The following is a 72,089-nucleotide window of genomic DNA, read 5'->3' on the forward strand; positions in this document are numbered from 1 at the left end:
ATGTGCTCAATTGGATTCAGGTCTGGGGAACGGGCGGGCCAGTCCATAGCATCAATGCCTTCCTCTTGCAGGAACTGCTGACACACTCCAGCCACATGAGGTCTAGCATTGTCTTGCATTAGGAGGAACCCAGGGCCAACCGCACCAGCATATGGTCTCACAAGGGGTCTGAGGATCTCATCTCGGTACCTAATGGCAGTCAGGCTACCTCTGGCGAGCACATGGAGGGCTGTGCGGTCCCCCAAAGAAATGCCACCCCACACCATGACTGACCGCCAAACCGGTCATGCTGGAGGATGTTGCAGGCAGCAGAACGTTCTCCACGGCGTCTCCAGACTCTGTCACGTCTGTCACGTGCTCAGTGTGAACCTGCTTTCATCTGTGAAGAGCACAGGGCGCCAGTGGCGAATTTGCCAATCTTGGTGTTCTCTGGCAAATGCCAAACGTCTTGCACGGTGTTGGGCTGTAAGCACAACCCCCACCTGTGGACGTCGGGCTCTCATACCACCCTCATGGAGTCTGTTTCTGACCGTTTGAGCAGACACATGCACATTTGTGGCCTGCTGGAGGTAATTTTGCAGGGCTCTGGCAGTGCTCCTCCTGCTCCTCCTTGCACAAAGGCGGGGGTAGCGGTCCTGCTGCTGGGTTGTTGCCCTCCTACGGTCTCCTCCACATCTCCTGATGTACTGGCCTGTCTTCTGGTAGCGCCTCCATGCTCTGGACACTACGCTGACAGACACAGCAAACCTTCTTGCCACAGTTCGCATTGATGTGCCATCCTGGATGAGCTGCACTACCTGAGCCACTTGTGTGGGTTGTAGACTCCGTCTCATGCTACCACTAGAGTGAAAGCACCGCCAGCATTCAAAAGTGACCAAAACATCAGCCAGGAAGCATAGGAACTGAGAAGTGGTCTGTGGTCTCCACCTGCAGAACCACTCCTATATTGGGGGTGTCTTGCTTATTGACTATAATTTCCACCTGTTGTCTATTCCATTTGCACAACAGCATGTGAAATGTATTGTCAATCAGTGTTGCTTCCTAAGTGGACAGTTTGATTTCACAGAAGTGTGATTGACTTGGAGTTACATTGTGTTGTTTAAGTGTTCCCTTTATTTTTTTGAGCAGTGTATGTATATATATAATATATATATATATATATATATATATATATATTAAAAACTTTTTTTTTTATTAGAAATTAGCAAAAATGTCTAAACCTGTTTTTGCTTTGTCACCAGGTGAGCAAAAGACCTTAACCTTTTGTCCCCATTCTTGGCAACCATTGTGTCTACTCTTCAGGCATTCACCATAATGAATGGAGAGGCTCTACAGCTCAGGTTCATGGTTGATCTATAAGGTGAATGCACCAATTTGTAAGTCGCTCTGGATAAGAGCGTCTGCTAAATGACTTAAATGTAAATCTAGCATGTCCAATGCATTCCAAATGAATGCACTGTAAAAAGATGTTGAATGGAACCAAAATAGCCAACATCTTAAACCTTTTAAATGCACAATTAATAATTTCAAAAAAGTGTTGTGAAAAGTACACAAGAATTGAGTAAAAGTAAAGATACTTTGCCAGATAATTACAAGTAAAAGTCTTAAAGCATCTGATAATGTATGACACATGCCAGACAAGAAGTTATTGTCTATCTGAAGACTACAACAGCTGATGTCCAAACACCAATGGATTAGTAGTACTAAAATTGTAGTAAAATAATACCACAACTCCCTTATATTTCTACAGCACTTGTGAAGAAATTAATGTTCTCAGAAACCTAACTGCAGGGGACTCTGTGCCAGGTAGCTGGTACGCAACGGATTGTAAGAATTCCCATGCAGGGGAACATTGCTTGGGGGTAGTTAATGTCAAACAGATGAAAATATTTGAAACAGACATCAACTGCACCAAGCAAGGTCCTGAGCTGAGTGACCTAGCACACAGCGTTCTTAACATTACAGGATGAAATTGTTTCATTGAAATTGTTTCATTTATAAGTGTGTTTGCATTGTTGAACGTTGTATAACCCTCTGAGGCTGCAGGTCAAAGGACAATGAGGTGTCAGGGTTTAACGGTACAGCAGCCTTTAGGGCGGTGAGAGTGCAGTCCATCGTGGTGGAATTCATCCTCGCCCACATGCCCCAACTGTTTCCTGATATACACTACCGTTCAAAAGTTTGGGATCACTTTGAAATGACCTTGTTTTTGAAAAGCACATTTTCTGTCCATTAAAATAACAACAAATTGATCAGAAATACAGTGTAGACATTGTTAATGTTGTAAATTACTATTGTAGCTGGAAATGGCTGTTTTTTTTAATGGAATATCTACATAGGCGTGCAGAGGCCTATTATCAGCAACCATCACTCCTGTGTTCCAATGGCACGTTGTGTTAGCTAATCCAAGTTTATAATTTTAAAAGGCTAATTGATCATTAGAAAACCCTTTTGCAATTATGTTAGCACAGCTAAAAACTGTTGTGCTGATTTAAAGAAGCAATAAAAAACTGGCCTTCTTTAGACTGGTTGAGAATCTGGAGCATCAGCATTTGTGGGTTTGATTACAGGCTCAAAATGGCCAGAAACAAATAACTTTCTTCTGAAACTCGTCATTCTATTCTTGTTCTGAGAAATGAAGGCTATTCCATGCGAGAAATGGTGTGTGGTGACAAACTGGGCCAACTCTATTCTCTCTAGGAGAGGAAGTAACCACCCAGTCAGTGTACAGTCATGGTATACTCTCTGCTCCATACACACACATGCAATACTAATTCACTTACTCTCACAGATATATCAGTACTACTGTACTTTTATGCATATTCTCTAATGTAGTCAATCAACACTACTCACTATCTTCTACAGACTGATATGCATACACTTTATATCTAATACCTCTACTTATATGTTCAGTGCCTTTGGAAAGTATTCAGACCCCTTGACATTTTCTTACGTTACAGCCTTATTCTAAAATGTATTAAATAAATAAAAATACTCAATCTCCAAAGCAAAAACTGGTTTTTACATTTACATAAGTATTCAGACTAGTGATGCACCGATATTACATTTTTGACCGATATCCAATATTTTCCTTGCCAAAAAACCGACACCGATAACCGATATATAAAAGTTTTGCGGCCTTTTAAGCATTCTAGTACAGTTAAATAGTTAACACACACATAGACGCAGCAGTCTAAGACACTGCATCTCAGGGCAAGAGGCGTCACAACAGTCCCTGGTTCGAATTCAGGCTGTATCACATCCGGCTGTGATTGGGAGTTACAAAGAGCGGCGCACAATTGGCCCAGCGTCGTCCGGGGTAGGCCATCATTGTAAATAAGAATTTGTTCTTAACTGACTTGCCTAGTTAAATAAAGGTTACACACACACACCACACTGACCAAAAAGTTATTTTGTTGGTATTTACGTATGTCCCCATTACAAGTAAAACATAATCAAAACCTATTTCTTTCACTCACTTGCTGTGCTGTTTTGTTCATTTGTTCAGTCGTTTCATTCTCAACCAGGATTTCATTATACATGTCAAGCAGTGAAATTTCAGCTCTGTCTGTCCGTGGGCATTCAGGTCAAAGAGTTCATTCTTGGTTTCATCAGACAATTACTCCTGAGGTGCTGACCTGTTGCACCCTCGACAACCACTGTGACTATTATTTGACCCTGCTGGTCATCTATGAACATTTGAACATCTTGGCCATGTTCTGTTATAATCTCCACCCAGCACAGCCAGAAGAGGACTGGCCACCATTCATAGCCTGGTTCCTCTCTAGGTTTCTTCCTAGGTTCCTGACTTTCTAGGGAGTTTTTCCTAGCCACCATGCTTCTACACCTTCATTGCTTGCTGTTTGGGGTTTAGGCTGGGTTTCTGTACAGCACTTTGTGGCATCAGCTGATGTAAGAAGGGCTTTATAAATACATTTGATTGATCTCCACAGAGGAACTCTGGAGCTCTGTCAGAGTGACCATCGGGTTCTTGGTCACCTCCCTGATCAAGGCCCTTCTCCCCCGGTTGCTCAGTTTGGCCAGGCAGCCAGCTCTAGGAAGAGTCTTGGTGGTTTCAACTTCTTCCATTTAAGAATGATGGAGGTCACTGTGTTCTTGGGGACAGTCAATGCTGCAGAAATGTTTTGGTTCTCTTCACCAGATCTGTGCCTTGACACAATCCTGTCTTGATAATCTACGGACAATTCCTTCAACCTCATGGCTTGGTTTTTGCTCTGACATGCACTGTCAACTGTGGGACCTTATATAGACAGGTGTGCCTTTCCAAATCATGTCCAATCAATTGAATTTAACACAGGTGGACTCCAATCAAGTTGTAGAAACATCAAGGATGATCAATGGAAACAGGATGGACATGAGCTTAATTTCAAGTCTCATAGCAAAGGGTCTGAATATGTAAATAAGTAAAAAGTAAAAACCTGTTTTCATTTTGTCATTATGGGGTATTGTATGCAGATTGAGTAAAAAATGTATTCTATCCATTTTAGAATAATGCTGTAACGTAGCAAAATATGGAAAAAGTCAAGAGGTCTGAATACTTTCTGAATGCACTGTATAAACCATGAGTTTTATGAATGGTTGAAGAAAATGTTTCTTTTACGTTTTACCACAAGTGCATCATGCTTTATTCATCTAATTTACGCATTAATGTGAGCCACTTCATTGCACTGCACTCTCCCCTTCATGTAGCCATATCTATTGACAAAAAATGTAATACTTTTTACGATCTGAATGCAACAATGACAAACTGCCATATGGAGAATCATAAGGGTCTTGTTTCAGCTACTATAATCGTTCTTGATCCCAAGTCTTGTTTTGACTGATTCCATGTCAATGCTAATATGGTTACGATTCTCTAGCTAACCAACATCTGTAAAGATTTATTTGAGAGACAAGTGCTCATTGTGCAAATGTATGTTTTCAATAAACAAACAATATTTTGTCTCTGTTGTCAACATTCTAAGCCAACCCTGTCTGTTTTCCCCCATAGTTACGCAGGCCTCGGTTTTGTTGCTAAACAACCTACCTGTCATATGGCTAGTTGGCTACCATACATGCAGACATTACCCAGTTTGTGTAAAAATAAATGAAGGATCCAACTATGTTGGTACTTTGTGTCATATCTGACTACGTCAGTAGGCAACTGCTTGTCCATGTGCTAGCTAACAGCAAAAAACCCCAGATGAGCTGAACATGGAAGCATCCATTAGAGATCAGCTTCTTATTAGCTAGCTAACGTTAGCTATAAAGTATTGTTTACGTTTAATGTTTTGACATAACATATTTGATTGTATATACACGTTATATATATATATATATATATATATATATATATATATATATATATATATATATATATATATATATATATATATATATATATATATATATATATATATATATATGTGTATATATATATATATGTGTATATATATATATATGTGTATATATATATATATATGTGTATATATATATATATATATATATATATATATATATATATATATATATATATATATATATATATATATATATATATATATATATATATACACTGAATGCAACATGTCAATTGTTGGTTCCATGTTTCATGAGCTGAACTAAAATATCCCAGAAATGATGCACACACACCAAAAGCTTATTTCTCTCAATGTGTGCATACATTTGTTTACATCCCTGTTAGTGAGCATTTCTCCTTTGCCAAGATAATCCATCCACCTGACAGGTGTAGCATATCAAGAAGCTGATTAAACAGCATGATCATTACACAGGTGGACCTTGGGCTGGGGACAATAAAAGGCCACTCTAAAAATGTGCAGGTGTCACATAACACAATGCCACAGATGTTTTGAGGGAGCGTGCAACTGGCATGCTCACTGCAGGAATGCCCACCAGAGCTGTTGCCAGATCATTTAAGGTACATTTTTCTAATCCATAGATCAGGGCCTAATGAATGCATTTCAATTGACTGATTTCCTTCTATGAACTGTAACTCAGTAAAATCTTTGAAATTGTTGAATGTGTTTATAATTTTGTTCAGTATACATAGATTACTACCTCTGAGAGTTTAGAGCTTGAGGTAGTCACCTCATACAAGTACTAGGGAGTATGGCTAGATGGTACACTGTCCTTCTCTCAGTACATATCAAAGCTGGAGGCTTAAATGAAATCTAGACTTGGTTTCCTCTATCGTAATCGCTCCTCTTTCACCCCAGCTGCCAAACTAACCCTGATTCAGATGACTATCCTACCCATGCTAGATTACTGAGACATAATTTATAGATCAGCAGGTAAGGGTGCTCTCGAGCGACTAGATGTTCTTTACCATTTGGCCATCAGATTTGCCACCAATGCTCCTTATAGGACACATCACTGCACTCTATAGTCCTCTGTAAACTGGTCATCTCTGTATACCAGTTGCAAGACCCACTGGTTGATGCTTATTTATAAAACCCTCTTAGGCCTCACTCCCCCCATCTGAGATATCTACTGCAGCCCTTACCTTCCACATTCAACACCCGTTCTGCCAGTCACATTGTTAAAGGTCCCCTAAGCACACACATCCCTGGGTCACGTCTTTTAAGTTTGCTGCAACTAGCTACTGGAACGACATGAAACAAACACTAAAACTGGACAGTCTTATCTCCATTGATGTTTTTAGTTTTGGCTGATTTTCCTTTGCGGATTTACAATCGTTACGAATTTAATTATGGGGAGTTGCAGGCCCCGGACTGAGCATAATTGTACACTCGCAAACTTGATTAAAAACGAGGGCTGAGAGTCAAACTTCCCTTGCTTGGCTAATCATTTGGACCGCCCTCCAAGATGGTGACGGGGATTCCCCCAAGGGCATAAGGCGAGGGTAAGTGGACGAGGGTGTCTCATGAGTTTGAACTGCAGCCAAGAATATCCCCTGCAATTTGACCCCACTTCATCCATGCTACTGTTCTTTGATGAAGAGTCTCTACCTGCTCATATAAAGTTAGGATTCATGTGGTACCCTGTAAGAGCTTTTGTGCACAAGCGCCCTTCAGTGTCATGAATGTAAAAGATTTGGTAATTTGTCAAGTGTGTGCAGAAGTAAAAAGATGAAGTGAAATGCTACAACTGTGGAGGTGAACAAGCACCTGCATTCCTGGAGTGCCCTGTTAGGGTGAAGGAGAATGAGGTGGTAAGGGTAAGGAGTGTCCAGCTTGTCTCCTATCTGAAGGTGGGGAAGAAATAATGGTAGTAGAAAAACGAGTTAGAGCGTTGAACTAGTAACCGAAAAGTTGCAAGATCGAGTCCCTGAGCTGACAAGGTAAAAATGTCGTTCTGTCCCTGAACAAGGCAGTTAACCCACTGTCCCTAGGCCGTCATTGAAAATAAGAATTTGTTCTTTACTGACTTGCCTAGTTAATAATAAAAAAATGCTGCAGAAATGTATTGGTACCCATCCACAGATCTGTGCCTCAACACTATCCTATCTCGAACATCTACAGACAATTCCTTCGACCTCATGGTTTGGTATTTGCACTGTCAACTGTGGGACCTTATATAAACAGGTGTGTGCCTTTACAAATCATGTCCAATCAATTGAATTTACCACAGTTGGACTACAATCAAGTTGTAGAAACATCTCAAAGATGACCAATGGAAACAGGATGCACCTGAGCTCAATTTCGATTCTCATAGCAAAGGGTCTGAATACTTATGTAAATAAGGTATCCGTTTATTTTATTTTAATAAATTTGCAAACATTTTTAAAAACCTGCTTTCGCTTTGTCATTATGGGGTATTGTGTGTAAATTTGATAAGATTTTTTTTTTAATAATCCATCTTAGAATAAGGCTGTAACGTAACAAATGTGGAAAAAGGTAAGGTGTATGAATACTTTTCGAATGCACTGTGTCTACACAGTAATGGTGGCCGGCTGAAAATCAACTAGCCTAATATTTTTTTCATAAGTTTTATGCCTATTTTAGCTAAATCTACAAATTAAAGTGATTATTACTCTGCCAATAATAAACATAAAAAGCATAATGTACACAGACTTCATGTAGCCTAGATGTGTGTAAAGGCGTTCATGGTGAGCTCTTTAATAATAAATGTACACAAACTGACACGTGACGTACAAATGTCATGTGTAGGCCAACAAGACGTGAACACTACGTCTTCATGACGTGTGCGTGTCACATGACGTGAGGTTAATGCTCTCCATTGACAGTCCATGTTGCAGCTACCACAGAAAATGGAAAGTAATCAGAGGATAGATGTTGTATGGCAGCTGTAGAAGTACCTGTGTGTACAAGATTTTACTGCAGAAGAGTTACAACATGTTTTGAACGATAGTGTCCAGTCCTCCCAGGCTGCTGGCCTGGACTTTGATAAGATACGGGCAAAGTGGTGGAATAGTGGTGAGGTTTTAATGGGTGCATGGTTAGTTGGTAGGGAATCTTTTTTCTCACAAAGTGTAACCTAATGAATTCAAACTACAGAATAGTAGGCTGATATGCAGCCAATACAGTAGGCTTCTGGACCGCCATAATACCAAAGAAGACAGTCCATGTTAATTCATGACGGTATCTTCTGGCGATAGGAAGACATTGGTGAAAGGTATCAGTGGCTTCATTCGGCTTAATTTACAGTGCCTTGCAAAAGTATTCAATCCCCTTGGGGGCATTGTTGGCGTTGTTCCTATTTTGTTGCATTACATGTAATTTAAATTAAAAAAATTATTTGGATTTCATGTAATGGACATACACAAAATAGTCCAAATTGGTGAAGTGAAATGAAAAAAAGAACTTGTTTAAAAAAAGAAAAAAAGAAAAGAAAAACGGAAAAGTGGTGCCTGCATATGTATTCACCCCCTTTGCTATGAAGCCCCTACACAAGATCTGGTGCAACCAATTACCCTCAGAAGTCACATAATTAGTTAAATAAAGTCCACGTGTGCAATCTAAGTGTCACATGATCTCAGTGTATATATACAGCTGTTCTGAAAGACCCCAGAGTCAGCAACACCACTAAGCAAGGGGCATCACCAAGCAAGCGGCACCATGAAGACCAAGGAGCTCTCCAAACAGGTCAGAGACAAAGTTGTGGAGAAGTACAGATCAGGGTTGGGTTATAAATAAATATCTGAAACTTTTAACATCCCACGGAGCACCATTAAATCCATTTTTTTTAAATGGAAAGAATATGGCACCACAACAAACCTGCCAAGAGAGGGCCGCCCACCAAAACTCACAGACCAGGCAAGGAGGGCATTAATCAGAGAGGCAACAAAGAGACCAAAGATAACCCTGAAGGAGCTGCAAACTCCACAGCGGAGATTGGAGTATCTGTCCATAGGACCACTTTAAAAACTGTACACTCCACACAGCTGGGTTTTACGGAAGAGTGGCCAGACAAAAAGGCATTGCTTAAAGAAAAAAAACAAGCAAACATGTTTGGTGTTCGCCAAAAGGCATGTGGGAGACTCCCCAAACATAAGGAAGAAGGTACTCTGGTCAGATGAGACTAAAATTGAGCTTTTTGGCCATCAAGGAAATGCTATGTCTGGCGCAAACCCAACACCTCTCATCACCCCAAGAACACCATCCCCACAGTGAAGTATGGTGGTGGCAGCATCATGCTGTGGGGATGTTTATCATTGGCAGGGACTGGGAAACTGGTCCGAATTGAAGGAATGATGGATGGCGCTAAATACAGGGAAATTCTTGAGGGAAACCTGTTTCAGTCTTCCAGAAATTTGAGACTGTGACCTTCCAGCGGGACAATGACACTAAGCATACTGCTAAAGCAACACTTGTATGGTTTAAGGGGAAACATTGAAATGTCTTGGAATGGCCTAGTCAAAGCCCAGACCTCAATCCAATTGAGAATCTATGGTATGATTTAAAGATTGCTGTACACCAGCAGACCCCATCCAACTTGAAGGAGCTGAAGCAGTTTTGCCTTGAAGAATGGGCAAAAATCCCAGTGGCTAGATGTGCCAAGCTTATAAAGACATACCCCAAGAGACTTGCAGCTGTAATTGCTGCAAAAGGTGGCTCGACAAAGTATTGACTTTGGGGGGTGAACAGTTATGCATGCTCAAGTTCTGTTTTTTGTCTTATTACTTGTTTGTTTCACAATAAAAAATATTTTGCATCTTCAAAGTGTTAGGCATGTTTTGTAAATCAAATGATACAACCCCCCCCAAAATCTATTTTAATTCCAGGTTGTAAGGCAACAAAATAGTAAAAATGCCAAGGGGGTGAATACTTTCGTAGGCCTGAATCACTCGCCATACATTTATATGGATACATGATACATCCGTTTTTAATGTCTATGGATACAGCCAATGGGCTAATGATGCGCAATTTCGCCTGGCATTGAAAATGCGCTCTCTCGTTGGGACACTGCTCAGAGGAGCTAGCCAACTACACAGCTAACACAATCACTTAAATTGAAGCTGGAAAGACCGCAAACTACATGCATTTCGTTTCGTTTGACCGGTTTTTCTATTGACATTTCTTTGTATTTTTCCTTAAAAATTATGCCGATTGTCTGAGAAATGTATTGCCGCATTCAGAACAACTGAGCTTCGACTGGGATTTTTTCTTGTTGAACAGTCATCCAACTCGGAATTCCATATCGGAATTTTAGGCATCTTTCTAGAGCTCTGACTTTCCGACATAAAGATCACCGAAGTCATGATTTGACCCAGCTGTCTTGAAAGCGCCATATCTCGTCCTGACGCGTTAATCCTCACTGGGACATTGAGAGATTTTTTTTAATTAAAACAATGTTGCAAAAGGTCAGAGATGGACAGCAAGGTTTATACAAATCTCCGCCATTGAAAACCAAACGCTAGTCTAAAAGAAAGGGGAGAAAAATGCTTTTTTACAGTGAGGATCAAGTTTATAAATTGCCTGGTTGGGCTGATGAGACAGTGGATTGCAGTGAGATGGAACAGTAAATAGGCATTTTAACGTCACAGCTGTAGTCGGTGATAATTTGTGGATTATACAATGGGTGTCTAATCCTGAATGCCGATTGGTTAAAACCGCATTCCAGTTACCACTGGCTAAAGTTACCACTGGCTAAATCTATGACGTTAAAATGCCTATTTACTCTGTTCCATCTGACTGCGCAACCCAGTCGAAATCATGAATCAGCATGCTTTTTAAGGATATATTCAAAGAACTATCAATAGATGACAAGCAAGGGATAAGAATGTTCCCAGCCAGTATGGCAATGGAACATTTACAATGACTGGGTCGCGTCCATAGACACAGAACAAAAACACTGAACAACTGGGTCGAGTCTCTGGTAACCAAACCAATAGAACGAACGACCAGCTTGCTTGGGTAGCATCCCTAGATTTGTGTCGGGACTATATCTTGTGGAAGGATGAAATAGTATGAATAAATTAATCAAAATAACATTTAATGAAAATGTCAATCATTACTTGAATATGTTGCTAACTTCTTGTATTAAAGTGATAATGCCAGAGAAGCCGGTGTTTGGAGGATATATTGGCACGGTTTCAAACACCGGCTTCTTGGGCATTATCACTTAAATAGACACCGGCTGGAATGCGGTTTCCAATCAGCATCCAGGATTGGACCCGCCGTATATATAATTCTGTATATCTCCCCTATTATTATTGGCAAATCAATGAACCAGTACATTACTCAAACTACTAATCATATAAATCCATTTCTTATCTACAGTATCTAATGATCTTTGATTCAGATGACCAGTTTTATACAGTTCCAGTGTAGTGTCAGTTTAGACAAATTACACAGGAAAAGTGTAGTTGGCCGAATGTCAAATGTAAAGTTGTATGAACATACAGTACCAGTCAAAAGTATGGACACACCTACTCATTCAAGGGTTTTTATTTTTTACATTGTAGAATAGTGAAGACATCAAATCTATGAAATAACACATATGGAATCATGTAGTAACCAAAGAAAAGTGTTGAATCAAAATATATATTTTAGATTCTTCAAAGTAGCCACCCGTTGCCTAGATGACAGCTTTGCACATTCTCTCAACCAGCTTCATGAGGTAGTCACCTGAAATGCTTTTCAATTAACAGCTGTGCCTTGTTAAAAAGTTAATTTGGGGAATTTCTTTCCTTCATAACGCATTTGAGCCAATCAGTTGTGTTGTGACAAGGTATGGGTGGTATACAGAAGATAGCCCTATTTGGTAAAATACCAAGTCTATTTCTCTTTGCTCAAATAAGCAAAGAGACATGACAGTCCATCATTACTTTAAAGACATGAAGGTCAGTCAATATGGAAAATTAAGAACTTTGAACGTTTCTTCAAGTGCAGTTGCAAAATCCATCAAGCGCTATGATGAAACTAGCTCTCATGAGGACCACCACAGGAAAGGAAGACCCAGAGCTACCTCTGATGCAGAGGATAAGTTCATTGGAGTTACCAGCCTCAGAAATTGCAGCCCAAATGAATGCTTCACAGAGTTCAAGTAACAGACACATCTCAACATCAACTGTTCAGAGGAGACTGCGTGAGTCAGGCCTTCGTGGTCGAATTGCTGCAAAGAAACCACTACTAAAGAACACCAATAAGAAGTCTTGCTTGGGCCAAGAAACACGAGCAATGGACATTAGACCGGTGGAAATCTGTCCTTTGGTCTGATGAGTCCAAATTTTAGATTTTTGGTTCCAACCGCCGTGTCTTTGTGAGACGCAGAGTAGGTGAATGGATGATCTCCACATGTGTGGTTCCCACCGTGAAGCATGGAGGAGGAGGTGAGATGGTGCTTTGCTGGTGACACTGTCTGTGATTTATTTAGAATTCAAGGAACACTTAACCAGCATGGCTACCACAACATTCTGCAGCGATACGCCATCCCATCTGGTTTGCGCTTAGTGGGACTATCATTTGTTTTTCAACAGGACAATGACCCAAAACACACCTCCAGGCTGTGTAAGGGCTACTTTACCCAGAAGGAGAGTGATGGCGTGCTGCATCAGATGACCTGGCCTCCACAATCACCCGACCTCAACCCAAGTGAGATGGTTAGTGATGAGTTGGACCACAGAGTGAAGGAAAAGCAGCCAACAAGTGCTCTGCATGTGGGAACTCCTTCAAGACTGTTGGAAAAGCATTCCAGGTGAAGCTGGTTGAGAGAATGCCAAGAGTGTGCAAAGCTGTCATCAAGGCAAAATATATTTGGATTCAACACTTTTTTTGATTACTACATGATTTCATATGTGTTATCTCATCGTTTTGATGTCTTCACTATTATTCTACAATGTAGTAAAAGTAAATAAAAACCCTTGAAATGAGCAGGTGTCCAAAATATTGACTGGTACTGTACATGTAAGACGTAAGCTATTACACTGAAACATATTTGATTGCCTAGCTGAGTTGATATAACGTAAGATTTTAAGGCAGCAGAGTAACTTCAAACAATAACTCAGGAAATCAAGTTAAGGTATTAACCTGACTTGATATGAGACTGTCCCATGTGGCAAGAAATTACATCCCGGATAGACAAACACTAACAAGACAACACATACGAAAATGGCTCCTATATACAGTATGTTCTTTATCTAAAAGCACAGATTGACTGTCTTTAAATGCATTCCATATAACATGTTTATGATATATTTCAATGTTTTTTATGATTGATGTTACCAGTAGTAAATCAATTGTTTGTTAAAATGAAAGTGACGAGCCGTCAACAGTCAAACATGAAAACCAGTTCACAAATCAATTGGGAGGAAAAGTGTGTCAAAATGTCTCAAAATAACTTCTACACTCATTATCACATAGAAAATGTTACCGAAAAACGATACAATTACGCTCTATTTGTTCCATTTCGTCTGAGACAATATTAAACTTGTGTGTGGATCCCCAGGGTATGCGGGTACCACATTTTGAGACACTGGATTCTCTCCTATGTGAGTTCTCTGATGTGACTTCATACTGGAGCGCTGGGTGAAGCATTTCCCACACTGTGTGCACTCGTAGGGCTTCTCCCCGCTGTGGACCACAGCATGTCTGATCAGGTTGCACTGCTTGGTGAAACTCCTGCCACACTGTTCGCAGGTGTACGGTTTCTCTCCGGTGTGACTCCGGAGGTGTACTTTGAGCTGGCTGAAACGCTGGAAGCTCTTCCCACAGAAGGTGCAGCTGAAACGCCTCTCAGTGGTGCCGCCCGACCTCCACTGAGTCCTCATCCTCTTCACCATGTTAAAACTACTGCGACTCAGGCTGTATCCAGAGAAGGTGGAGGTGGTAGCCATGTTTGACCCTGTCATGCACTCACTCATTTTCACTGTTGATTCTGAAGCCCTGTACTGATGCTGCCTTGGCTGTAGAGCTAAACTATTTCCATCATTATTTGAGTTCAGCATCTCACTGCTCTGTCCTTCTGGCATCTGTTGTCTAGTCTCATCAGCCAATGTCCTGACATGTCTTGTCATGTGTGCTGCTGCACTGAGCATGTCAGCATGTGGTTTCCCTATTGAAGAGGGAAGCGATGGCCATACATCATCTGTCATAATAGGAACAGATGGCAGCCCACTATGAGATGGGAAAATTGATATATTCTGAGAGTACTCCTCTGTGGCATGAAAGGAGAAATCTGGGTGGCCTTCACTGTGTCTACCTGGATCCACAGAGGTCCACAGCTGCCCATCAGTCTCATCCATGACAAACTGGTCAAGTCCTGCCAGGGCCGTGGTCTGGCCCAGCTCCTCCTTTTTCTCCTCCTTCACCATCACTAGCTCTAGTGAATCCTCGTCCTCGGCTGGCCGGTGCTGCTCTGTGCTGAACACGTCTGTAAACGCAGGCCGGGGAATGCCTGGTTCCTCTGGACCATCAGAATTGGGGTAATGTTCCACTGAGTCTTCAGAAGATATGTTGGGTTGTGTGATGAAGTCCTCGTCACAGGGCCGTTGCTCAAAGGATGATGGTTGCCCAGGCTTGGATCCTGACTCTAAAGATTTGGGATAAACATAAAATAAACATTACAGAAGACCTGTAGTCCTTTCCACTCAGCCCCTATACGGGTTGAAAATGGCAGATTTTGTCATTGATAAGCAACTAAATTGGAATGCAGTGGCTGTAGAGTAACATGCTATACATGACGTCAAGAGTTCAGATTCTCCACTTCACAGCGCTGTATGGGTTTTGACCAGGGGTTGGAACCGAAATGATTTTCCAATCTTTTCGTTCTGAACGGAACCATTCTTTTTTTTTGTTCCGTTTCACTATTCCAAACTGCAAAATAAAGTTCTGAACCGGTTCAAACTCCCAAAAAGTACCAGTTTATATCGTTCCTTTCTAAAACATCTGAAATCTTTTTTTTTTTTTTTTTACATTAGCTCAACATTAAATTACTTCACCAATCAGAGCAGCTAGAGTCACTTGCTATGGAGTGGGCAAGCTATTGTTTACATGTGCAGTGGACAGACAAGTGTAGGGCATGAGATGTGACTGAAATTATGCAGGTAGGAAGAGAGGGTGGAGGAGGAGGCTTGGCTTGAAGCTCTGGGCCTAATTGGAGTAAACTAATGTACAATACTTAGGCTTCTACATACAAAGATGACCTAATGTAAAATGTTTGTTTGTTTTTAGTCCCATTCTTCAGCTACCCTCAACCCCTCCCATCGATCTCTGAACACAATCCAGTTTTGACTTCTAATTGCCATATATCTTTCAACTGTGCTGTGATGTTTCACAAAAGTTCTGAACCTTTGTTCTCATAGTTTCTACAGATTGTAAATGTAAAAAAAATTTTTTTGCCATGAGTATTATATTATTTTTCAATTGACTACGACTTTTCAAATCACCTAGCAGTGCTATTTGCAGAGTTAGCCCCAGGTAAATGTTGCAATTTTTCAGCCATTCCTGAACCTGCGACCAAAAACAAGCTACATACGTGCAATACCAAAACAAGTGAGCTAATGAAAAATCCGCAGAGCAGGGACGGTCAAGGGGTCTGAATACTTTCCGAAGGCACTGTGTGCATGTCAAAAATTTGGACACACCTACTCATTCAAGGGTTTATTTATTTTTACTATTTTCTACATTGTACAATAATAGTGAAGACATCAAAACTATGAAATAACACATATGGAATCATGTAGTAACCAAAAAAAAGTGTTAAACAAATCAAAATATATTTTATATTTGAGATTCTTTAAAGTAGCCAATCTTCGCCTTGATGACAGCTTTGCACACTGTTGGCATTCTCTCAACCAGCTTCACGAGGTAGTCACCTGGAATGCTTTGATTTGTTTAACACTTTTCTGGTTACTACAGTATTCCATGTGTTATTTCATAGTTTTGATGTCTTCACTATGATTCTACAATGTAGAACATAGTAAAAAGTAAATGAGCCTGTTTGTTGTATTGTGAAGAACATTAGCTGCGGAACACACACTTGAATGCACTCATGACTCCATTCTATGCCCACCAAAATTACAATCGGTCTGAAGTGCCTTTTGAAAGCCTAACATTAAGATCGTATTTTATAACTTAGCTAGCCATTTTGGCAATAGATTAAGCTTTCAAATGATGTCACCTGACCCAGATTGCGATTTATAAAAAACTACAAGTGTGCTTGCTTCAGTTCCTCGATGGCAAAGCCAGGAAACCTCAAAAAAGCACCTTATAGTTGAAGGCTCTTTCCTTGAGTAATTAAAGTGCATTGAAATTACTTAGGAACTATGCACAGTTTGGAGAGGTGTGGCCACTTAAGACCTCTCACGCAAACCCTTGTAATTATTTTGTCTTATCTTGTACCTTCTCTAAAATGTCAATGAATTTTCAGATTTCGTTACTGACAAATGCTGTGAAAAGTACAGTAAATGTAAAATGCACATGAAGTCAACATAGTAATCTTCAGATTCAGTCTTGAGTCAGGTGAACTGTAGTGTCCTCAACTTTGGTCTGATCATTTCCCTATGATCTCCAAAGTGTTCTCTTTCAATTGCTACCATGGTCATGCATGCCTTTTTTATAGTTATTCTGTTCGAAACATTTACATTTGGCCCTATCCATATAGGCCATTTTCCATAAAGGCTGAGTGCAAGGGGTTAACAGTTGCAAAACGTGACTGTTTCAGAACTGACTATGTGTGTACATAAAACACTCAACAACAATGTAGCAATTTGGAACGTGCATACAACCACAGTCTTTTTCATAGACAGAGCAGTACCCCTTATGGTCGCACCCACCCTCTCCAGTGATCCTGAGCTCTTCCTGAGGGTCAGTCTTCCACACATCCTCTGCGGTCTCCTCATCTTTGATCAGTATGGGTTCAGTCTGTGCTCTCTGCTCCACATCTGTAGGCTGTAACAGGGGACTGAGATTATTACTCTGGACACACCATATCTAATACTTTTCATACTCATGAAATCACACAAAAGCGGTAAATTCTCCTGATATTCCAATAACCATAGTTCCTGTGCCCAAGAACGCCAAGGTAACCTGTCTAAATGACTATCACCCTGTAGCACTCACATCTGTAGCCATGAAATGCTTTGAAAGGCTGGTCATGGGTCACATCAACACCATCTAAGACACCCTGGACCCACTCAAACTAGCATACCGCCCCAACAGATCCCTAGATGATGCAATCTCTATTGTACTCCATGCTGTGTTTTCCCACTTGGACAAAAGGAAACCTATGTGAGAATGCTGTTCAATTAACTACAGCTCAGCGTTCAACATCATAGTGCACTCCAAGCTCATCAGTAAGCTAAGGACCCTGGGACTGTACACCTCGTATCCCTTTTTCCCTTTGCAACTGGATCCTGGACTTCCTGACGGACACCCCCAAGTGGTGAGAGTAGGCAACACCACATCCGCCACGCTGACCCTCAACAATGGGGCCCCTCAGGGGTGCGTGCTTAGTCCCCTCCTGTGCTCTGTTCACCCATAATTGCATGGCTGTGCACATCTCCAACATTAACTTTGCCCGACGACACGATGGTGGTAGGCCTGATCACGATGACGAGAGCCTATAGGGACGAGGTCAGAAACCTGGCAGTGTGGTGCCAGGACAACAATCTATCCCTCAAGGTCAGCAAGACAAAGGAGCTGATTGAGGACTACAGGAAATGGAGGGCTGAGCACTCCCCTACTCAGATCGATGGGGCTGAAGTGGAGCAGATCGAGAGCTTCAAGTTCCACGGTGCCCACATCACTAAGGATCTATCATGATCCAAACACACCAACAGTCATGAAGAGGGCACGACAACGCCTCTTCCCCATCAAATCCCCCCCCAAAAAACATTGAGAGCATCTTGACTGGCTGCATCACCACTTGGTATAGAAACGGCTTGGCAACGGGCTACAGAGGGTAGCGTGTACGGCCCAGTAAATCACTGGGGCCGAGCTTCCTGCCATCCAGGACCTCTATACCAGGCGGTGTCAGAGGAAGGCCCTGAAAATTGTCAAAGACTCCAGCCACCCTAGTCATAGACTGTTCTCTCTGCTACCGCACGGCAAGCGGTACTGGAGCACCAACTCTAGGTCCAAGAGGCTTCAGCTTCTACCCCCAAGCCAAAAGACTCCTGAACATCTAGTCAAATGGCTACCCAGACTACTTTTGCATTGCCCCCCCTCCACACCACTTCCACTCTCTGTTGTCATCTATGCATAGTCACTTTAATAAGGATCGGCATTCCGTCAACGGGACAGTTGTAAATCATGCAGCGCGTTATACAGTTGAAGTCGAAAGTTTACATACATTTAGGTTGGAGTCATTAGGTTTAGGTTGGAGCCACACATTTCTTGTTAACAAACTAGATTTGGCAAGTCGGTTAGGACATCTACTATGTGCATGACACAAGTCATTTTTCCAACAATTGTTTACCGACAGATTATTTCACTTATAATTCACTGTATCACAATTCCAGTGGGTCAGAAGTTTACATACACTAAGTTGACTGTGCCTTTAAACAGCTTGGAAAATTCCAGAAAATTATGTCATGGCTTTAGAAGCTTCTGATAGGTTAATTGACATCATTTGAGTCAAATGGAGGTGTACCTGTGGATGTATTTCAAAGTCTACCTTCAAACTCAATGCTTGACATCATGGGAAAATCAAAAGATATCAGCCAAAACCTCAGAAAAAATATTGTAGACCTCCACAAGTCTGGTTCATCCTTAGGAGCAATTTTCAAACGCCTGAAGGTACCACGTTTATCTGTAGAAACAATAGTACGCAAGTAAAACCATGGGACCACGCAGCCGTCATACCGCTCAGGAAGGAGTTGCGTTCTGTCTCCTAGAGATGAACGTACTTTGGTGTGAAAAGTGCAAATCAATCCCAGAACAACAGCAAAGGACCTTGTGAAGATGCTGAAGGAAACAGGTGCAAAAGTATCTATATCCACAGTAAAATGAGTCCTATATCGACATAACCTGAAAGGCCGCTCAGCAAGGTAGACGTTACTGCTCCAAAACCGCCATAAAAAAGCCAGACTACGGTTTGCAACTGCACATGGGGACAAAGATCGTACTTTTTGGAGAAATGTCCTCTGGTCTGATTAAACAAAAACAGAACTGATTGGCCATAATGACCATCGTTATGTTTGGAGGAAAAAGTTGGAGGCTTGCAAACCGAAGAACACCATCCCAATCGTGAAGCATGGGGTGGCAGCATCATGTTGTGGGGGTGCTTTGCTGCAGGAGGGACTGGTGCACTTCACAAAAGAGATGGCATCATGAAGGGAAATTATGTGGATATATTGAAGCAACATCTCAAGACATCAGTCTGGAAGTTAAAGCTTGGTCACAAATGGGTCTTCCAAATGGACAATGACCCCAAGCATACTTCCAAAGTTGCGGCAAAATGGCTTAAGGACAACAAAGTCAAGAAATTGGAGTGGCCCTCACAAAGCCCTGACCTCAATCCCAAAGAAAATTTGTGGGCAGAATTGAAAAGGGTGTGCGAGCAAGGAGGCCTACAAACCTGACTCAGTTACACCAGCTCTGTCTGGAGGAATGGGCCAAAATTCACCCAACTTATTGTGGGAAGCTTGTGGTAGGCTATCCGAAACGTTTGACCCAAGTTAAACAATTTAAAGCAATACACTCAATTAGTATTTGGTAGCATGTAAACTTCTGACCCACTGGGAATGTGATGAAAGAAATAAAAGCTGAAATAAATCATTCTCTCTACTATTATTCTGGCATTTCACATTCTTAAAATAAAGTGGTGATCCTAACTGACCTAAGACAGGGAATTTTTACTAGGATTAAATGTCAGGAATGGTGAAAAGCTGAGGTTAAATGTATTTGGCTAAGGTGTATGTAAACTTCCAACTTCAACTGTATCAAGATCGCAGATTTTAGAGTAACAACAAATGTCGGTACATAGAAGTGTCTTATATCGGCTGAAAGCTACAATTCTTGTTAATATAACTGCACTGTCCAATTTACAGTAGCTATTACTGTGAACAAATGCCATGCTATTGTTTGAGGAGAGCTCCTAAAAACAAAACACTTCAACGCGATAGGTTTGATAAATTCACCTCTGAAGGTGAAATGTGTATTTACATTCTGGGGTCCAAAGGGTCCCAAAGATAACATGAAGTGTTGTTTTGTTAGATAAAATCATTTTTCATATCCTTAAAAAGGTCCATATACCACACGCGATCGATTTTGTATTTCCACTCGTTCAATTTGCAAAGAAAGGAATCTGTGAAAATCTCACCGTAAACGATGTTTGAACGAGTCAAATCACGTTTGTATGTATTCCTCAGAGATCCTAGAAGGTAACAAGACTTCAATATTTTATTAGGGGTGTAATATATCCGATAGGACACCATATTTGGTCAAAGAGTAACGCCTTCATGGCACACTGATGACGCGGGCTGCCATCACTTGAAGGACTGTATCTTTGTCAAATAAGCACCAATCGGGGTCAAACAAAGCTAGCTAGACAGCCAATGAGCTGGGCTTTACTGGAGTATCCGGAAACCCAGTCTCGGTTGCAAAATATAGGGGCTAACCTTTTGCGACAGCATGCCTTTTCCTTTTGGACACAACGTATAAGAATATTCAGAGTTATGAAGTTATGAAAAATGGTTGTTTTGCAAATATTGAACTTATAATATAGCTACTAATACTTGGAAAGCTAAATCAAAGTCCAAGTATACAGATTTGACGATATTCTTGCAGAAAAATGGAATATGAATGCAAATGTCTCATTCATGATTTGCCCAAATGTACCTGGGGACTTGACACTAAAAGTATTGTTGCTCACTCATTCTTCAAGTTATCCATCTGAAACTTTGCACATACACTGCTGCCATCTTGTGGACACTATTGAAATTACAACCAGAGTGATGGCTATAACTATAACCTTTCTCTTGCATTTCAAAGATGGTGGTAGAAAAAGACCGGTTGTTTTTTTCTTTGTATTTTCCTTCTACCAGATCTATTGTGTTATATTCCCCTACATTCAATTCACATTTCCACAAGCTTCAAAGTGTTACTTTCAAATGATACCAAGAATATGCATATCCTTGCTACAGGCAGTTAGATTTGGGTGTGTCATTTAGGCGAAAAAAACAAAACTAAAAAAAAACTAAACGGGGCTATCCCTAAGTTAATAACTCTACCTACATGTACATACTACCTCAACTAACCGGTGCCCTAACAAATTGACTCTGTACCGGCACCCCCCTGTATATAATGTTATTTTTTACTGCTGCTCTTTAATTACTTGTTACTTTTATCTGTATTTTTTTGAAACTGCACTGTTGGTTAGGGGGTCCTAAGTAAGCCTTTCACTGCTACACCTGTTGTATTTGGCGCATGTGACTAATAACGTTTGATTCATTGTTACTATGATTTTACATTGTTACTATCGTTACTCATTGTGTATCTATTATTACATGTAAAAAAAAAATATATATTATTTCTATATTTTCTTTCCTTTCAGTGTTAGTCCACGCCTATTTACAAAGCATGACGAATAAAATTTGATTTGAACATAACTGATCCGAGAAGCCAGGTCTAATTGTAAAAGGTGATGTATCACACCTGGGGTTGAGAGTCCTCTTCAACAGCCATCTCTCCATCTCTCCACTGTGAGTTACTCCTCTGCTTGTTCAAAACAATCTTGACTGGATATGACGATCTCTCTGATGCCATGGGGTAAAAAAAAACTTCCATTCTGTCAAATATTAGGGCTAGTTACACATTTGGGTTTTGCATATGCAATCAATGCACATGAATAACACATTACCTTTTCTCCTGACTCGCGTCTTCTTCAGCTCGCCCTCCATCATTTGACACTTCCTTTTCAGTCCATCAATATCTCGCTGGCTTTGGGTAATTTCCAAACGTATAACTGCACAGCTATCATCAACCTGTTTGTTTATTTCTGCTACAGCTGCTTTAGCTAATACCTCCATAATGGATACCAACTGCGCCTGAAAATTGCAGCTGGCCATCTTGTCAGATTTGTATTCTCTGTGTGAAGCAAAAAGTCTACAATCTCCCAACTAATGTGCAAGAAACAATCCGTAAATATTGATAAATGGCAACAAATTTCAAGTGGGAGATGCGTACGCAACTGCAGTCGCACTTCCGTTCAACTCGTGACGCAAGTATTTATTACCGTAGAGACAGAATGCAACAGCCCTCCAAAAATGGTAGAAATAGTATGTACTGTAGTCTGCATGTAGGCTAGCTATATCTATTGGCAAAAAAAACGTTTTTAAATGTATTCTCCATTGTAATGCATAAAAGGCATGAAGCACTTTAGTAAAACGTAAATTAAACCATTCTTAAAAACTCATGGTTTATATATGATCAAATGTTGTCATTAATATTGTCATCTCCATTCTCATCAACACAACCTAATAAACCATTCTGAAAATGTGGTATAGTATTTATTAAAGGATATATCACTTGTTTGACATGGAGAACAAAGACTATAAACTAGTTTCATGTAAACTTCAAATTTCATTAAATATTTCTAGTAACTTTCATACTAGGCAACATGCATTATACCTGATTTACATTGAGGTTCTTCGCTTAGGGCTTTTAAGGCACATACAGTGGAGGGAAAAAGTATTTGATCCCCTGCTGATTTTGTACGTTTGCCCACTTACAAAGAAATGATCAGTCTATAATTTTAATGGTAGGTTTATTTGAACAGTGAGAGACAGAATAACAACAAAAAAATCCAGAAAAACACATGTCAAAAATGTTATAAAATGATTTGCATTTTAATGAGGGAAATAAGTATTTGACCCCTCTGCAAAACATGACTTAGTACTTGGTGGCAAAAACCTTGTTGGCAATCACAGAGGTCAGACATTTCTTGTAGTTGGCCACCAGGTTTGCACACATCTCAGAACGGATTTTGTCCCACTCCTCTTTGCAGATCTTCTCCAAGTCATTAAGGTTTCAAGGCTGACGTTTGGCAACTCGAACCTTCAGCTACCTCCACAGATTTTCTATGGGATTAAGGTCTGGAGACTGGCTAGGCCACTCCAGGACCTTAATGTGCTTCTTCTTGAGCCACTCCTTTGTTGCCTTGGCCGTGTGTTTTGCATCATTGTCATGCTGGAATACCCATCCATGACCCATTTTCAATGCCCTGGCTGAAGGAAGGATGTTCTCACTCAAGATTTGACGGTACATGGCCCCATCCATCGTCCCTTTGATGCGGTGAAGTTGTCCTGTCCCCTTAGCAGAAAAACACCCCAAAGCATAATGTTTCCACCTCCATGTTTGATGGTGGAGATGGTGTTCTTGGGGTCATAGGCAGCATTCCACCTCCTCCAAACACGGCGAGTTGAGTTGATGCCAAAGAGCTCCATTTTGGTCTCATCTGACCACAACACTTTCACCAGTTGTCCTCTGAATCATTCAGATGTTCACTGGCAAACTTCAGACGAGCATGTATATGTATTCTTGAGCAGGGGGACCTTGCGGGCGCTGCAGGATTTCAGTCCTTCACGGCGTAGTGTGTTACCAATTGTTTTCTTGGTGACTATGGTCCCAGCTGCCTTGAGATCGTTGACAAGATCCTCCCGTGTAGTTCTGGGCTGATTCCTCACCGTTCTCATGATCATTGCAACCCCACGAGGTGAGATCTTGCATGGAGCCCCAGGCCGAGGGATATTGACAGTTCTTTTGTGTTTCTTCCATTTGCGAATAATCGCACCAACTGTTGTCACCTTCTCACCAAGCTGCTTGGCGATGGTCTTGTAGCCCATTCCAGCCTTGTGTAGGTCTACAATCTTGTCCCTGACATCCTTGGAGAGCTCTTTGGTCTTGGCCATGGTGGAGAGTTTGGAATCTGATTGATTAATTGCTTCTGTGGACAGGTGTCTTTTTTACAGGTAACAAGCTGTGGTTAGGAGCACTCCCTTTAAGAGTGTGCTCCTAATCTCAGCTCGTCACCTGTATAAAAGACACCTGGGAGCCAGAAATCTTTTTGATTGAGAGGGGGTCAAATACTTATTTCCCTCATTAAAATGCAAATCAATTTATAACATTGACATGCGTTTTTCTGGATATTTTTGTTATTCTGTCTCTCACTGTTCAAATAAACCTACAATAAATTATAGACTGATCCTTTCTTTATCAGTGGGCAAACGTACAAAATCAGCAGGGGATCAAATACTTTTTCCCCCCACTGTACATAGGCCAGTGGAGGCAGGTGGGAGGAGCTATAGAAGGACGGGCTCATTGTAATGGCTGGAATGCAACACATGGAACTGAGTCAACCATGTGGTTTCCATATGTTTGATACCATTCCATTTATTCCATCCAGCCATTACAATGAGCCAGTCCTCCTATATCCACTGACAAAGCTACATAAGTAGAGGTATTTTATATAAAGTGTATCAGATAGTGTGTAGAAATGCATGAAATGTATGCATTCACTACTGTAAGTCGATCTGAATAAGAGCGTCTGCTAAATTACTAAAATGTAATAATGTAAATGTAAGATATTAAGTAGTCTTGATTGAGCTACATGACAGAATATACATGAACGTACAGCAGTACTAATATACTGTATCTGTGGGAGAGTACGTTAATTATGATTGCATGCATGTGTATACAATGACTGTGTACACTGAGCCGGTTATTCTCAACAGGAGAGGAAGTAGATCTGGCCCAGTTCATCACCACACACCAGTTCACTGGAGCAGTGCGGGTTGACCTTCAAGACTAGAACAGGACCCACACACACAAACACACCCACCTGTAGAGAGATCGAGAGATATCGTGGTAAGCATAAATACATACACAAACAGTGCATTGCTGTGACTACTCATCCATTATTGATACAATTATTTGAATGTGTGGAAACTGGAGTTAGAATTTCATGCATCTGTTTCTTGGTGTTTGCTCCACATTTTGACAGTTCTGTCATGGGACGCCGAGATGATCGTGCTGTTAGTGAGTCGCAGTACACTGATCCTGTCACTGTGTGCCTAAAGAATATCCATCAAAATCATCATTGTTGAAAAAAAGACATCAGTTTCAAAAGGTTGACATCTTACAGGTTTCCTGCTGCTCCAGGAGTTTACATTTGGTGGCTGGTAGAACCACATTTTCCCCTTGGAATCTCCCACAGCAGAAACTCTAGAGACAGGACACAGAATAACAGTCCAGTTAATAAATGATTCATATAACAACTTGTTATGTGAGTGTCATTGTACTGCAGTGCAGTTATCTAGCCACCTTTTCCCCCACTAGACATGGACCAATGTCACCACATTTTTTAAATGTAACCTTTATTTAACTAGGCAAGTCAGTTAAGAACAAATTCTTATTTACAATGACGGCCTACCCCGGACGACGCTGGGCCAATTGAGAGCCGCCCTATGGGACTCCAAATCACGGCCGGATGTGATACAGCCTGGATTCAAACCAAGGACTGTAGTGACACCTCTTGCACTGAGATGCAGTGCCTTAGACCACTGCGCCACTCGGGAGCCCTGGCCCATGACATACTAAAGAAGGCAGATAGGACCATATTATCATCCACCAATATAACTTCTATCAAAACAATAATCCAAACAGCAGCAGTGAGATCATTGAAAATGATGAATGTGTCGGTGATCGTGGTAAACTCACCAAGACGCCAAGCACAACCTGTCCTTTCTTCTCGTCTACCAACCAACTGCTTTTTTCATCGTTGGCCACCATTCCAAGAATTCACGTGTCATCCTTCCAACTGCAATTTAATCAGTTATGTACATTTCAAGTCAGTATTTATCAGTCTAGATCTGGTTCACCATGTAATGTTTGTGTGTGTGTGTGTGTGTGTGTGTGTGTGTGTGTGTGTGTGTGTGTGTGTGTGTCTGCACATGCTTTACTTGATCATTTCTCTATCAGCATCAGGGTCAATGAGGACACTGATGATATTTCCATCCTCACAGGTTCCCAGCAGGATAGGGAAGTAGTACAGGTGCATCACTGTGGAAGGCACTGAGTATGTGGACACCAACAGACTAGGGGCAAAAGGATGACAGTTTACCAGCAGGCATTGCAGGAGTACTAGAACACATTATGACTAAAATGTAATCTACTATACGGCGCATTCGGGAAAGTCTTCAGACCCTTCGACTTTTGCCACATTTTGTTAGGTTAGGTAGCCTTGTGGTTAGAGCGTTGGGCCAGTAACCGAAAGGTTGCTGGATCGAATCCCAGAGCTGACAAGGTAAAAACTGACTTGCCTGGTAAAAATAAAATACAGCCTTATTCTTAAAATTGATTAAATTGTTTTTTTCCTCTTCAATTAAAAAAATTGAAAAATCACATTTGCATAAGTATTCAGACCCTTTACTCAGTACATTGTTGAAGCACCTTTGGCAGCGATTACAGCCTCAAGTCGACTTAGGTATGACACAACAAGCTTGGCACACCTGTATTTGGGGAGTTTCTCCCATTCTTCTCTGCAGATCCTTTCAAGCTCTGTCAGGTTGGATGGGGAGCGTCGCTGCACAGTTATTTTCAGGTCTCTGTTCGATAGGGTTCAAGTCCGAACTCTGGCTGGGCCCCTCAAGGACATTCAGAGACTTGTCCCAAAGCCACTCCTACTTTGTGTTGGCTGTGTGCTTAGTGTCATTGTCCTGTTGGAAGGTGAATCTGAGGTCCTCTGGTTTAATTTAGTAAAGTCTTACTGGTTGAAATTGGAATTATCATCAGATAAAAACAGACAACAAAAGGACAAAGTCATAGAAACAAAGAAAATACAGTATACAGACACACTCGCCACACTGTTTGGGCCTCTGTCATAGCCAGTTATCCAGTCTCCATGACAGTGTGGCAGATGTACATACACACACACACACACCTGAGAAGGTTTGGAGCCAAAACAATGGTGAGGATCCAGGCATGCTTGTTGATGTTTGAGGAATAAGAAGCTATCTTGACAAGGTGAGCATTAGGACCTCTTGAGTTCTGAGAAACCAGGCAGAGGGGAGAAGTAGGTTTTATTCTGTAGAGTTAGTTTGAAACTATTGGCGAAAAACTACAAATGGCTAAATGTACAGTTCCCCAGGTTACAAAGATATGGTTCCAGCCATGTACAATGCCTTCAGAAAGTATTCACACCACTTGACTTTTACTGCATTTTGTTGTATTACAGCCTGAATTTAAAATTGATTCAATTGAGAATTTTTTTCTCAATGGCCTAGTAACAATACCACATAATGTCAAAGTGGAACTATGTTTATATAAATATGTACAAATTAATAAAAAATGAAAACCTGAAATGTATTGACTCAATAAGTATTCTACCCCTTTGTTATGGCAAGCCTAAATAAGTTCAGGAGTAAAAATGCTTAACAAGTCACATAATAAGTTGCATGGACTCACTGTGTGCAATAGTGCTTAACATGATTTTTTAATGACTAACTCATCTCTGTACCCCACACAGAATCTTTTTTTTTGCAGTGAATTTCCAACACAGATTCAACCACAAAGAGCAGGGAGATTTTCCAATGCATCACAAAGGGCACATATTGGTAAAAATAAAAAAGCAGGCATTTAATATCCCTTGGAGCATATTATTTACACTTCGGATGGTGTATCAATACACCCAGTCACTACAAAGATACATGCATCCTTCCTAACTCAGTTGCCGGAGAGGAAGGAAACCCCTCAAGGATTTCACCATGAGGCCAATGGTGACTTTAAAAAAGTTACAGAGTTTAATGGCTGTGTAGGGGAAAACTGAGGATGGATCAACATTGTAGTTACTCCACAATACTAACCTAATTGACAGAGTGAAAAGGAGGAAGCATGTACATGATAAAAGTATTCCAAAAAATACATCCTTTTTGCAACAAGGCACTAAAGTAATACCGCAAAAAATGTGGCAAAGCAATTCACTTTTTGTCCTGAATACAAAGTGTTATGTTTGGGACAAATCCACATACAACACAACACTCTCCATATTTTTAAGCATAGTGGTGACTGCATCATGTTATGAGTATGCTTGTAATCATTAAGGACTGGGGAGTTTTTCCAGAAGCTAAGCACAGGCAAAATCCTAGAGGAAAACCTGGTTCAGTCTGCTTTCCACCAGATACTGGGAGATTAATTCACTTTTCAGCAGGACAATAACCTAACACACAAGGCCAAATCTACACTGGAGTTGCTTACCAAGAAGACGGTGAATGTTCATGAGTGGACGAGTTACAGTTGACTTAAATCTGCTTGAAAATCTATGGAAAGACTTGAAAATGATTGTCTAGCAATGATCATCAAACAATTTGACAGAGCTAGAAGAATTTTGAAACGAGTAATGAGGAAATATTGTACAATCCAAAACTCTTAGACACTTACCCAGAAAGACTCACAGCTGTAATTTCTGCCAAAGGTGATTCTAACATTGAGTCAGGGGTGTGAATACTTATGTAAATGAGATAGTTCTGTATTTAATTTGCTAAACATTCTAAAAACATATTTTCACTTTGTCATTATCGGTTATTCTGTGTAGATCGTTGATAAAAAAATATATATTTCATCTATTTTGAATAAGTCAAGGGGTATAAATGGTGTCACCATAGTCTCGCACTGGCAGGAAAGTTGACTGAATAATCTGCTTTCTGCTGTTCAGGGTGAGGCATGATCTATTTCTAAAGAAGCCCATTTTTATTCTCAACTCCATGACTAACACATCAATATGCTTTTAAAAGATAACTTTTCATCAATCCAAATGCCCAGATATTTATAAGCGGGGACGTGATCAATGTGGGCACAATATGCATAAATCATCAGATACATTTTTAAGTGAATTAGAAAACATTATGTACTTGGTTTTACCTGCATTAAGTTCCAATTTCCATGCTCCTCAATGAATTCACTGTAGCTTCGCAGCACCTGGGGAACTGAGATGGAGACAAGATGACAATACTACAGAACTGACAGGGATAAACAACAGGATGCTAATATTTAATGTGTTCAGGTACAACATATTCTAACAGACTGAGGGAACATGGGACTTACTCTCCTGACAGGTTATAGCCAGGTGGTCCAACAGGTGACAGCCAAAGGGGACACCTCATTATTCCCTTCTTTCCCCGGAGTCTCCGCAGCTCTTATTTTCTCCTGTCTCAATCTCTCACATTCAGCCATGTTGTCAACTAGGTGGGTGTGTGAGTGCCTAATACACAGTGAGTGTACAAAACATTAGAAGCACCTGCTCTTTCCATGACATAGACTGACCGGGTGAATCCAGGTGAAAGCTATGATCCCCTATTGATGTCACCTGTTAAATCCACTTCAATCAGTATAAAGGAAGGGAGGGAGACAGGTTAACAAAGGATTGTTAAGCCTTAAGACATGTGTTGTGTATGTGTGCCATTCAGAGGGTGAATGGGCAAGACAAGATACAGTGGGGGAAAAAAGTATTTAGTCAGCCACCAATTGTGCAAGTTCTCCCACTTAAAAAGATGAGAGAGGCCTGTAATTTTCATCATAGGTACACTTCAACTATGACAGACAAAATGAGGAAAAAGAATCCAGAAAATCACATTGTAGGATTTTTAATGAATTTATTAGCCAATTATGGTGGAAAATAAGTATTTGGTCAATTACAAAAGTTTATCTCAATACTTTGTTATATACCCTTTGCTGGCAATGACACAGGTCAAACGTTTTCTGTAAGTCTTCACAAGGTTTTCACACACTGTTGCTGGTATTTTGGCCCATTCCTCCATGCAGATCTCCTCTAGAGCAGTGATGTTTTGGGTCTGTCGCTGGGCAACACGGACTTTCAACTCCCTCCAAAGATTTTCTATGGGGTTGAGATCTGGAGACTGGCTAGGCCACTCCAGGACCTTGAAATGCTTCTAACGAAGCCACTCCTTCGTTGCCCGGGCGGTGTGTTTGGGATCATTGTCATGCTGAAAGACCCAGCCACGTTTCATCTTCAATGACCTTGCTGATGGAAGGAGGTTTTCACTCAAAATCTCACGATACATGGCCCCATTCATTCTTTCCTTTACACGGATCAGTCGTCCTGGTCCCTTTGCAGAAAAACAGCCCCAAAGCATGATGTTTCCACCCCCATGCTTCACAGTAGGTATGGTGTTCTTTGGATGCAACTCAGCATTCTTTGTCCTCCAAACACGACGAGTTGAGTTTTTACCAAAAAGTACTATTTTGGTTTCATCTGACATTCTCCCAATCCTCTTCTGGATCATCCAAATGCTCTCTAGCAAACTTCAGACGGGCCTGGACATGTACTGGCTTAAGCAGGGGGACACGTCTGGCACTGCAGGATTTGAGTCCCTGGCCGCGTAGTGTGTTACTGATGGTAGGCTTTGTTACTTTGGTCCCAGCTCTCTGCAGGTCATTCACTAGGTCCCCCTGTGTGGTTCTGGGATTTTTGCTCACTGTTCTTGTGATCATTTTGACCCCACGGGGTGAGATCTTGCGTGGAGCCCCAGATCGAGGGAGATTATCAGTGGTCTTGTATGTCTTCCATTTCCTAATAATTGCTCCCACAGTTGATTTCTTCAAACCAAGCTGCTTACCTATTGCAGATTCAGTCTTCCCAGCCTGGTGCAGGTCTACAATTTTGTTTCTGGTGTCCTTTGACAGCTCTTTGGTCTTGGCCATAGTGGAGTTTGGAGTGTGACTGTTTGAGGTTGTGGACAGGTGTCTTTTATACTGATAACAAGTTCAAACAGGTGCCATTAATACAGGTAACGAGTGGAGGACAGAGGAGCCTCTTAAAGTAGAAGTTACAGGTCTGTGAGAGCCAGAAATCTTGCTTATTTGTAGGTGACCAAATACTTATTTTCCACCATAATTTGCAAATAAATTCATAAAAAATCCTACAATGTGATTTTCTGGATTTTTTTTTCTCATTTTGTCTGTCATAGTTGACGTGTACCTATGATGAAAATTACAGGCCTCTCTCATCTTTTTAAGTGGGAGAACTTGCACAATTGGTGGTTGACTAAATACTTTTTTCCCCCACTGTATTTAAGTGCCTTTAAACGGGGTATGGTAGTACGTGCCAGGCGCACCGGTTTGACTGTGTCAAGAACTGCATCGCTGCTGGGTTTTTCCCACTCAACGGTTTCCCTTGTGTATCAAGAATGGTCCACCACCCAAAGGACCTCCAGCCAACGGCAGGCCAGTGGTCAGAAACGGGTCACTGATGAAAGAGGACAAAGGAGGTTGAAACGAATTGTGCACAGCAACAGACAGACTACAGTTAGTCTAGTAAAACATTAGTGCCCAAAGATAAAAGATTGCACAAATCATTGTACCTTGACGTGAATGGGCAGGGGCACAACTTTCACTAGGGACGGGGGTCATGACGCCCCCCCCCCTCGAAACTGCATTTTTGTCCCCCCCAGTTTCATCATTGCACTGTGATACCAAATACGGCATCGGTGTGCTTTAGGACCATACGGACACCTTAGAGCAGTCGGGTAGGCTGTTTGGAGGTTTCAGCTGGCTAGATTTAGGACCGCACAGACACCACAGAGCGTGTGAAAGCAACGCTTCTGAAAGGCTGGCGCATAGGACCAACACGGGAGAGATGAACAGAAGCAGCTGCTGTCAGTGTGTATGTGTTGCGCTCTTTCTCAGAGTTGTAAAAGCAAGCTGAACAGAAACTGGCTACACTTTGGTTGACTGATGTAGATTGCAAGGTAATTGCTGTTTAATTAAGAGAAGAAAAAAATAAAAATTCCAGTGCTAAGCTAGTAGTGTAACTGACATGTAACGTTAGCTTACAAATGTTTCATCTCCTCTTGACTGAGGTGAATGAATTAGCTTGCTAGTAGATACCACAGCCAGTTCAACTCTAGTCTGTAGCTATCTGTCAAATAGTGATATTAGGTGGCTATTATTACTATCTAACAGCTGTTGTTTGTATGGAAATGTTTTGCAGCCTTCAACAGAAGTAAATGAACTTAGCTACCTTTCGCCAGTTGATGTACCGTTAGAGAGCTTGCCAAACTTAGGTAATGTTATTATTTTTACCTCATTCATACTAGACCTGAATCAATCAATGAAACCAGCGGCCAAAATCAATGTTATTGATTTGTCAGTTTCCCTAGCTAATTCCCTTCTTTTCACACTGACACAGTAATCAACAGCTCTTACAGGCTTCACTGTCATGGTGCAACATCAGTACACAACACTATAATCGTCATGTCTTAGCAGGATCAGATAGTGACTGGTGTCCCAGCATGGTCAGACAGTCAGGGAAGACAAGTCTACGGAGCTCAGGTGAATTTTGCAGTTTATTAACCATATCAGTGAATGATACAAAGTTCCATCTTGAGTTTATGGGTAGACCCCACAGTAGCTACAGGATGGCGGCTTAAAGCTACAGTCTGGGATCTGTGAATAATGGTCATTTCAATTATTGAACCATTGATTCTATTCTTGGATGATATAATGTATAAATGTTCACCAATGTAATTATTTGTCATGCCCCATCTTAGGAGGATCAGATGGTGACAGGTCTCAGCAGGGTCAGGCAGCCAAGAAAGACCAGTCTGTGGTGGAGCTGAAGTGAATTTTTGCAGATACGACACTTTATTATCTCTGTGCAGCAAACACTGGACAAGCCAGACGCTTCAAAGATTGAGACTATTTTAAGGCAGTGTGACAAAATTCAAAAGGCACTCGTACATCTGAGCAATCTTATTGCAGGTGCATGGCAACAGTTGAAACAGGATGAAGGAAAAAGGAAACCGCACACTGCTCTTGATAGTATCACTGATATTTAATAAGCTTACGTATCGGCCTCACGGCCTTCGTCAGAGCTTTTGTGAGTTTTCTGAAAACAGCACCCCTATGTAGACATAGCCCCACCCACATCCGTTCCACGCATGGAAAGGGGTTGGAGGCAAAGGAAAAATAAATAAGTGCTACCAAACATAACAATATGCATTTCACAAACACTACAAAAGTGTATAAATAAGACGCATTAAACACGTCCATAAAACCACAATGAGGACATTAATCATTGGGTACATCATACAAAAAACATCAGAGTAATCTTAAATAGGCACATAATTCATGTTCAAATTCACAACATAACATACATAGGCATTTCACCATTAAGTCCTTTAGGAAATAATGTCTGGAGGGTGAAAATCCAAAAACATTCTCTTTTGCTCAGAGTATTATTAATATAACCTCCCCTGTCTGATATCTTGACTTTCTCTATGCCACAAAATCTAAAGGTAGAAATGTCATGTTTTAGGTCATTAAAATGTACTGCGACTGGATAATCCCTGTCGTTTCGCCTGATTAAACTTTTATGTTCACTAATTCTCTGTTTGAGAGAGAATTAGGCAGTGTGACAAACCTGCAAAGTTGATTTCCAAATTGTATCAAGGGTTGATAGAAGCTTTTCCTGGTGACACAAAGCATGTAAAACAAAGATGTGAGGAAGACCTGGTAGAAGCTATAAATGATGATGAAGATGTGTTTGAATGCCCAGTCATGTTCATATCATCTCAGACATAAATTACTGCAGTTTAAGGGGGAAAGGGGGATACCTAGTCAGTTGTACAACTGAATGCCTTCAACTGAAATGTGTCTTCCGCATTTAACCTAACCCCTCTAATCGACATCCACGTCTTTGGCGCCCAGGGAACAGTGGGTTAACTGCCTTGCTCAGGGGCAGAATGACAGATTTTTACTTTGTCAGCTCGGGGATTCGATCCAGCAACCTTTCGGTTACTGGCCCAACGCTCTAAGACCACCCATAGTACATATTATATGTCAGTGTAACTGAATAACATGCTATTCCTCTGCTGGAGTTGTAAAACACAAAAGGGGGCATATTTGCATATGTTATTGTCTTGTGAAATCTGGCTGAATTTCGGCAGTATGTCTTATCTCAGCATGTCTACATATTCTCCCTTCTCCTTGTATTTGCTTGCTTCTAAATGTTGATACTGGAGACTGTTACCGAACAAAACTGTGTAACCATGCATCTAAAGAAATGCATTTCCATTAATTGGAAGGTTGGTTATCCTCCCACAATGTTACAATGGATGGCAGAAATCCCAAATTATGTATCACTAGATTTGATTTATTACCAGATTTAGGGTATACTGGGAAACTTTCATAAGCTCTGGATGCCTGATATGGAATAAAGTACGACAAAAGGAGTCTGAAAACATGCCAACATCAGGAGAGATACCTATTTAGGCAATCCCTAGCTGCTTGGCTGCTCAGTCGTGGCCCTAGGGGTCTGCCGTTCTGAGGGGTTGTCACTCTGGCCTTAGCATAATGAACGTTTCCTAAAGCTGAGTGAGGTGTGTTGGGGCGCTGCAGGGCGGTGGTCCCTTAAGGGCAGGACGGGGTGACCCAGCTATATTGTGTGCAAGTAAAAATAACTATACAATACTATTAGGCCTATGAGATAAATTATATGGAGGATGTGCTGTTTCTGTGTGTTAATGTATATGTAGGTGCATGTGTTTTCTTGTTTTTGTTTCCAAACCTTTCCCTTGGGAGTAAATAAAATGTTAAAAAGTGGGGAAAAGATTGTGTTGGGAGAGAGTTGAGGTATTGACTAGACTGATGGGGGTCGGGCGTGCAGGCGGCTCGGGCTGGCTGGGCGGTCTGGCTGAAATTTGATATAGAGTATGTCTTAAGACAATCAAAAGTCTTTGTACTTGAGTTAAAGGTGCACCACAATATTGATTATTGAATTAGCTTTGATCTAGTTCAGTCTTATCAATCACTTAAACAAATTTAGCAATGATCTCTTACCTAGCTTGATGACATGCTTACTTTTTGTTGTTCTAAATAGAGACGGCCACTTCTAAAACCAAAGTTGCGCCCCCTGCGAATGGTGTGTATGGCAGCCGACGACCTTGCAAAGTTCCACTTCATTCAGCAAAAAACAAGAAACTGCAGTAAAGGAACGAAAACGCTGGATACTTTAAAATTGGAAAAACATTGCCTGTCTGATTAATCCCGGTTCCCGCTGATGGGAGGACTAGATTATGGAAAAAACCACTTGGGTACATGCATCCATCATGCTGCGTTTCAACATTGCAGGCTGGTGGTGTGGGGTGTGTTTTCATGGCACACATTAGGCCCATTTTTAAAAGTGGAGCAACGTTCGAATGCCACAGGATACCTGAAAATCATTGCCAATCAGGTGTATCCCTTCAAGGCAGCAGTGAATCCATCTGCGAATGGATTTTTCAGCAGGATAATGCCCCATGCCACAAGGCTAGAATTGTCCAGGAATGGTTCCATAAACATGACAGTGAATTCAGCTTACTGCAGTAGCACGCCCAGCAACCAGATCTCAATCCAATTGAGCATCTGTGGGAGGAGATGGAACAAGCTATTTGGAGTAGAGATCCACTACCAGCCAACTTGACACAACTGTGGGAAGCATTGGAGTCAACATGGGCCAGCATCCTTGTGGAATGCTTTTAACACCTTGTAGAGTCCATGCCCCAGAAAACTGAGGCTGTTTGGGGAAAAAGGCAGTGCAACTCAATATTAGGAAGATGTTCTTAATGTTTTGTACAGTCATTGTATTTTCTGTAGGAATTGGTCAATGGTAACGTGATCATGAGAATTTCATATACAATTACAATGTGCTGTTAACATTCTACACTTATTTTCTTCTTTACTGTGCTATGCTGTGTTATGAGCCATTCTGCAGGGTCATTCTGTCTTGTGTTGTGTTTGTGGCACTCAATTATCTTCTCAATATGCATACACCAACACAACACTTAATGTGATCACTTCAAATCAAACTGTGCATCGCTCACAATCTACAGCAATCATCACTCTCTTCACTTCCCCCTATCTTTTTTCACAAAATAAACAGGCCACACCCTTCACCCCAACACTCCCAGTACTCCCTCTGTGCCATGGTCTGGGGACACTTCAAATTGAATCACACCTAGTCTTCCTATGTTGATGGACACCCTGACACCCCAAACCATGGCTGTTCTCTGTGATCGATAGGTGCCATTTCTTCCCTGCCTCTCCTGGTCATTGTGGCCCTCTCACTGCAGCGGAAGTCCATTTAACTGTACGTTGTAACTGCATGCCTGTCGTAGAACATAAAGCCTCTGAGCCTGAACCCACCTCTCCATCCCCCTGACCACTACTATCCCACCCCTACCTAACACACTGTCACTACTATTCCTCTTGAGTTTCAGGGTTTACTTAGAGGTATAAACAAGAATAAGAAAAAGTAAGAGTCACGATTGTTCCTACCTTCACTCTGCACCGGCATAACCAAGCATCAGCAAGTGATGACGCAAGTTATCACTAAACTTCCCGTGTTGACGTCCTGAGTCTCTCCTTTTCTCTCTCTCTGTATATCTCCACTGTTATCTCTGCCTCTGTTGACTGTCAAATCAATGAACCAGTAAATCTTTCAAACTACATATTTATTTTTCTTATCGATTTAGCCATCTACGGTATCTAATGATCTTTGATTCAGATGACCAGTTTTATACAGTGCCAGTGGTGTCAGTTTAGACAATGTACAGTAAAAGTGTAATTTTCAGATGGCAAATGTAAAGTTGTATGAACATACATGTATGATGTAAGCTAACACACAAACACATATTTGATTGCCTTGTTGAGTTAAAATAACGTAACAGTTTAAGGCAGCAGAGTAACTTCAAAATAAGTTATTAACCTGATTTGATATCATACTGTCCTTTGTGGCAAGAAGTGAAATCCCAAATAGACAAACACTAACTAGACAACACATACTAAATGGTTCCTATATACACAGTGTATAAAACATTAAGAATACCTGCTCTTTCCATTACATAAGACTGACCAGGTGAAAGCTATGATACATTATTAATGTCACTTGTTTCATCCACTTCAGTCAGTGTAGATGTGGGGGTTGGGTGCAACAACATTTTAGGAAGGGGGGTACAACTCAATTCTAGGAAGGTGTTATTCACTTTTTCTAAAAGTGCAGATAGGTTTTCATGATATAATTTTTTTACCAGTTGTAAATATATAGGCTGGTAAAATCTGTGAGGAGCCGTCAACAGTCAAACATGAAAGCCATTTCACAAATCAGAAAAGTATGTCAAAATGTCTCAAAATACCTTTTGTACCACATTTTCACAGACAGTGTTACAGAAAAACTATAATTATGTTTTATTTGTTCCATCTGGCCTGAGACAATATTAAACTTGTGTGTGGATCCCCAGGGTATGCGGGTACCACATTTTGAGACACTGGATTCTCTCCTATGTGAGTTCTCTGATGTGACTTCATACTGGACCGCTGGGTGAAGCATTTCCCACACTGTGTGCACTCGTAGGGCTTCTCCCCGCTGTGGACCACAGCATGTCTGATCAGGTTATACTGCTTGGTGAAATTCCTGCCACACTGTTCGCAGGTGTACGGTTTCTCTCCGGTGGTGCCGCCCGACCTCCACTGAGTCCTCATTCTCTTCACCATGTTAAAACTACTGCGACTCAGGCTGTATCCAGAGAAGGTGGAGGTGGTGGCCATGTTTGACCCTGTCATGCACTCACTCATTCTCACTGTTGATTCTGAAGCCCTGAACTGATGCTGCCTTGGCTGTATAGCTAAACTATTTCCGTTATTATTTGAGTTCAGCCGCTCGCCGCTCTGTCCTTCTGGCATATGTTGTCTAGTCTCATCAGCCAATGTCCTGACATGTTTTTTCATGTGTGCTGCTGCACTGAACATGTTAGCATGTGGTTTCCCTATAGAAGAGTGAACCGATGGCCCTACGGATGGCAGCCCACTGTGAGATGGAAAAATTGATATATTCTGAGAGTACTCTTCTGTGGAATGAAAGGAGAAATCTGGGTGGCCATCAGGGTCAGTGTCTCTGCCTGGATCCACAGAGGTCCACAGCTGCCCATCAGTCTCATCCATGACAAACTGGTCAGGTCCTGCCAGGGCTGTGGTCTGATCCAGCACCTCCTCTTTCTCATCCTTCACCATCACTAGCTCTTGCGAGTCCTCGTCCGGGCGGTGCTGCTCTGTCCTGAACACCTTTGATTTCTCTGCAGACGTGAGCCGGGGTGTGCCTGGTTCCTCTGGACCATCAGAATTGGGGTAATGTTCCACTGAGTCTTCAGGAGATATGTTGGGTTGTGTGATGAAGTCCTCATCAAAGTGCCGTTGCTCAAAGGATGATGGTTGCCCAGGCTTGGAACCAGACTCTAAATATTTGGGATAAACATAAAAGAAACATTACAAAAGATCTTTAACAGTTGCAAAACATGAAAGATTTCGAATTGACTGTGTGTACGCGCACTCTATATGCCAACCCAGAACAAAAAACACCAACTAGCAATTTGCAACGTGTATACCACCACACCCACACAGTCTTCCATAGACAGACAGAGCAGTACCCCTTATGGTCGCACCCACCCTCTCCAGTGATCCTGAGCTCTTCCTGAGGGTCAGTCTTCCACACATCCTCTGCTGTCTCTTCATCTTTGATCAGTATGGGTTCAGTCTCTGCTCTCTGCTCCACGTCTGTAGGCTGTAACAGAGGACTTAGATTATTACTCTGGACACACCATATCTAACCCTTTTCATATTGCAGTGACCTTGGTTTGTAAGTAGGCTCTTTTCATGTCCAGAAATTAAGTTGGATAGCTACCTGTTATTCTTATCCGATTTATTTGGCATAGGCTACAGCCAGAAAGTAGCTTCTATAGTTTCTGGGTCAATAAACCATTCAATTTGAGAACAGTTGTGAACATTCTCTCATTTATAATTGATCAAGGTCATTACATTGGTGTAAATTACACCATGACATTCTGGGGTCTCTATTGAGTGTAAAAATAAATAAAAAAAATATTATGGGAGTAATAATATTTTCTTTATGGCACTAATAATAACGAAATCATTTAAACTGTAAATATGGGCCTCCTGAGTGGTGCAGCAGTCTAAGACACTGCATCGCAGTGCTTGAGGCATCACTACAGACCCGGGTTCGATCGTAGGCTGTGTCACAGCCGACCGGGAGAACCATGAGGAGGAGCACAATTGGCCCAGTGTTGTCTGGGTTAGGGGAAGGTTAGCGACTCCTTTTGGCAGGCCGGGCACCTGCAAGCTGACTGCGATCGCCAGTTGGACGGTGTTTCCTCTGACACATTGGTGCTGCTGGCTTCTGGGTTAAGCGAGAATTGTGTCAAGAAGCAGTGCGGCTTGGCGGGGTCGTGTTTCGGAGGACGCATGGCTCTCGACCTTCGCCTCTCCCGAGTCTGAAGGGGAGTTGCAACGATGGGACAAGACTAACTACCAATTGGATATCCCAAAAAAGAGATTAAAAATATATATATATTAATTACCTTTTAATGTGGCATGAACATAACCAGTCATTCTATTTTTCATCTGATTGTCAAACAAATCACTTAAAAAAGTAGTCTACCTGTGCATGTTCATCCACTCCAAAATAATTCCAGCAGCTAAACATCATGTATACTTGCGCCATTTGATGAATGGAAATATATATGTTACAAAACACCAAAAAGTTTGCCTAATGTATTATATTGAATGTAGGCTAATGTACCTGTTCTGCGTGTGTTCATGTGCGTAAAATTGCCTTGGCTGAGAGGGTAGGTGCAGGCCTAGTGGAGGGTAGATGCAAGTAAAGGCCGTGTACCCACCTTTTTCTGAAAAATACTTTGAAAGTATATTAAAAACTTTTACCATGACCGACAATCAGCGTTTACCCACCAATTATTTTGCCACTACCGGTAGGCTTATTTGAAGTTCATAGTAATAGAGCCTAAGTCAGTTGACCGTGTGTGTTAGAGTAAAGGACTTCACGCTGCTTGCTTAGCGAGTAACGTTACCACTTCCTCACAAACGATTCAGCCCATACCTGGCGCGAACTCAGGACCCCTGCCTCACAAACATACGACTGTCCTCCCTCAAACATCTTAGACGATCACGCCACCTCAAAAGCTAGCTAATGAGGCGAGCAAGCGGGACACTTCAGGCTGAGGAATAACTTTCACACATCCCCCATGTGCTACATGAGCGTGACCAACACATTTTTTCCCGTGCCAGTTTCAGCCTAATTTCAGCTGTGTCATGAGTTTTCAGGCTACAAAAAAAGTGACATTTGTCAGCAGGACGCACCAATTAATGTAGGCCTAATCAATGGCAATCATGTAATGAGTTTAATCAAAACATGTTTTACACCCTAGTTCATAAGTTGTCCATAATTTATGCTTGGAGTCTTCACAGATCGTGTGACATAAAACACTACATTTCATTCCTTACATTAATGACAGTTATTTGTCATTATAAAGCATTTAGACTAACAATTGAAATAGAATATTGAACGTAAACCCTGTACCTATCATGGATCTTGTGAAACTATGTAAGTGTAACTATGCCAATGTAACATTTCATTATGTTTCACCATGAAAACAGTTCCCATGGGGACACAAATCCAAAATAATGTAGGCCTATGCCATTGGAAAATGTAGCGCTTCTAACCAAACGTTAACCTCTTCTAACCAAAAGAGTCACCTTATAGGCCTACTTTCATTAACGTATAGCCTACTTTTTGGATGGATTGGATGCACATTGGTGTGTAGCTGTAGGCCAGTTGTCTAGTGCTATAAACCACCATCAGCTGATCCAGGAAAGAAACCAAATATTGATAGAAAATAAAGCTAAATAAATTCTCTACTACTTCGGGCCACGGATGGCACGGAGAACACCCACACACACCTGAAAAACAAAACAATGCGCGCTCTAAATAGCTGACTATCAAAAGCAAACCATGACTAATCAACAGATAAATCTAAAGCATTGGAATAAAGGCTATCGATCAAGGACACATGGCAAACAAATGGCGAAAATACAAAAGCAAAATCTATACATAAAGGAGCTCATATTTCATATTTACCACTGTAAAACATATGTACCACTACATTTTAAACAAATAGAATGGTTAAATTAGCATAATTTTTTGGAGACCCTCACAAAGTTTGACTTTTGTTGCATTTATGGGAGCCAACATCTTATTCAGGGGAGCTGAGCACTCCCTGGCTCCCCCCAATTAGCACCTTGGTAGTTACCCTGGTTTATAAAAGCGGATCTCAACTCTGCCACTGGAGCATAGCTTTGTGGCACAGTCGATTGGTTCGCAGAGCTTCTGGCCAGAAGGTCGAGGGTTCGAGCTATACTCCCTGCCTGTTTCATTGCAATACTAATGAATCACACAAAAACTTCAAACATTCCAATAACAGAATTGATCCATGAGGTCATCAGGTCTTTGTAAAAAGTGATGCATCACACCTGGGGTTGAGAGTCCTCTCCAACAGCCATATCTCCGTCTCTCCACTGTGAGCTATTCCTCTGCTTGTTCAAAACAATCTTGACTGGATATGAAGATTTCTCAGATGCCATTGGGTAAAAAGCTGGAAAATAATTGTATTCAGTCAAATATTAGGGCTATTCACACATTTGGGCTTTGAATATGCAATCAATTTAACATGAATAACACATCTACTACCTTTTCTCCTGACTCGTCCTCGCGTCTTCTTCAGCTCGCCCTCCATCATTTGACACTTCCTTTTCAGTCCATCAATATCTCGCTGGCTTTGGGTAATTTCCAAACGTATAACTGCACAGCTATCATCAACCTGTTTGTTTATTTCTGCTACAGCTGCTTTAGCTAATACCTCCATAATGGATACCAACTGCGCCTGAAAATTGCAGCTTGCCATCTTGTCCAACCCAAATTACAGATTTGTATTCTCTGTGTTAAGTAAAACAACAATCCGTAGATTATGATAAATGGCAACGTTTCAAGTGGGAGATGCGTGCGCAATTGCATTCGTACTTCCGTTCAACTCGTGACGTGAGTATCTATTACCGTAAATATGAGAATGCAATAGCCCTTCAACATTTGGTAGAATTAGCACCTTCCAGGCAAATACCAGTGTATATTCTAGTCTGCCTGTAGTGTAGCCATATCTATTGACAAACAAGTTTTACGATCTGAATAAAGCATGTCTCTTTTTAGTCAATAGATATGGCTACATGTATGGGAGGGAGAGTGCAGTGCAATGCTGTGGCTCACATGGTTATTATGCATGAAAGGCTATAGATGCCTTTTATGACGCACTGTGGTAAAATGTAAAATACAAAAACACTTTCTTCAACCATTCTCAAATACTAATGATTTATATATGATCAAATATTGTCATGTCCATTCTCATCGACACAACCTAATAAAACCATTCTGAAAATGTGATATGGTATTTATTAAATATCTCTCTCATCATCACTCAATGCCTAGGTTTACCTCTAATGTACTTACATCCTACCATGCCTTTGTCTGTACATTATGCCTTGAATCTATTCTATCGCGCCCAGAAACCTGCTCCTTTTACTCTCTGTTCCGAACGTACTAGACGACCAGTTCTTATAGCCTGTAGGCGTACCCTTATACTACTCCTCCTCTGTTCTTCTGGTGATGTAGAGGTTAATCCAGGACCTGCAGTGCCTAGCTCCACTCCTATTCCCCAGGTGCTCTCATTTGTTGACCTCTGTAACCGTAAAAGCCTTGGTTTCATGCCGCATGTTAACATTAGAAGCCTCCTCCCTAAGTTAGCTTTATTCACTGCTTTAGCACACTCTGCCAACCCGGATGTCTTAGCCGTGTCTGAATCCTGGCTTAGTAGTACTGATATATCTGTGTGAGATTAAGTTAATTATGATTGAATGTGTTATGGAGCAGTGTGTATACAACGACTGTGTGTACACTGGGTGGTATTTCTATCCAAGAGAGGAAGTAGAGCTGGCTCAGTTCATCGCCACACACCAGTTCACTGGAGCAGTGCAGGTTCACCTCCAAGACTACAGCAGTACCCACACACACAAACACATGTAGAGAGAGAGATAGTGTAAGCATACATTCAAACATACATACACAAACAGTGCATTGCTGTGACTACTCATCCATTCTTGATAAAAAGTATTTGAGTGTGTGGAAACTGAAGAGTTAGAATTTCATGCACCTGTTTCTTGATGCTTGTGTCCCATATTTTGACAGTTCTCTCATGGGACGCCGAGATGATCGTGCTGTTGGCGAATCACAGTACACTAATCCTGTCATTGTGTGGCTAGGGAATATCCATCAAAATCATCATCATCAGCCCTCCCGAGTGGTGCAGTGGTCTAAGACACTGCATCGCAGTGCTAGCTGTGCCACTAGAGATCCTGGTTCGAGTCCAGGCTCTGTCACAGCCGGCCGTGACCGGGAGACACATGGGGCGGCGCACAATTGGCCCAGCGTCGTCAGGTTTAGGGAAGGATATGGCCGGCCAGGACGTCCTTGTCCCATTGCACTCTAGCAACTCCTGTGGCGGGCCGGGCGCATGCATGCTGACACGGTCGCCAGGTGTAGTGTTTCCTCCGACACATTGGTGCAGCTTGGTTCTGGGTTAAGTGGGCATTGTGTTTCGGAGGATGCACGGCTCTCGACCTTCACCTCTCCCGAGTCCATACGGGAGTTACAGCAATGGGACAAGACTAACTACCAATTGGGGAGAAAAAGGGGTAAACAAAATAATTTTAAAAAATGTAAAAAGATTCAATCATCATCAATATCAAAATATCTAACAGGTTTCCTGCTGCTCCAGGACGTTTGGTGGCTGGTTGAACCACATGTTTCTCCCACACCAGCAACTCTAGAGACAGGACACAGAATAACAGTCCAGTTAATAAATTATTCACATAACAACTTGTTATGTGAGTGTCATTGTACTTCAGTGCAGTTATCTAGCCACCTTTTCCCCCACTAGACTGCTCCATTTCTAGCTCAATGATGAAGACAGATCAGTATTTGGGCCCATGACATACTAGGGAAGGCAGATATGACCATATTATCATTCACATATTTTTGCTACAGTGTGCACTAATGAACATGACCCTTGTCTTTGGCAGACATAGACTAGGGAGGAAAATACCATGCATCTGAATCAGGAAACAGCTGGGGCACGTGGGTGAGGATGAATTTCACCATGATGGACTGGACCCTCATCTCCATAAAGACTGCTGTACTGTTAAACCCTGACGCCTCAATATCTTTTGACCTGCAAACAGCCTCAGAGGGTTAAACAACGTTGAACAATGCAAACACACTGTTTTAACTATCTCTATCTAGTTAATGTCTTTCTCTCTCATGTAGATAAATGCACTTGAGAAGGTTTGGAGCCAAAACAATGGCGAGGTTCCGGGCATGCATGTTGGTGTGTGAGGAATAAGAAGCCATCTTGATAAGGTGACACATGAGGAACTGCAGAGTCCAGAGAAACCAGGGTGAGGGAGAAGGGGCAAAGAGAGAGGGAAATGGGTTTAATTTTGTAGATGTAGCTTGAAAACAGTTGAAACTATTGGAGAAAAACAACACATGGCACAATTGTTTTATCCCAATTTATAAACAGATGGTTCCATCCATATAATATATGGAAACCTTGCAAACATTTACTATTTCTATATAAAAGTAGGAGAAATTACTGAATAGGCGGAGGTTTACCTGTAATGGGGAACTGGTAACTCCTTCAGCACATCCTTGATCTTAACTAGCCTCTGCTCCTCCAGCTGAATCACCACAGCTTCCTAGTGGGAAAGAGGTTGATATAAAAAGCAATATGCCATATTTATGCTGGGTCTCGTTCAGTAGGTATGAAATGGGAGAAAATACTGACATTTTGAACCTCTACTACATGAACTTGTCCAATAGAAACACCACTTCTCATTTTCCATGTCTCCTTTTTGCTCCTACTGAATGGAATTACAGTATCTGAATTACTATCAAGAAATGTACTAAGACAGGTAGGGGAGAGTGGGGTAAGTTGAGCCATCTTTGTTTCTAGGGAAAAATGTATCATTTGACCAAATATTTTGGAAGAGGTTATCATTTCATGGTCTGTAAAGGAAGAAACCACATGGAAAAAGTGGCAATCAAGTTAGGTCCAAAAAACGGATTTTCACCAAGTCAAATGAATGTATTGTGTTATTGTCACATCCTGACCTTAGAAAGCTGTTATTTTCTATGGTAGAGTAGGTCAGTGCGTGACAGGGGGGTTTTCTAGTTTAGTATTCTATGTTGTTAAGTTCTAGTTTTGTATTTCTATGTTGGGTTTTGTTTGGGATGATCTCCAATTAGAGGCAGCTGGTCCTCGTTGTCTCTAATTGGAGATCATACTTAAGTAGGGTTTTTTTCCACTTGGGTTTGTGGGAGATTGTTTCTGAGTTAGTGTATGTTTCTACTCTGCGTCACGGTTTGTTCGTTAAGTTTATTGTGTATGTATTGCAAAGTTTCACAGTGAAAATAAAATGTGGAACGACACACGCTGCACTTTGGTCCGCTTCTCCTTACGACAGCCATAGATTTCATGATGCTTGTATCTAAATCAAAGCAGATCATTTTTGTGTTCTATACATCAGTTGGGCTCTCTCTAAGCTTCAATATAAGGTCCTAAACCTAGCACAAAAGTGCATCCTTGTAGCTGTGTGGGCTAATATAGTTAAAATGTTTGCCTTGGGGTAAGTTGAGCCAATGGTAGAGCCAATGGCAAGTTGAGGAAAGTGTTTTCTTCTTAACATAGGGCCTAGCCTATGCTAAAAGTGTAAAAAAAAAAGTAAAGTGTTAAGTCTGTGTTAGATGCTTAAAATGATTCAAAGTAAAAAAAAAAGCTATTGTGATTGATTGTGTTGAATTGTGTTTGGGAAATAAATATAAACATGGTTTTATAAAGATATTGGTAATATTTAACTCAGTAAAGACATTTGAAGGCACCTTGTCCCGCCGCTCAACTTACCCCATAAGTAAGTTGGCCAGGAGACCACTTTTTTTGGACAAGCTTTTGATTATTTCCAGGGATACATAACATTCAGAAATATGCAGTGAGTGTACAAAACATTAGGAGCACCTACCTAATATTGAGTTGCACCTCCTTTTTCCCTCAGGACAGCCTCAATTCATCAGGGCATGGACTACAAGGTGTCGAAAGTGTTCCACAGGGACAGGTTCCACAGGTTTTGTCAAGTTGGCTGGAATGCCTTTGGGTGGTGGATACACACGGGAAACTGTTGAGCATGAAAAACCCAGCAGCGTTGCAGTTCTTGACACACTCAAACAGGTGCACCTACTACCATACCCCGTTCAAAGGCACTTAAATATTTTGTCTTGCCCATTCACCCTCTAAATGATACACAATCCATGTCTCAATTGTCTCAAGGCTTAAAAATCATTATTTAACCTGTCTCCTCCCCTTCATCTACACTGATTGAAGTTGATTTAACAGGTGACATCAATAAGGGATCATAGCTTTTACCTGGTCAGTCTATGTCATGGTCAGTCTATGTCATGTTCATAATGTTTTGTACACTCAGTGCATGTACATATCTTTGTTAGAAAGAATACTATATTTCCCTTGATGGAGTGATGCTAAATGTAAAAAATTGCTCAACTTACCCGACTCTCCCCTACTCACAGCATATTTGTCATACAGCTGGTATGAGAGGAGAAGATTGGGCAACTGAAGTAGGCCTTGCAGAGAGAGCTGACAGGGTGACTGTCCTGCAAATCTGGGGTCCACTCACTGTCAAACTCCCCCCTTTGGAAACAAACACATTACACTGCTGTACTTGACCACACACACACTCACGCTCGCACACACACATACGAGGGACAAACACACACACGCTTACCTTAGTTTCTGTGTGTTGGATGACACCCCAGATAGCCTGTAGATCCCATTTACAACCCCATGCTTTTCAATGAATTCACTGCAGCTTCGCAGCACCTGAGGAACTGAGAGACAGACAAGATGATAATACTATGGAACTGACAGTGATGAACAACAGGATGCTAATATTTAACTTATTCAGATACAACATATTCTAACAGACTGAGGGAACTTGGGATTTACTCTCCTGACAGGTTATAGCCAGGTGGTCCAAAAGATCCCTTCTTTTCTCCAGAGTCTCCGCATCTCTTATTTTCTCCTGCCTCAACTTCTCACATTCAGCCCTGTTGTCAACTATGTGTGTATGTGTGTGTTTAATATTAGTATTTTATGTATGAATTGGTCAATTGTAACCAGTTGCGATTTTAGCATGTAAATCTTGGTGGCGCAAAAAAAAAAATATTTGGGGAACGCATGCCAGCAAAGCAAATATACAACACAACACTAAACAATACATTAATTACACTATTACGGTGAATCCTTACCACTGCTACACAAGACACCTGCTGTCTGGCAGCGAAACAGTTAATTCAGCCTCATTTACTGCCTTTAAAAAAAACATGGCTGACTTGCTTAAACAAATGTGGTTTCTACATTACTATGGCATAATTTCGAATAAGACAATGAGCGAGCTAGGACGGACGTAGTCAATATAACTATTTATTCAGCACCTTTGAAATGTACAGCAACATAATTCAGAACATGGGCCTTTCTTACAGTATTCTCCCTGTACACCAAGTCAGAACTGTAGGATAAATAAAGGGGGCATATAAGCGTACAATGAAAGCGCTTGCAATATTTTATTATGACATTTCTCTAAAACAGGCTATATGCTACATGTGCACCACCAAGTCAGAAGAGTAGGCTAAGCTATAAGGGGGAAAGGGACCACATCATTAGGGTGAGGCACATGGGCTACTAACAGCTTACTACACAACGTACACTTAGTATACATTTCTTAGCTACAGTATACATAGCTCTGAGGGGTCTTTGGCCTGGTTTGCTAACTACTTCTCTCAAAGAGTGAGTGTATAAAGTCAGAACATCTGCTGTTTCAGCCACTGCCTGTCTCTAAGGGTGTACCCCAAGGCTCGATCCTAGGCCCCACGCTCTTCTCAATTTACATCAACAACATAGCTCAGGCAGTAGGAAGCTCTCCCACCCATTTGTATGCAGATGATACAGTCTTGTACTCAGCTGGCCCCTCCCAGGATTTTGTGCTAAACGCTCTACAACAAAGATTTCTTAGTGTCCAACAAGCTTTCTCTACCCTTAACCTTGTTCTGAACACCTACAAAACAAATGTCATATAGTTTGGAAAGAAGAGTGCCCCTCACCCCACAGGTGTGACTACTATCTCTGAGGGTTTAGAGCTTGAGGTAATCACCTCATACAAGTACTTGGGAGCATGGCTAGACGGTATACTGTCCTTCTCTCAGCACATAAAGCTGCAGGCTAAAGTTAAATCTAGACTTGGTTTTCTCTATGGTAATCACTCCTCTTTCACCCAAGGTGCCAAACTAACCCTGATTCAGATGACTATCCTACCCATGCTAGATTATGGATACGTAATATATAGATCGGCAGGTAAGGGTGCTCTCGAGCGACTAGATGTTCTTTACCATTCGGTTATCAGATTTGCCACCAATGCTCCTTATAGGACACATCACTGCACTCTATATTCTTCTGTAAACTGTTCATCTCTGTATACCCGTTGCAAGATCCACTGGTTGATGCTTATTTATAAAACCCTCTTAGGCCTCACTTTCCCCCTATCTGAGATATCTACTGCAGCCCTCATCCTCCACATTCAACACCCATTCTGACAGTCACATTCTGTTGAAGGTCCCCAAAGCACACACATCCCTGGGTCGTTCGTATTTTCAGTTCACTGCAGCTAGCGACTGGAACGAGCTGCAACAAACACTCAAACTAGACAGTCATCTCAATCTCTTCATTCAAAGACTCAATCATGGACACTCTTACTGACAGCAGTGGCTGCTTTGTGTGATATATTGTTGTCTCTACCTTCTTGCCTTTGTGCTGTTGTCTGTGCCCAATAATGTTTGTACACTGTTTTGTGCTGCTACCTTGTTGTGCTGCTGCCATGTTGTGTTGCTAGCATGTTGTTGTCATGTGGTGTTGCTACAATGCTGTGTTATGTATTGCTGCCATGCCATGTTGTTGTCTTAGGTCTCTCTTTATGTAGTGTTGTGTTGTCTCTCTTGTCGTGATGTGTGTTTTGTCCTATATTTTTATTTTTAATCCCAGTCCTCGTCCCCGCAGGAGGGATTTTACCTTTTGGTAGGCCGTCATTGTAAATAAGAATTTGTTCTTACCTGACTTGCCTAGTTAAATAAAGATCAAATAAAAAATGTAAATAAATCTCCCTGGCATATTACATAATTTATGCAGCAGAGTCTAGCATTTTCTGGATTTATGGTTCCTTCAAGACAACTGGGAACTCGGAAAAAAACAAGGTTGAATCATGACGTCCGTGATCTTCAGGTCAGAGCTCTAGAAAGAGGCCCGAGTTCCTGACTTGGAATTCTGAGTTGGATGACCGTTCAAAATCTATTTCCCAGTCGGAGCTCATTTTTTCCAGAGTTCCCAGGTGTCTTGAACTCACTGAAGTCAGAGATTTCCCAGTTCCGAGTTTTCAGTTATTCTGAACACGGCAGAAGTAATGCTGAATTGACAGCATGGCCAGGGTATTCAACCTTTTCTGGCCCATTTTGTTGAATGTTTATCCTTTTAAGCTTGGAAAAGAGACCCTTAAACCGAGACTTGGACCACACACCCACTCCACTGAAATACAGGCTAGTGATTGCTTTGCAACGCTTGCAGTTAGCCACTGATTCCTTCCAAACCACTTATCGTTGAATTTGCAATTTCCAATTTGTTGTGTAATGTTTATGTCCAATGGCCGATGAGCACCGATACGTTTTATCTATAATTTCACTTCATCATTTCTCTTCATATGACAAGGTTTGAAAAGGATTTGCCAGTAGATTGTCGACTTGATTAATGATGATGACTGCTAGCTTGCAAGCTAAGATTTTTAAAGTATGATGTTGACATCAGTCCAATCAAAGCTATGGTAGATATGTGATTTGACGTAATTTTTAATTGTGGCCAATGACCTTGAGAATTTTTGGATGGGCACTTCTAATGTAACTCAATGGCAGCACGCAAGGGGCTTGAATTTTCTAGCTCTACCCATAGACTTTGCGGTGACATAGTGTCCCCATGAGTGACAGAACACTGAGCCAATCACAGCGCAACACTCCGTATTTTCCGCTGTCTGCCCCACCGCCACAAAAAGCACTGAGCTAGGCTGAAACACCTTCATTTTGGAGCTGCCTTACTCAAGAAAGCAAAAAAGAGAACATGTTTGTATGCTGCTTTACTAACTCAATGAATTATACAGTTGAAGTCGGAAGTTTACATACACTTAGGTTGGAGTCATTAAAACTCATTTTTCAACCACTCCACAAATTTCTTGTTAACAAACTATAGTTTTGGCAAGTCGGTTAGGACATCTACTTTGTGCATGACACAAGTAATTTTTCTGTATCACAACTCCAGTGGGTCAGAAGTTTACATACACTAAGTTGGCTGTGCCTTTAAACAGCTTGGAAAATTCCAGAAAATGTCATGTCTTTAGAAGGTTCTGATAGGCTAACTGACATAATTTCAGTCAATTGGAGGTGTACCTGTGGATGTATTTCAAGGCCTACCTTCAAACTCAGTGCCTCTTTGCTTAACATCATGGGAAAATCAAAAGATATCAGCCAAGACCTCAGAAAAGAATTGTAGACCTCCACAAGTCTGGTTCATCATTGGGAGCAATTTCCAAACGCCCGAAGGTACCACATTCATCTGTACAAACAATAGTACGCAAGTATAAACACCATGGGACCATGCAGCCGTCATACCGCTCAGGAAGGAGACACGTTCTGTCTCCTAGAGATGAAAGTACTTTGGTGTGAAAAGTGCAAATCAGTCCCAGAACAACAGCAAAGAACCTGTGAAGATGCTGGAGGAAACAGGTACGAAAGTATCTATATCCACAGTAAAACGAGTCCTATATCGACATAACCTGAAAGGCCGCTCAGCGAGGAAGAAGCCACTGCTCCAAAACCTGCCATAAAAAAGACAGACTACGGTTTGCAACTGCACATGGGGACAAAGATCGTACTTTTTGAAGAAATGTCCTCTGGTCTGATGAAACAAAAATATAACTGTTTGGCCATAATGACCATCATTATGTTTGGAGGAAAAAGGGGGAGCCTTTCAAGCTGAAGAACACCATCCCAACTCTGAAGCACGCGTGTGGCAGCATCATGTTGTGGGGGTGCTTTGCTGCAGGAGGGACTGGTGCACTTCACAAAATAGATGGCATCATGAGGAAGGAAAATTATGTGGATATATTGAAGCAGCATCTCAAGACATCAGTCAGGAAGTTAAAGCTTGGTCGCAAATGGGTCTTCCAAATAGAAAATGACCCCAAGTATACTTCCAAAGTTGTGGCAAAATGGCTTAAGGACAACAAAGTCAAGGTATTGGCGTGGCCATCACAAAGCCCTGACCTCAATCCTATAGAAAATTTGTGGGCAGAACTGAAAAAGTGTGTGCGAGCAAGGAGGCCTACAAACCTGCCTCAGTTACACCAGCTCTGTCAGGAGGAATGGGCCAAAATTCACCCAACTTATTGTGGGAAGCTTGTTGAAATTGAAACAATTTAAGGGCACTGTAACCAAGTACTAATTGAGTGTATGTAAACTTCTGACCCACTGGGAATGTGATGAAAGAAATTAAAGCTGAAATAAATCACTCTCTACTAGTATTCTGACATTTCACATTCTTAAAATAAAGTGGTGATCCTAACTGGCAAGGACTTTTGACAAGGACTTTTTACTCGGATTAAATGTCAGGAATTGTGAAAAACTGAGTTTAAATGCATTTGGCTAAGGTGTGTGTAAACTTCCGACTTCAACTGTATATATTTTCTTTGCATATTTTGCAAACTGATATGTGACACGTATTAATGCCAAAATAAAATGCAAAACAGGCAACAACAACAACGGTAACGTGACCATGAAGATTTCATAAACATTTACAAAGCGCCATTAATATTCGACGCTGTTTTGTTTTCTTCATTGCATTTAATTGTGCTTTATTGTTTCACTCTGTGAAGTGCTTCACTTTACTGTGTTATACTGAGCTGTGTTTTGAGCCATTCTGCTGGATCATACTGTTTTGTGTTGTTTGTGGCACTCTGTAAAGTAAGAAAACAGCCAAATCATCTTCTCAATATGTGTACACCAATACAACACTTAATGTGAACACTTAAAACCTGAATGTGCATCGCTCACATTGTACAGCATACATCTCTCTTCACTTCACCTGATGTATTTTTTCCCACAAAATAAACAGGCCACCCCTTTCACCCCAACACTCCTAGTCTCCCTCTCAATGCCGTGGTCTGAGGACACGGTTTTTTTGGGGGGGGGGGGGGGTTTCGATAAACGCCGAAAATAAGGTCTGTGGTAACACAGGTGTAGGAGCTCTTAAACGTTTTGTGCTGAGATAATCTTCTGCTAACGTCAGGTTTTGTGAATTTTGAAGCATTTACAGAATGTCATCAGAACAAACACATGAAACACATAAAGGCTTCATAATACACAAAGGTCATGTTAACTGACTGACATTATTTAATAAAAAATATAAGCCTGTGTTATTGGCGTTTATCCAAATTCCCCATAGGCTTTGACCAACGAGCCATAGCTAACTCCTTTCCGTTTTTTAGGACTACAAGCTAGCGAGCTCTACTGTGGCGCGCTCACTGCGGCGGAAGTCAATTGAACCGCACGTTGTGACTGCAGGCCGGTTGTAGAAGATGAAGCCTCTGAACCTGACCCCACCTCTCCATCCCCGACCCCTACCTTCCCACCCCTAACACACTGTCACAGTTACCCCTCTCGAGTTTCAGGGTGACTTAGAGGTAAAAACAAGAATAAGAAAGAGTAAGAGAGGTAAGACTAATCCTACCTTCACTTTGCACCGGCACATCCAAGAAGCAGCAACCTACCGACTCTGTTGATTGGCAAATCAGTGAAACAGTAAATCACTCAAACTAATCATATAATCTATTTAGCTATCTACAGCAGGGATGGGCGGCTCGCCTTTTGTAGGCCCACGGATCCATTTCCAAAAACTAAAAAAATATATGCACGTAAGGCCCCAAAAAGGCTAGGGCTGGCATTGATTGCATGTGTGGGTATGGATGTGGGTACTTAGACACGCGAGCCACTGCGGCCCCTCATGATAAATTCACATTTGTTGTGGCCCCCATCAAACTTGTCCATCCTTGATCTATACAATCTAATGTTCTTTGATTCAGATTACCAGTTTTATCCAGTACCGGTGCAGTGTCAGTTTAGACAACGTACACAGTAAAAGCGTAGTTTGCAGATGTCAAATGTAAAGCTGTATGAGCATGTATAGCCTATTACACTGAAACAAATATGTCATTGCCTAGTTTTGAGTTGACATAACTAAACATTTTAAGGCAGCAGAGTAACGTGAAAACATAACTGGGGAAATCAAGTTAAGTTAAGACGTAATATGACATCCCAGCTAGTGTTGGTCTAACTACATAAAACACATACTAAAAGGATCCTCTAAATTATTTATCTAAAAGCACAGACTGCATTTTTCATGAAATCATTTTTAATGAATATAACATGTTTATAATTTTGTTGGGCAGAAACACATTACCAGTTGTAAATAGGTTGTTAAAATGAAAGTGAGGAGCCATCAACAGACAAAGCATTTCACAAATCAATTGGGAGAAAAATATTGTAAAATGTCTCTATACCTTCTGTAACACGTTTTCACATAGAACGTATGCAATTATGTCCCTATTTGTTCCACCTGGTCTGAGACAACATAACACTTGTGTGTGGATCCAAGGGGTATCGGGGTACAACATTTTGAGAGACTGGACTCTCTCCTATGTGAGTTCTCTGATGTGAATTCATACTGGACCGCCGGGTGAAGCATTTCCCACACTGTGTGCACTCGTATGGCTTCTCCCCGCTGTGGACCACAGCATGTCTGATCAGGTTCCACTGCTTGGTGAAACTCCTGCCACACTGTTCGCAGGTGTGCGGTTTCTCTCTGAAACGCTTCTCGGTGGTGCCGCCCGACCTCCACCGAGTCCTCATCCTCTTCACCATGTTAAAACTACTGCGACTCAGGCTGTATCCAGAGAAGGTGGAGGTGGTGGCCATGTTTGACCCGGTCATGCACTCACTCATTCTCACTGTTGATTCTGAAGCCCTGTACTGATGCTGCCTTGGCTGTAGAGCTAAACTATTTCCATCATTATTTGAGTTCAGCATCTCACTGCTCTGTTCTTCCAGCATCTGTTGTCTTGTCTCATCAGCCAATGTCCTGACATGTCTTTTCATGTGTGCTGCTGCACTGAACATGTTAGCATGTGGTTTCCGTATAGAGTGAAGCGATGGCCCTACATCATCTGTCATAGTAGGAACGGATGGCAGCCCACAATGAGATGGGAAAAAAGAGATATTCTGAGAGTACTCTTCTGAGGCATGAAATGAGAAAATTGGATGGCCATCAGGGTCAGTGTCTCTGCCTGGATCCACAGATGTCCACAGCTGCCCATCAGTCTCATCCATGACAAACTGGTCAGGTCCTGCCAGGGCTGTGGTCTGATCCAGCACCTCCTCTTTCTCATCCTTCACCATCACTAGCTCTTGTGAGTCCTCATCCTCGGCTGGCTGGTGTTGCTCTGTGCTGAACACCTTTGATTTCTCTGCAGACGTGAGCCGGGGTGTGCCTGGTTCCTCTGGACCATCAGAATTGGGGCAATGTTCCACTGAGTCTTCAGGAGATATGTTGGGTTGTGTGATGAAGTCCACATCAAAGTGCCGTTGCTCAAAGGATGGTGGTTGCCCAGGCTTGGAACCAGACTCTAAAGATTTAGGATAAAATAAACATTACAAAAGACCCTTAACAGTTGCAAAACATGACTGCTTTAGAACTGACTGTGAGTGTATGTGCCCTAGGTTTAGCTGAACTGACGCCAATGAACACGTATACCACCACACCCACACAGTCTTCCATAGACAGACAGAGCAGTACCCCTTATGGTCGCACCCACCCTCTCCAGTGATCCTGAGCTCTTCCTGAGGGTCAGTCTTCCAAATGTCCTCTGCTGTCTCCTCATCTTTGATCACTATGGGTTCAGTCTCCACTCTCTGCTCCCCATCTGTAGGCTGTAACAGGGGACTGAGGTTATTACTCTGGACACACCATATTTAACACTTTCATACCCATGAATCACACAAAAGCTGTAAATTCTCCTGAAAATCCCAAAACAGAATTGATCCAAGAGGTCAGGTCTCTGTAATTGTAAAAGGTGATGTATCACACCTTGGGTTGAGAGTCCTCTTCAACAGCCATCTCTCCATCTCTCCACTGTGAGTTACTCCTCTGCTTATTCAAAACAATCTTGGCTGGATATGAAGATCTTGCTGATGTCATGGGGTAAAAAACTGGAAATAATTGTATTGAGTCATATTAGGGCTAGTCAAACATTTGGGTTTTGTATATGCAATCAATTTATCATGAATAACACACTACCTTTTCTCCTGACTCGTGTATTCTTCAGCTCGCCCTCCATCATTTGACACTTCCTTTTCAGTATATCAATATCTCGCTGGCTTTGGGTAATTTCCAAACGTATAACTGCACAGCTATCATCAACTCGTTTGTTTATTTCTGCTACAGCTGCTTTAGCTAATACCTCCATAATGGATATCAACTGCGCCTGAAAATTGCAGCTGGCCATCTTGTTCAGTCCAAATTACAGAATTTGTATTCTCTGTGTGAAGTAAAGTCTCCAATTTCCAAGCTAATGTGCAACAAACAATCCGTAGATGTTGACAAATTGCAACAATACTGCTTGTGGGAGATGCGTGCGCAATTACAATCGCGCTTCCCTTCAACACGTGACATAAATATGTACTACCGTAAATATAAGACTGCAACAGCCCTTCAAAATGGGTATAATTATCACTGGCCTGACCAGGTAGAGAGTGCAACGAGATTCATGTAAACTTAAAATAAACTTAATTGAATTATATATTTCAAGTAACTAATGCATACTACATTAACTATAGCTGATTAACATTAAGAGGTTATTCTCTTGGGGTTTTTAAGGCACATACATAAACACTGAGCTCACAAAACATTAGGATGCCTGCTCTTTCCATGTAATAGCTTTCATCTGGATAGTCTAAGACCCATTATTGATGCCACCTGTTTAATCCACTTCAATCAGTGTAGATGAAGGGAAGAAGACAAGTTAAAGAAGGATTTTTAAGCCTTGAGACATGGATTATGTATGTGTGCCATTCATATGGTGAATGGGCAAAACAAAATATTTAAGTGCCTTTGAACAGGGTATGGTAGTAGGTGCCAGGTGCACTGATTTTGAGTGTGTAAAGAACTGCAAAGCTGCTCGGTTTGTCACGCTCTACCGTTTCCCGTGCGTATCAAGAATGAGCCACCACCCAAAGGATATCCAGTCAACTTGACACAACTGTGGCAAGCATTGGAGTCAATAAATCAAATCAAATGGGCCAGCGTCCCTTTGGAATGCATTTGACACCTTATAGAGTCCATGCCCCGACGAATTGAGGCTGTTCTAGGGGCTAAAGGGGGGGTGCAACTCAATATTAGGAACGTGTTGATCATGATCTCCATAATAATTGGGGCCTCAATAAAAAAAAAGTGCATGTGTGGGGGCCTCAAGGGGAAAAAAATGGCAGGTGTTGCGGCCTCTGGGAAAATAACTGTCTGGTATGTTGCTGGTAAACTCACCAAGAAGCCACCAAGCACAACCTGTCCTTTCTTAACGCCCAGCAGTCAAGTGCTTTTTTCATCATTGGCCAACATCCCAAGAATGTGTGTCATCCTTCGAACTGCAATTTCAAGTCAGTATTTATTCGTCTAGACCTGGTGTACCAAGTAATAATGTGTGTGTACCATGTGTTGTTTGTCCAGGGCCGGCCCGCCCATTAGGCAGGATTAGGCGGCCGCCTTTGGCGTCAGATTGACGAGGGCTGCATTTTCCTCACATAATTCTGCCCAAAAACAATGACAATTTCTTCCAACCAGTGGCATATGGGCTTTTCAGGTGAGTGCTAATGCATTCCTTTGATAAGCAGTGGCACTTTGTCAAAGGCAGGGGAGCAAAATATTTGTGTTGTCTATTCTCAGCACGTCTCCAGAGTGCTGTTGGAGAGACGCAATGCTACGGCGCTCCACCAACATTCTGTCAAAAAAATAATAATCTAACATAAATACTGTAGCAGATATAGCTTAAAGAGTATGTGAACTTTTATGTAACCTTCAGGCTGGAGAGAAAATTAATGACAATGTAATGAGACGGACACTTTTTTACATCATGCACGTTTCTCAGCTCAAATAGCCTAACCTAAATGGAGCCCAATCAAATAAAAAATGCAATGATATGTTAAAACCTCTTTGGGATCGATGTCCTTCCACAGGACTGTTGAGCTAACACAGGATAATGCGATTAGTATGAGGTTGTAAGTAACAAGAATATTTCCCAGGACATAGACATATCTGATATTGGCAGAAAGCTTAAATTCTTGTTAATATAACTGCACTGTCCAATTTACAGTAGCTATTAAAGTGAAATAATACCATGCTATTGTTTGAGGAGAGTGCACAATTTTGAACATGAAAAGTTATTAATAAACAAATTAGGCACATTTGAGCAGTCTTGATACAAAATGTTGAACAGAAACGCAATGGTTCATTGGATCAGTCTAAAACTTTGCACATACACTGCTGCCATCTGTTGGCCAAAATCTAAATTGCACCTGGGCTGGAATAATACATTATGGCCTTTTTCTTCCATTTCAAAATGATGGTACAAAAAAATACAAAATAACGGTTGTTTTTTTCTTTGTATTATCTATATAAATGGTAGGCCTACTACATGGATGGGCATTCATAAAAATCCATTGCAGGCCTTACACTGTAAGCTACACCCCAGTAAGACGTCTATATGTGTTTCAGATTTGGCCCGGTCTGGACCGGACTTGATTTGGTACAAACATACACTATATATACAAAAGTATGTGGACGCGCCTTAAAATTAGTGGATTTGGCTATTTCAGCCATACCCATTGCTGACAGGTGTATAAAATCTAGCACACCGCCATCCAATCTCCATAGACAAACATTGGCAGTAGAATGGCCTTACTGAAGAGATCAGTGACTTTCAACGTGGCACTGTCATAGGATGCCACCTTTCCAACAAGTCAGTTTGTCAAATTTCTGCCCCGCCAGAGCTGCCCCAGTCAACTGAACTGTTTGTCGGGAGCTTCATGAAATGTGTTTCCATGGCCGAGCAGCCAGTCACAAGCCTAAGAACACCATGCACAATGCCAAGCGTCGGCTGAAGTGATGTGAAGCTCGCCGCCATTGGACTCTGGAGCAGTGGAAACGCATTCTCTGAAATTATGAATCAGGCTTCACCATCTGGCATTCAGAGACGAATCTGGGTTTGGCAGATGCTAGGAGAACGCTACCTGCCACAATGCATAGTGCCAAATGTAAAGTTTAGTGGAGGAGAAATAATGGTCTGGTGGTGTTTTTCATGGTTCGGGCTATGCCCCTTAGTTCCAGTGAAAGGAAATCTTAAAGCTACAGCATGCAATGACATTAGATGATTCTGTGCTTCAAACTTTGTGGAAGGCCCTTTCCTGTTTCAGCATGACAATGTCCCCGTGCACAAAATGAGGTCAATACAGAAATGGTTTGTTGAGATCGGTGTGGAAGAACTTGATTGGCCTGCACAGAGCCCTGACCTCAACCCCATCGAACACCTTTGGGATGAATTGGAAAGTCGACTGCAAGCCAGACCTAACCGCCCAACATCAGTGCCCGACCTCACTAATGCTCGTGGCTGAATGGAAGCAAGTCCCTGCAGCAATGTTCCAACATCTAGTGGAAAGCCTTCCCAGAAGAGTGGAGGCTGTTATAGCAGCAAAGGGGTATTAATGCCCATGATTTTGGAATGAGATGTTGGACAAGCAGGTGTCCACATAATTTTGATCATGTAGTGTAGATGTCTATAAATGACGTCTTTTCAACTTTAATTCAGAACAGAAAATAAACCAGATTTAAACGTTTAGAAAATACATCTTATCAATATCTGGAAAATATGTATTTTCAACGTCCGGAAAATGTATTTGACCTTTCATTCAGAACCTAAAATGAAGCTAACTTCAATGTCTGGAAAATTCAACCTTATTTTGCTTACTGGGACTATTCTAGTTTTGCAGGGGTATAGTAGGGCGAAACATTTTTTGTTTCACATAAGACCGGGCCTTTGTGTGTCTGCATATGCTTTTTTCATCGATGGCCACCAACCCAATAATTCTTATGTCAACCTTCCAACTGCAATTGAATCAATTATGTAAATTTCAAGTCAGTATTTATCAGTCTAGATCTGGTGTACCACATAATAATGTGTGTGCGCCTGCTTGTGCTTTCCTTGTTAATTTCCCTATCAGTGTCAACAAGGACACAGATTATATTTCTAACCTCACAGGTTCCCAGCAGGATAGTAGTCGTACAGGTGCATCACTGGGGAAGGCACTGAGTATGTAGACACCTTCAACAGACTAGGGACAAAAGGATCACAGTCTTCATTAGCAGGCATTGCAGGAGTACACGATGACTAAAATGTAATCTATGTACCAATGTTGTAGTACTCGAGACCGGTCTCGGTCCACAGACCACATATTGAGTGTCTCTGTGTCGGATACATTTGTACTCGGTCTTGACTAGGTCTCGGACAGTGAGGACTCGTAATTTCTTCCGGAGACCAACGGAGTAAAAAACTCATAATTATCAGCTTCAATTCAGTCAGTGCATAAAACCGCTTCGCCAGGCCAAATATATACACTCCTTTCTTGAAACATTTATATCTTAACAGTCTTTATATCTATTATAGACATGTTTCCGCAGTGGTGAACCTATAGGTCTTCAGTGTGACAGGTTAGTACAGTGGTGAACCTATAGGTCTTCAGTGTGTGACAGGTCAATACAGTGGTGAACCTATAGGTCTTCAGTGTGACAGGTTAGTACAGTGGTGAACCTATAGGCCTTCAGCGTGTGACAGGTTTGTGATTCTGAAAGGACAGCAACCGTAATACCGATATCATCTGCAGGAATATCATCTGCAGGCAGCAAGAGTGTGCAGCTCTCAGCTGGTTTTGCCATGGCGCAGCTCACAGAAGAATGACATCGGTAGCCGGTAAAGTTGGAAATACGTTTCAACTTAGTTAGCATTGACTAGTAAATATCCTAAGGCAACAATGGGTATGCAAAAAGGTTTAGTCGGAAGTGTTAGTTAGCAGGCTATTTGTGATGTGCAATTGTTATCATGCACTGTTTGCATCAGGGGCGTATGCATGAATGGGCCTGGGTGGACACAGGCTCACCCACTGGGGAGCCAGGCCCGGACAGGCCCACCCAATCAGATTGATGTGGTTTAAGAATTGTTGTGGACTTAGATCATCAAATTAGTGGGGTTTTTTTATTAAAAAAGGTGTGATTCTGAGAGTGAAAAGGTGAAAAATATTTAGGAAAGCGTATCAAAAACCACAGGGAAACAGGACTTTTTACACAGGGTGTCTTTACTTCGCTGGGCAGGCCATTTGGGAACTTTTTGACAAAATTAGACTATACCACCTTCTTCAGTCACCACTACAGCACTGTATGGAAAGACAGCAGTCACAAACAGCATGATGTTTAGGATAAGCAGTCCATAAACTTGGACATAATACGCCAGTAGGTCCCAATCAGAAGAATGCAAAAACACAACCATTAAGGATTTCCCAATCGAAATGTACAACTATTACTTCCCATTGCAAATAAATTCACGTTTAGCACACAAAGTAACCGGTGACCTAAAGTTTAAAGTGGAACTGACAGCGTTTTAACTACTTTGCAGATATGAAACAAACTGACAATCATAATATCAGTCGAAAAGATCAAATTCCCAGTTTCTGCTACTATTCCCAGTTAGCTAGCAAGAACTTGAACGACTGTTATTCCGTTCAGCATCTCTCTTGCATTCGCAAATTCAATCTGGCTATCTACTCCGATTTCAGAGCACTCATCTAAGTGTGCCATCTAAGTGTGCCAGAACATTAGAACTGATGAATTTACGAAACGCGCAACACCTGCTGAATATGACCGGTGTCAGTAAACGTATGCAAAAAAAGTAATCGTTAGTCAAGAATGCTCTAGATTACATGTAAACAGCCTAACCAGCTCTGCTACGGTGAGTAAAATGGTCAGAGTGAGGTATTCTCTCATTTGTGTCTGGAAGTAGCTAACTAGCAGGCTAGCCAACTTTAGCCAGTTAGTTTGGGTGCTTATAGAAGGACGAGGAGGCTACATTTCCCCATCGTTTATCAGTGCAATTTTGAGGGCCAACTAACGTTCTCCTTTCAGGTGTATTTTGTGGCTTTTGGCTAATGCGTTCTAATGATCTAAATTTGCGCTGCTGCAACTGCCTGTAAACACACAGTCCAGTTCAAAGTGAACGATGACAGGCCCGTGTGTTAAATGGCTTGTTTGTATAAAAGCCTACTGTAGCTCTGATTGGCTATAGAGCACCGGTCCTGGACAAGAGAGGTGTTTTTATTCAGTTTTATTTACTGCAGTGTCTATTAATTGTCCAAACACATGGCCGCTTTCCTTCTCTATATTGCTATAGAATTTTCACAAATGCCCTAGTACACATAATTCCCAAACATTCTAAGAATTTATGAAAATGTGAAAATTACCATATCAAACTGTCAGAAAATGTTTTGAAAGTGTGATATTCTTCCTGAGAGTGTATATGAACAGATTTTAATAAGATTTCATGATGCAAAATGCTGCCATTTCCACTTTAAATGTAGCATTGTTTCACACACAAGTTATTTTCGTAGAGGTGACTAACAGAAAGTGCGTTGCAATAAAAAACACAGTTCCACTCACCAGATGATGATCATTTGAAACTTAACTTCTTGATAAAGTTATTCTTGAAAAGGGAGAAGCTAACAAATTAGCAACAACATCCTCTTTGATAACACCAGCTGCAGCCACTGAAAAACTAGCCGACAAGAAAACTACTGCTTGCTATTGCGCAGTGACCTGTTGGCCTTAAAGAAGCCAGAAGTTTCCATGGGTTTTTGTAAAAACGGTCCCACCGATTAAGTCTAAATGGGATTGGTTGATTACACTGTCACTCCAAAATGTTGCCTTAATACAGTTGAATGGCAGATGTCTTTATCTACAGTAGCTTCTGATGGCCTAGCCAAAGGCTGACTTATTATAATAATTATTTTATAAACCTTAGCCCTTCTCTGAAGGCATATAAGGCCCATTGTTCCCCACTGTGTTTGGGTTAGTAATAATTTGTAAAGTAGCTGTCACGACTTCCGCCGAAGTCGGTTCCTCTCCTTGTTCGGGCGGCGTTGGGCGGTTGACGTCAGCGGTCTTCTAGCCATCGCCGATCCACCTTTAATTTTCCATTTGTTTTGTCTTGTCTTGTTTTCCCGCACACCTGGTTTACATTCCCTCATCACTTGACGTGTATATTACCCTCTGTTCCTCCCATGTCTGTGTGTGGAATTGTTTGTTGTAAGTGTTTTGTGTATTTAGACTGGTTTGCGACAGGTTATTTCAACCCATATTTTGCTGTTCGCATGGAACATTTTCTGGGATCGTTCATTTAATCTAGCTAACATTAGACACCTAGCTAGAATTTATAATATATCATGTGTTTTGAAAATTCGTTACATATTCTACATTTGTGTTCCTAGCTCCAACAGGGCAGTAATATCTAACAATACACACAAATGTAAAAAGTAAAAGAATGGAATTAAGAAATATTGAAATATTAGGACGAGCAATGTCGGAGTCCGGAGTATAAATAAATATATATACAGTGCCTTCGGAAAGTATTCAGACCCCTTGACTTTTTCCACATTTAGTTATGTTACAGCTTAATTCTCAAATTGATTAAAAAAAAAAAATAATAATTCTCATCTACACACAATACCCCATAATGACAAATCAATAAAAAAAATTTTTTTACATTTTTGTTCATTTATTAAAAGAAAGAAAAACAGAAATATAACATTTACATAAGTATTCAGACCCTTTACTCAGTATTTTGTCAAAACACCTTTGGCAGCGATTACAGCATCGAGTCTTCTTGGGTATGATACTATAAGCTTAGCACACCTGTATTTGGGAAGTTTCTCCCATTCTCCTCTGCAGATCCTCTCAAGCTCTGTCAGGTTGGATGGGGAGCATTGTGGCACAGCTATGTCCAGGTCTCTCAGAAATGTTTGATCGGGGTTCAAATCCGGGCTCTGGCTTGGCCTCTCAAGGACATTCAGAGACTTGTCCCGAAGCCACTCCTGCATTGTCTTGGCTGTCTGCTTAGGGTCGTTGTCCTGTTGGAAGGTGAACCTTTGCCCAAGTCTGAGGTCCTGAGCGTTCTGGAGCAGGTTTTCATCAAGGCTCTCTCTGTACTTTGCTCCATTCATCTTTGCCTCGATCCTGACTAGTCTCCCAGTCCCTGTTGCTGAAAAATATCCCCCACAGCATGATGCTGCCACCACCATGCGTCACCGTAGGGATGGTGCCAGGTTTCCTCCAGACGTGACTCTTGGCATTCAGGCCAAAGAGTTCAATCTTCGTTTCATCATACCAGAGACTCTTGTTTCTCATGGTCTGAGATTCTTTAGGTGCCTTTTGGCAAACAAGCGGGCTGTCAGGTGCCTTTTACTGAGGAGTGGCTTCCATCTGGCCACTCTACAATAAAGGCTGGATAGGTGGAGTGCTGCAGAGATGGTTGTCCATCTCCACAGAGGAACTCTAGAGCTCTGTCAGAGTGACCATCAGGTTCTTGGTAACCTCCCTGACCAAGGCCCTTCTCCCCCGATTGCTCAGTTTAGCCGGGTGGCCAGCTCTAGGTAGAGTCTTGGTGGTTCCAAACTTCTTCCAATTAAGAATGATGGAGGCTACTGTGTTCTTGGGGACCTTCAATGCTGCAGAAATGTTTTGGTACCCTTCCCCAGATCTGTGCCTCGACACAATCCTGTCTCGGAGCTTTACGGACAATTCCTTCGACCTCATGACTTGGTTTTTGCTCTGACATGCACCGTCAACTGTGGGACCTTATATAGACAGGTGTGTGCCTTTCCAAATCATGTCCAATCAATTGAACTTACCACAGGTGGATTCCAATCAAGTTGTAGAAACATCTCAAGGATGATCAATGGAAACAGGATGCACCTGAGCTCAATTTCGTGTCTCATAGCAAAGGGTCTGAATACTAATGTAAATCAAGTATTTATGTTTTTTATTTTAAATACATTTTCCCACATTTCTAAAAACCTTATCCTTATGGTGTATTGTGTGTAGACTGAGGAGGAAAACATTTTATTTCATCAATTTTAGAATAAGGCTGTATCGTAACACATTTTGGAAAAAGTCAAGGGGTGTGAATACTGTGGTGGTTAATTTCTTTACTATCAAATGAGAGACAAACTTATCACACAAGTCAGAGTTATACTTAAACTAAATATTTAATCACTTATTAATATGGAAGCTGGTCAATACAACATACACATATAAAGTGAATCGATTGAGTGCTCTACGATAATGATGGCTAGTCGACGATTCACGATCAAATGATTTGTTGAGAGCCCCGAGACAAAAGTACAAATGTATTTCACGGCCAAGATACACCCCTTTCAACCTACATGACGAACAACAGATATATAGAATGGGTCACAAGGTTACGATTTGCAGGAAAGATACCTATAATACATAGCAGAGAGTATCTGCTGGGTCAACAGTTTTCATTGTATAGAGACCAGTGTCTGGCCCCGTATAGAACAGAAACATTAACTCATGCCCTGGAATGCTCTTTAGGTTTTATCACCCAAAAGACATCATAAATCTCCTGTCAGTGTTATCTCCCAGAGGCCCATCCTCAGCAGAACACACACACACAATTGTTAACAGAATACTATATTCTGTTGCATAACAAAACCATTTGATGCAATAAAAGTATTATAACATAATCTTGCAATTTTTCCACCATAATACTTTACAAATGCACTGTAAATAGGATAGGCCTTGACTAGAATATAGTACAGTATATTCAGTACATATGAAGTTGGTAAAACAGTATGTGAACATTATTAAAGTGACCAGTGTTCCATGACTATGTGCATAGCGCAGCAGCCTCTAAGGTGCATGGTAGAGTAACTGGGTGGTAGCCGGTTAGTGACAGTGTCTAAAGTTCAGAGTAGGGTATTGGGCGGAGGCCGGCTAATGGTGACTATTGAACAGTCTGATGGCCTTGAGATAGAAGCAGTTTTTCAGCCTCTCGGTCCCAGCTTTGATGCACCTGTACTGACCTTGTCTTCTGGATGGTGGCGTGGTGAACAGGCCGTGGCTCAGGTCCTTCATGATCTTCTTGCCCTTCCTGTGACACCGGGTGCTGTAGATGTCCTGGAGGGTAGGCAGTGTGCCCCCGGTGATGTGTTGGGCAGACCACACCACCCTCTGGAAAGCCCTGCAGTTGCGGACGGTGCAGTTGCTGTACCAGGCGGTGATACAGCCCGACAGGATGCTTTCAATGGTGCATCTGTAAAAGTTTGTGAGGGTTTTGGAGCCAAGACAAATTTCTTCAGCCTCCTAAGGTTGTAGAGACACTGTTGTGCCTTCTTCACCACACTGTCTGTGTGGGTGGACCATTTCAGATTGTCAGTAATGTGTACGCAGAGGAACTTGAAGCTTTTCACGTCTCCAATGCGGCCCGTTGATGTGGATGCACGTCCCCTCACTGTCAAACATACCGGTTTGAAAACAAACAAATTACATTTCACTGCTGTACTCGACTACTTGACCACACACTCACAGATGCACGCAAACACCACAAACTTACCTTAGTTTCTGTGTGTTGGATGACACCCGTCATGACTCTATCCTGAGTGAGGATCAAAGGTGCCAGATCAGCTTGGAAAATGGCTGACAGATATCCAGACCCCCCTTCTCTCCCACAGGAAAGGTTACGGGGGAGTTGTGCCGGTTTTGACACCTTAACACCCGGTCATAAATCGTGTGCCGCAAAAGGGTCTTTCCTGACCTGCAGTATTGGGAAAGGAATGTGCTTAGTGTAGAGAGAGACTTTTGGTCGCCAAAACCATTTTGCCCAGAAAGTGAATATGGGAACAATATTTATATGTCATATTGTTTATTATTTTGTGATGTCATTAAGAATGGTATAATGAAATATCTGTAACTCGGAAAGGGTATGCATTCTATTTATCAAGTTTACATCCAAATGTTGTATAAAATATATGATTAAGAATGAGAGTATTTTGGTTAAGATAAAAATGTGATTTTAGTCTTCTAACCTGTTAGGGACAGACGTTCCGCTAGCGGAACGCCTCACCAATATCCAATGGTAGAGCGTGGCGCGAAATACAAATACCTCAAAAATGCTATAACTTCAATTTCTCAAACATATGACTATTTGAAACCTTTTTAAAGACAAGACTCTCCTTTATCTAACCACATTGTCCGATTTCAAAAAGGCTTTACAGCGAAAGCAAAACATTAGATTATGTCAGGAGAGTACCCTCCCAAAAATAATCACACAGCCATTTTCAAAGCAAGCATATATGTCACAAAAACCAAAACCACAGCTAAATGCAGCACTAACCTTTGATGATCTTCATCAGATGACACTCCTAGGACATTATGTTATACAATACATGCATGTTTTGTTCAATCAAGTTCATATTTATATCAAAAAACAGCTTTTTACATTAGCATGTGATGTTCAGAACTAGCATACCCACCGCAAACTTCCGGTGAATTTACTAAATTACTCACGATAAACGTTGACAAAAAAACAATTATTTTAAGAATTATAGATACAGAACTCCTTTATGCAATCGCGGTGTCAGATTTTAAAATAGCTTTTCGGTGAAAGCACATTTTGCAATATTCTGAGTACATAGCCCGGCCTTCATGGCTAGCTAATTTGACACCCACCAAGTTCGGCCCTCACCAAACTCAGATTTACTATAAGAAAAATTGGATTACCTTTGCTGTTCTTCATCAGAATGCACTCCCAGGACTTCTACTTAAACAACAAAATGTTGTTTTGGTTCGAAATAATCCATAGTTATAGCTCCGTTTTGTTTGTGCGTTCAGGTCAGTATCCGAAGGGTGACGCGCGGGCGCATTTCGTGACATTTTTTTTTTGAAATATTCCATTACCGTACTTCGAAGCATGTCAAACGCTGTTTAAAATAAATTTTCATGCTATTTTTCTCGTAAAATAGCGATAATATTCCAACCGGGCGACGTTATATTCATTCATAGACTGAAAGAAAAACATGGAGTCGTCTCGTGCACTCCATTGTCATTGTTCCCTGCCTGACCACTCACAAAAACTCCTGCTTTTTTTCGCCCAGAGACTGCAGAGACGTCATTCCGCTTTCTGGCGCCTTCTGAGAGCCAATGGAAGCCTTAGAAAATGTCACGTTACAGCAGAGATGCTGTATTTTTGATAGAGATGCCCTAGAAGGAGAACAAATTGTCAGACAGGGCACTTCCTGTACGGAATCTTCTCAGGTTTTGGCCTGCCATATGAGCTCTGTTATACTCACAGACACCATTCAAACAGTTTTAGAAACTCTGTGGTTTACTAATTATATGCATATTCTAGTTTCTGGGCAGGAGTAGTAACCAGATTAAATCGAGGTACGTTTTTTATCCGGCCGTGAAAATACTGCCCCCTATCCCAAACAGGCTAAATGAGATAATTGTTGGTCATAACTTTTTCCCAGTTAGTAACCACGCCCAAGTGAGCACAAACATTGTGTCGGCGTGATGGAATGCCCCTTTTTAACTGAGGATAAAAGCCTTGGTAACGAAATTTACAAGCAGACCAGCCGACATAAAGCGCAAGCTCAACGTTACAAATGGTTGAACCTCTACAGACCAGGAAACGTGAGACGTTAGTCCATACGTTTGAAATGGTGAGAAACTCTGAAACTCTCAATCTCAACACAGGAAGATGAACTCACTAGACCTAATATCAGTCATGTAAAGTAGTCTAGAACATTTTACTAAAGACCCGAAGTGGGAAGAGGAATCCCCTCTCAGACAACTGTTGGTACATCTGAAGTATCTATTCTAACAAACACTCCAAGACCAGCCGAGTCTCACACCGATGTGGGATAGGACACTCAAACCCTTTTTGAGAAAGTAGTTCAACAGAGACAACGATCAAGGACAGCTACGGGTAAATATTGTTCATTGTTTCACTCAGTGATATGCATTTCTTCACTTTGCTATACTAAGCTGTGTTTTAACCCATTCTGCTGTGTCATGATGCCTTGTGTTGTGTTTGTGGCACTCTGAAAAGTAGAATCGTCTCAATATGGGTACACCAACAGAACACTTAACGTGATCCCTTAAAATCAAACTATGCACCGCGCACAGTCTACAGCATGCATCACTCTCTTCACTTTCCCCCAATGTCTTTTTTCACAAAATAAACAGGCCACACCCTTCACCCCAGTACTCCCTTTGTGCCATGGTCTGGGGACACTTCAAATTCAATCAAGCCTAGTCTTCCTATGTTGATGAACACCCTGACATCCCAAACCATGGCTCTGGCTGTTCTCTGTGACCGAGGCCCTCTCTTCCCTGCCGCTCATAGCTCTCTCACTGCAGCAGAAGTCAATTTAACTGTACTTTGTGACTGCAGGCATGTGGTAGAACATAAAGCCTTTTGAGCCTGACCCCTACCATCCCACATCTAACACACTGTCACTAATACTCTTCTCCAGCGTCGGGGTGACTTACAGGTAAAAACAAGAATAAGAAAGAGTAAGAGAGTTAAGACTGTTCCTACATTCACTCTGCACAGGCACAGCCAAGCAGCAGCAAGCAATGATGCAAGAAACCACTAAACTTCACCTGTTGACTTCCTGAGTCTCTCCTTTTTTCTCACATTCTCTTTCTGTACATCTCCACCGTTATCTTCACCTCTATTGACTGGCAAATCAATTAACCAGTAAATCACTCAAACAACCAGTGTATTTAGATATCTAGATATCTACAGTACCATTCTCATCAACGGGGCTGTAGCGGGGCAGGTTGAGAGCTTCAAGTTCCTTGGTGTCCACATCACCAACAAACTAGAATGGTCCAAACACACCAAGACAGTCGTGAAGAGGGCACGTCAAAGCCTATTCCCCCTAAGGAAACTAAAAAGATGTTGCATGGGTCCTGAGATCCTCAAATGGTTCTAAGGCTGCAACATCGAGAGCATCCTGACTGGTTGCATCACTGCCTGGTACGGCAATTGCTCGGCCTCCGACCGCAAGGCACTACAGAGGGTAGTGCATATGGCTCAGTACATCACTGGGGCTAAGCAGCCTGCCATCCAGGACCTTTACATCAGGCGGTGTCAGAGGAAGGCCCTAAAAATTGTCAAAAACCCCAGCCACCCCAGTCATAGACTGTTCTCTCTACTACCGCATGGCAAGCAGTACTGGAGTGCCAAGTCTAGGACAAAAAGGCTTCTCAACAGTTTTTACCCCCAAGCCATAAGACTCCTGAACAGGTAATCAAATGGCTACCCAGACTATTTGCATTGTGTGCCCCCCCCACCCAAACCCCTCTTTTACGCTGCTGCTACTCTCAGTTAATCATATATGCATAGTCACTTTAACTATACATTCATGTACATACTACCTCAATTGGCCCGACCAACCAGTGCCCCCGCACATTGGCTAACCGGGCTATCTGCATTGTGTCCCGTCACCCACCAACCTCTCTTTTTACGCTACTGCTACTCTCTGTTTATTATATATGCATAGTCACTTTAACCATATCTGCATGTACATACTACCTCAATCAGCCTGACTAACCGGTGCCAGTATGTAGACTCCCTACTGTTATAGCCTCGCTACCGTATATAGCCTCGCTACTGTTATTTTTCACTGTCTTTATACTGTTGTTTTTATTTCTTTACTTACCTATTGTTCACCTAATACCTTTTTTGCACTGTTGGTTAGAGCCTGTAAGTAAGCATTTCACTGTAAGGTCTACACCTGTTGTATTTGGCGCACGAGACAAATAAACTTTGATTTGATCTTATGATCTTAGATTCAGATTATCAGTTTTATACAGTACCGGTGTATAGTCAGGTTAGACAATGTACACAGTAAAAAAGTGTTGTTTCTAGACGTCAAATGTAAAGCTGTATGAGCATGTATAGCCTATTATACTGAAACAAATATTGAATTGCCAAGTTTTGAGTTGACATAACATTTTAAGGCAGCAGAGTAACGTGAAAATATAACTTGGGAAATCATGTTGAGTTATTAACCTGACCCGATATGACACTGTCCCTTATGGCATGAAGTGACATTACATTTACATTGCATTTAAGTCATTTAGCAGACGCTCTTATCCAGAGCGACTTACAAATTGGTGCATTCACCTTATGATATCCAGTGGAACAACCACTTTACAATAGTGCATCTAAATCTTTTAAGGGGGGGGTTAGAAGGATTACTTTATCCTATCCTAGGTATTCCTTAAAGAGGTGGGGTTTCAGGTGTCTCCGGAAGGTGGTGATTGACTCCGCTGTTCTGGCGTCGTGAGGGAGCTTGTTCCACCATTGGGGTGCCAGAGCAGCAAACAGTTTTGACTGGGCTGAGCGGGAACTGTGCTTCCTCAGAGGTAGGGAGGCGAGCAGGCCAGAGGTGGATGAACGCAGTGCCATTGTTTGGGTGTAGGGCCTGATCAGAGCCTGAAGGTACGGAGGTGCCGTTCCCCTCACAGCTCCGTAGGCAAGCACCATGGTCTTGTAGCAGATGCGAGCTTCAACTGGAAGCCAGTGGAGAGAGCGGAGGAGCGGGGTGACGTGAGAGAACTTGGGAAGGTTGAACACCAGACGGGCTGCGGCGTTCTGGATGAGTTGTAGGGGTTTAATGGCACAGGCAGGGAGCCCAGCCAACAGCGAGTTGCAGTAATCTAGACGGGAGATGACAAGTGCCTGGATTAGGACCTGCGCCGCTTCCTGTGTGAGGCAGGGTCGTACTCTGCGAATGTTGTAGAGCATGAACCTAAAAGATCAGGTCACCGCCTTGATGTTAGTGGAGAACGACAGGGTGTTGTCCAGGGTCATGCCAAGGTTCTTAGCACTCTGGGAGGAGGACACAATGGAGTTGTCAACCGTGATGGCGAGATCATGGAACGGGCAGTCCTTCCCCGGGAGGAAGAGCAGCTCCGTCTTGCCGAGGTTCAGCTTGAGGTGGTGATCCGTCATCCACACTGATATGTCTGCCAGACATGCAGAGATGCGATTCGCCACCTGGTTATCAGAAGGGGGAAAGGAGAAGATTAATTGTGTGTCGTCTGCATAGCAATGATAGGAGAGACCATGTGAGGATATGACAGAGCCAAGTGACTTGGTGTATAGCGAGAATAGGAGAGGGCCTAGAACAGAGCCCCGGGGGACACCAGTGGTGAGAGCACGTGGTGCGGCGACAGATTCTCGCCACGCCACCTGGTAGGAGCGACCTGTCAGGTAGGACGCAATCCAAGCATGGGCTGCGCCGGAGATGCCCAACTCGGAGAGGGTGGAGAGGAGGATCTGATGGTT

The 72,089-nt window shown here is 41.8% G+C and overlaps 3 protein-coding genes and 3 long non-coding RNA genes across 6 annotated transcripts; 2 read left to right on the top strand and 4 right to left on the bottom strand.

Moving 5' to 3' along the window:
- Window positions 1-8,075: 8,075 nt before the first annotated feature.
- Window positions 8,076-22,586, bottom strand: LOC106600394 (uncharacterized). Its single transcript, XM_045714774.2, has 4 exons — window positions 22,246-22,586; window positions 22,041-22,141; window positions 17,219-17,333; window positions 8,076-14,973 (listed from the first exon to the last, which is right to left on the bottom strand). Exons 1-4 carry the CDS (start codon window positions 22,451-22,453, stop codon window positions 13,838-13,840), a joined length of 1,560 nt encoding a protein of 519 aa, XP_045570730.1. The 5' UTR covers window positions 22,454-22,586; the 3' UTR covers window positions 8,076-13,837.
- LOC106600399 (uncharacterized) lies at window positions 22,027-25,485 on the top strand. The gene is made up of 3 exons (XR_001327802.3): window positions 22,027-22,154; window positions 25,118-25,250; window positions 25,387-25,485. It is a non-coding gene; the product is annotated as an uncharacterized LOC106600399 (long non-coding RNA).
- LOC123741631 (uncharacterized) lies at window positions 22,882-29,621 on the bottom strand. The gene is made up of 6 exons (XR_006769116.2): window positions 29,484-29,621; window positions 26,345-29,365; window positions 26,103-26,202; window positions 25,816-25,978; window positions 25,526-25,607; window positions 22,882-25,224 (listed from the first exon to the last, which is right to left on the bottom strand). It is a non-coding gene; the product is annotated as an uncharacterized LOC123741631 (long non-coding RNA).
- A 2,300-nt stretch (window positions 29,622-31,921) lies between these two features.
- LOC106600401 (uncharacterized) lies at window positions 31,922-33,453 on the top strand. The gene is made up of 4 exons (XR_001327805.3): window positions 31,922-32,146; window positions 32,389-32,461; window positions 32,664-32,729; window positions 32,948-33,453. It is a non-coding gene; the product is annotated as an uncharacterized LOC106600401 (long non-coding RNA).
- Window positions 33,454-36,872: 3,419 nt separating this feature from the next.
- On the bottom strand, window positions 36,873-42,715 carry LOC145877568 (uncharacterized). Its single transcript, XM_082973470.1, has 4 exons — window positions 41,989-42,715; window positions 41,772-41,893; window positions 38,877-38,991; window positions 36,873-38,665 (listed from the first exon to the last, which is right to left on the bottom strand). Exons 1-4 carry the CDS (start codon window positions 42,200-42,202, stop codon window positions 37,623-37,625), a joined length of 1,494 nt encoding a protein of 497 aa, XP_082829596.1. The 5' UTR covers window positions 42,203-42,715; the 3' UTR covers window positions 36,873-37,622.
- An 11,238-nt stretch (window positions 42,716-53,953) lies between these two features.
- Window positions 53,954-57,266, bottom strand: LOC106600396 (uncharacterized). The gene is made up of 4 exons (XM_014191709.3): window positions 55,913-57,266; window positions 55,703-55,824; window positions 55,431-55,545; window positions 53,954-55,241 (listed from the first exon to the last, which is right to left on the bottom strand). The coding sequence occupies exons 1-4, from the start codon at window positions 56,118-56,120 to the stop codon at window positions 54,163-54,165; spliced, it is 1,524 nt and encodes a 507-aa protein (XP_014047184.2). The 5' UTR covers window positions 56,121-57,266; the 3' UTR covers window positions 53,954-54,162.
- Window positions 57,267-72,089: the final 14,823 nt, after the last annotated feature.

The sequence above is a fragment of the Salmo salar genome, chromosome 03 (genome assembly GCF_965601325.2).
Source record: "Salmo salar chromosome 03, fSalSal1, whole genome shotgun sequence".
NCBI classification, from domain to species: Eukaryota; Metazoa; Chordata; class Actinopteri; order Salmoniformes; family Salmonidae; genus Salmo; species Salmo salar.

Coding starts and splice junctions, on each gene's coding strand:
- LOC106600394 (XM_045714774.2), bottom strand. CDS start 22,453: ATGGCCAGCTGCAATTTTCAGGCGCAGTTGGTATCCATTATGGAGGTA. Junction 17,334..22,040: donor AAGAGGACTCTCAACCCCAG/GTGTGATACATC, acceptor CCCCTGTTACAG/CCTACAGATGTGGAGCAGAG. Junction 14,974..17,218: donor GCTCAGGATCACTGGAGAGG/GTGGGTGCGACC, acceptor CCAAATCTTTAG/AGTCAGGATCCAAGCCTGGG.
- LOC145877568 (XM_082973470.1), bottom strand. CDS start 42,202: ATGGCAAGCTGCAATTTTCAGGCGCAGTTGGTATCCATTATGGAGGTA. Junction 41,894..41,988: donor AGGACGAGTCAGGAGAAAAG/GTAGTAGATGTG, acceptor ATTATTTTCCAG/CTTTTTACCCAATGGCATCT. Junction 38,992..41,771: donor GAGAGGACTCTCAACCCCAG/GTGTGATGCATC, acceptor CCTCTGTTACAG/CCTACAGACGTGGAGCAGAG.
- LOC106600396 (XM_014191709.3), bottom strand. CDS start 56,120: ATGGCCAGCTGCAATTTTCAGGCGCAGTTGATATCCATTATGGAGGTA. Junction 55,825..55,912: donor TACACGAGTCAGGAGAAAAG/GTAGTGTGTTAT, acceptor AATTATTTCCAG/TTTTTTACCCCATGACATCA. Junction 55,242..55,430: donor GCTCAGGATCACTGGAGAGG/GTGGGTGCGACC, acceptor CTAAATCTTTAG/AGTCTGGTTCCAAGCCTGGG.